Source organism: Lepidochelys kempii, chromosome 10 (genome assembly GCF_965140285.1).
Source record: "Lepidochelys kempii isolate rLepKem1 chromosome 10, rLepKem1.hap1, whole genome shotgun sequence".
Lineage (NCBI taxonomy): Eukaryota > Metazoa > Chordata > Testudines > Cheloniidae > Lepidochelys > Lepidochelys kempii.
In genome coordinates this window covers 4,959,999-5,020,946 of record NC_136389.1, presented here as the reverse complement: position 1 = coordinate 5,020,946, position 60,948 = coordinate 4,959,999, and the positions used below count along the sequence as shown (strand labels likewise).

Here is a 60,948-nt window from a genome sequence, read left to right as displayed (position 1 = left end):
CCGACCGATGATTGCTCCGGTGCTGGGGTGGTCTTTTGTCTCCTAACTCAGCCTATGGCCAGGTCACAATTTAGTCCACCCTCTCTTGGCTAGTTGGGTCCAACAAATACACAATCCAAACATCCTCACCAAAAGATCTTCAGCCCCAGATGATTATTTAGTCTGGGATTAGTGGGATTGTTTAGTCTGCAGAAGAGAAGAATGAGGGGGGATTTGATAGCGGCTTTCAACTACCCAAAAGGGGGTTCCAAAGAGGATGGATCTCTACTGTTCTCAGTGGTAGCAGATGACAGAACGAGGAGCAAAGGTCTCAAATTGCAGTGGGGGAGGTTTAGGTTGGATATTAGGAAAAACTATTTCACTAGGAGGGTGGTGAAGCCCTGGAATGGGTTACCTAGGGAGGTGGTGGAATCTCCTTCCTTTGAAGTTTTTAAGGTCAGGCTTGACAAAGCCCTGGCTGGGATGATTTAGCTGGGGATTGGTCCTGCTCTGAGCAGGGGGCTGGACTAGATGACCTCCGAGGTCCCTTCCAACCCTGATCTTCTATGATTCTATCTATGCAGTCCTCACAGCCTTCTCTCAGGGCTCCCTGCTGGGCTGCCCACCACCTTTTCCCGTGGCTGGTTCTTCCGCTCCTTCCACTACACCAGGTTCCAGCCCCAGGGACCCTATATCTAGCAGCCAAGGTCTGCTCAGGCCCTGTCCCTTGCTGCTGTTTCCCTGAGCTTCTTCCTACACAGCCTTTTTCAGGCCTTCTCCCCCCTGCAACCTGTTTAGATTCACCCTCATTTCAGAGTTGGGACTCTCAGGACCTGTCCCCTAAGAAAATCCCAACACAAAAAAGCCTGAACAAAACCCAATTCCTATTTCTTTGGGGCTCAATCTGACATTTCTCTCAACCAAATGCCCCTCAGGGCTCCCTTTCTGAAGATCAGTTCCTCACCTCCTCCACTCTGGTGGCTGTTGGATGTCATTCCTGGCCGCCGGCAGCCTCCCCTATTCAGGTGAGGATACCAGGCCTTTCCCACCTGGGTTCTGTCTCGCTCATCCCAGAGAGGGATTGTAGATTCTCTTCCTGCAGCACCCTTCTGCTCTAAACTTCCTGCCTTTATAACCACAACCCAGCCCCGCCCTCCCTGGGCTTCATCTCATCTCCCCACCCCCAGGTGACACTAAGGAGCGCAATTGGCCTCTCAGGCCTGCATTAACTCCTTCAGACCTTGCCTGGGGGGCATACCACACCCCAAGGTCATTTGCAGGCATAGGGTGGGGGGAAATCTCTCCCTTTTGGGAAAAATCTTATTGAATTCAACAGGGAAAACCATCAGGGTTCTGTAGAAATGTAGTAGGGGGCTATAGAAATAATGACAAAAGCTACAGAATGAAACTGCATGAACCATTTTTATGAACTAGGATTCCCATATGATTTCTGCAGCAGGGAGATAATTCTCTCTCCACTTCTGTAGGATGGTTCAAAACCCCACATAGAACTGTTATCATTCCCTGTTAAATTCTGTAAGACTTTTCTACAAGGGCTATGAGATATCCTAATAGGACTTGTGGGGAGTGGAGGAAGGGAAACTGCAGTGTTCCGTAACAGGAACTATTGTGATCCTGGGATGCATAAACAGGGGAATCTCAAGCAGGCATGGAGAGGTTATCTTACCCCTCATTTGGCACTGGAGTGACCACTGCTAGAACACTGAGTCCAGTTCTGCTGCCCACAGTTCAAGAAGGATGAAGGGTGATAAGCTGGAGAGCGTTCAGAGACGAGTCACGAGAATGATTAAAGGATTAGAAAACCTGCCTGATAGTGACAGACTCAAAGAGCTCAAACTATTTAACTTAACAAAGAGGAGGTTAAGCGGTGAATTGATCACAGCCTGTAAGTACCTACATGGGGAACAAATATCTAATACTGGGCTCTTCAGTCTAGCAGAGAAAGGTCTAATCCTGGGGTCGGCAACCTTTCAGAAGTGGTGCGCCGAGTCTTCATTTATTCACTCTAATTTAAGGTTTTGTGTGCCAGTAAGACATTTTAACGTTTTTAGAAGGTCTCTTTCTTGAAGTCTATAATATATAACTAAACTATTGTTATATGCAAAGTAAATAAGGTTTTTAAAATATTTAAGAAACTTCATTTAAAATTAAATTAAAATGCAGAGCCCACCGGACCGGTGGCCAAGACCCAGGCAGTGTGAGTTCCATAGGTTGCCTACCCCTGGTCTAATACGATCCAATTGTTGGAAGTTGAAACTAGAGAAATTCAGACCGGAAATAAGGCATAAAGTTTTAACAGTGATGGTAATTAACGATTGGAACAATTTACCACATGTCAAGGTGGATTCTCAGTCACTGGCAATTTTTCAATCAAGAGTGGATGTTTTTCTAACAGATCTGCTCTCGGGATTATTTGGGGGAAATTATCTGGCCTGGGTTATCCAGGAGGTCAGACTAGATGATCCCAGTGTTCCCTTCTTCTGGCTTTAGAGAATCTATTAATCTGAAATCTTTCCCTGTCTGCTATTTCTATCAACAGAATGCAAATCTGAACCTATCACCGCCAGCACCATCCAAGACCCCCTCTTCATTGTGTATTATGACACGAAGGGGCAGTTTGATGCATGCTTGAGTAACGAGGTTTTGAAAGCCAACCTGGTTCCATTGCTGGAGCACCCTCTCACAGAGGAGTACCTTGATGTCATGAAAAGCAAACTCAGTGAGGTAACAAAGAATATCACAAAATAAGACAACAATAGGCAGCTGAGCTCCACCTTAATACACGGCTTTTCCAGGCAGGGAGAGCTCTGTTTGTAGGTGATTTTCATCCTTGGGAATAAGCATTGTGGGGAAAGATTTCTGACCAGAGCAGAGTACGTGCATGTTGGGCGGGTGGTGTTGGGATGCTCATTTCTACATCCCGAAGGGCTATAACAGAGTCAATGTGCTGGCTGGGGGAGCGGGTGTTTCTTAGCTCATCCATACCCAGCCCTTACAGGATGTTGCTCTCCCAGATGGGGAGGACCACTGCCTGAGGAAGTAACTCTGGGAGTAGGTTCAGGGCTCTTTCTGTGCTTCCTGCCTCTGGGAGAAAGAAAATAGCAACACGAGAAGCATAAGGGGAGCTGCTTCTGTACCCTCTTCCACTAATACATAGACCTGGTTTCGTTGTTTACTGAATTCAGGCCTGTGTCATTATTCCAGGGACTCTGCCCGTCTGTGCTAACCCCTACTAAACCATATCACGAGGCCACATAACCAGAGTGCATCCTCTGTGTCACTGTCTCTTCTGCGGCCCCTGGAGACCTGGTGCTGGAGGAGAAGCAGTTTCCGAAAGCTACTCCAATCACCTTGTCTGGAGGCACAATTTTTTGACGTGCTCCCTCAGGGCTGAGTTCACTCCTCACTACAAGGAACACGAAGAGAGTCTGGTTCGGGCCAAGTTCTCCTGCCCCCTCAGTGCTATGGCACAATTTGAGCGATGATGAAAAATGCCAGGGAGATGATGCAGAAATCATTCAAAAGCAGCGAGTCTGAGCTCAAAGAGGAATCGAGGGCTGAACTTTGCAGCTCTGGTCCATCTTTTGTTAAAACAATAATGTGGTCTACATTTATCATCTGTAGTGCTGTGGGTATCATTTGCTGTAGGGGGGTGGGGTTAGGACGGGGACAGAGGTGTGGGGGAGAGTTCAGGAGAGAAGTAAGGAGCACTGTGAAGATCAGTGGGAGAATGAGGGGAAGGAAGAGGGAATGGTGATTAGCACTGGAGGAGGAAGGAGGAAGAGGGTATCATGGAGAGGAAGTCGAATGGTTGCGAGGTGAAGCGAGGAGCTGAATCAAGGGAAGTAAGAGTCAAATGCAAAATCAGAGCTGCAGAATCGGCAAGGATGAGAGGAGAATGGCCCAGAGGAGCCTGCATTGGGTGTCTAACTGGGTAGATGTTGGTAATCTGTAATGTTACTCACATGCCTGGTTTCGGGACGTTGGCTGCCCATATGACTAGAGCATCTCAGCTCAATACCCACAGGGATTCGCCATCAGAAATCAAGCCAAAGCTATCACAAAGAGACAGAGACCCAGGGGAAGCAGGAGGGCAGTGGTAAAAGTAAGGAGGGACAGAAGCCAAGAGGATGTTGTGTCCGGTGGTGAGCGAGAGGTAGAAACAGGATTTCCTGTTACACTTTAACCCAGTTGGAATTAGCCTCCTGCTCTTGATATCCATGTTTCACGTACATCTAGCAGTTCAGCACGTTCAGTGATATTCCTTTTGCTAACGAGTCACCCTGGACCTTCCAGATTTTCCCTGCTGGGATCCCAGAGGACCAGTTAAAGCTGTTTGGCCAGTTATCACGCCGCTACGAAGGGAATGAGATCAGCACTTGGCGAGTGACTTCCGGTGACACGCTATCAGCCTTACTGGATCCGTCTGGCGGAAGCTGGAAGGCATCTGGGGTAAAAATGCCAGCAGCTGTTAACATAGCTATTGATGCGATAGAGCAAGAGACCAGGCTGCAGAGGGGCAATGGAAGTAGGAGCCAAATGTGCTGGTTTCCTTTACACAGGGAGAATTCTCAACTGCCCGGTTAGGGCCAGATTCTACCATCTTGTGCTGACGCAGCAAAGCAAAGTAACCAGAACAGGAGTAGAGAATCTGAGCCAATATTTAGAAAGATGGGTACAACACAGGATTCAATTTAACAAGCCTGCTGCGAGAAGTGAGTTTTGGGAGAGGTATTTGATGGAGGGGATGCAGCTATAACATGTACAGGGCCAAGGAGACTCTCCCAGGGGCATTGGCCAGCAGGCATAGATGAGCAAAGATCTGGATTTACATTCTTCCTCTTTTCATCTTGGCTGCGTGGGCTAGAATGAGTCAGTTTCTCTGTTCCTGACAGTCATAGCTTTGATCGCTCAAAGAATACAGTGTTTGTAGCAGTTACTATAGTACTCTTGTGTGTTTTTATAGGGAGGGTTTGTATTCCCTAAATAAATTCACCTTCTTTCATTCTGTTTTCCAGGCCAAACAACTGATCACTAGATACACGGACCTGGGGGGCACCTTAACTGGACCCTTACTTCAGAAAATTGGTGGTAGAGATCTGTGTGGTCTGGACGATGATCAGATTAATAAAATAAGCTCAGAAGCAATTGGGTAAATCATCTTTAGAAACGGAAGGGGCACTTTAATTTCATGAGTGAATCTTTAGACTCATGTTAGTGCTGAGCAGTGTTGAACACAACTCTGCTATTTCAGAGTGTGTTGTAACAAGCGCTCCTGAAAACCCTCCAGATTCCGGACACCTCTTGGGTCTGCAAAGCCAAGCTGGAGAGTTTGTGAGCGCGGTCTTGCAGCTGGGCACTAGCGGACCAAACATAGCACTGAGAGTCAGGAGGCCTGGGTTCTAGGTCTGATTCTTCCGCTGACTCGCTGTGTGACCATCGGCAAGTCACTTAACCTCTCTGTGCCTTCACACAAGTAACCCTTGCAAAGGAACTGATAGCTTGGAGTAAGGAATACTTGTGCTCGTAAGAGTTGAAAGATTTGCCTGCTATGGAGCAGGGCTGGTTGTAGGATCCCATTATGTGTGGGGGGGGAGGCATGTGGGTACTTTGGGGCCTGGGTGTCGCTGTTTAAAAAACAAACAACATTCCGAGTCAAGAGGCTAGTTGGATCACTACAAAATCTTGGATTTTAAGGGCTTTAAGAAGTAAAATTCGGATACTGCGTTGGTATTTGCAAAGATTTATAATTTCTATAACAGACGAGAACACTCCAATCTGCAGCTGTTCCACTGCTTATCACTGGATAATTTTGTACATATGTTTGACTTTCTGACAATTTGGGGCCCCTTGAAGATTTTTTTGGGGGGGAGGGAGGTGCAAATGTCCCCTTTGCCCCACCCCCTCCTCCGGTAGTGACAGCTCTGCTCAGAGGTTAGAACTATGGGTAGGAATGAAAAATTACAATAAACCTGGGAAGAAACCTTGGAGAGAAAATGCCAAAAAATAACAGGAGTGAGCTAATTGGAAAACAGTCGTTCTCAGGGAGCCTTGGGGTGATGCCGGGAAATAAATGATATACATGGTTGCACTCTGAGATGGTAGCAAAAAAAACCATGCAATTTTGGGCTGTTCCTGCAGAAATGTCATAGGCCAGATTCTTTGCTGTGCTGAGTTCATACTCAGCAGAGTGGCCAACAGGAGCTGCTGGCCCTGCCACCATTCTCAGTTTATTAGCCCTTATTCACAGGGTCAGATGGCTTGCCATATTTAGGATTAAGGAGTAAATCACCCATCCAATTAGCTATGGATCTTGGGAGGGTTCATCTGTTCACAGGATTGGGCCTTTGTTTGCTCTCATTCTGGGTAAGAGCCAACAGATTGTAACGTGCGACTTTCCCTTCACCTAGGACTGCTGGGAAATTAGACATTTCTTCTTGTTCACAAAGCAAGAAAGACCGGCTGTATGCAAAAGCCCGTGATGCATTTGCTATCCAGACTGGAACCAGTGCTTACTACCCTTTAATTCAGCCATATTTAGGTAGGTATTTAAACTTTTCCCTTCTCTTATTCCAGTGCAGTTGATACAGGACTGTTCCTCCCCACCGTCCTCCATCAATTGCCATAACTAGCAGAGATAGGGGGAGCTTTTTAGACACACTATTGATGTTTATAAAAGACATGCAGTAACCACCCTGCTCCCTGCTTGGAAAATGCTACCGCATCTGGAAGTTTATTAAAAACCCTACCTATTTTTATTAAGGTGGAGCTCCCGTAAAGGACCTGGAACACTTAGCAGGATCTAATATTGCCATGGATATTGACACATTTACTTCCTTAAAACCCAACGAACTGCAGGTATGTTACATGCATTCCTTGCATGCTCCTTAAACTGCTGGCTGATGCCTAGTAGAAGACCCCCAATTCCATTGCTCGAGACTCTACCAGCTGTCTTGGTACGGTCAGGCTCTCTAGTGGAATGTCCATCAATGCAATGCTGCAGAAGAGCCGGTGGAGAGAGATCCACGGGAAAGGGGGTTTATATTATTTATTATGCCGGTAGCACCGCTGACATGTGAGTAATGCTTTACACATTCACCGTCCTGAGGAGCTGACGGTCTCAGTAGACAGGGAATGTAACTTAACAGGAGAGAGGCTGCGGAATTATGTTTAGCAAGTGTTAGCGTCAAGGCTATTGTCCAATCAGAACTGTATGGGAGGGATTTGGGATTCTCTGTCTTTAATACATATTTTTTAAAACGTTATTATTTCGTCAGTAATCGTATTAGAAAAAGTAGCCTCTGGTGACACGGCCTGTTTGTGAGGTTGAACTGGTTTCACAAATGCATTGCAGAACCTCAGTGTCCAGAATGTGAAAAATTTGCTTGGGGTAAACCTCCCTGATCTAAACAGAGCTGAAAATCATCCCTCCGTGACCAGCTGGATCCAGAGGCACTATCAGACAGAACTGGACAGCATCCTGGGCATTGGTCTGCACGGAGGAATGTCAGAGCCAGTCTCAATGGCAACAACTAACAGTGGGACTTCCGCTACCCCTGATACCAGCACCACCCCACCTGCCACCACCTACAATGTCACCACCCCCCACAACACCACCTCCCTACCTGCCACCACCTACAATGTCACCACCCCCCACGACACCACCTCCCTACCTGCCACCACCTACAATGTCACCATCCCCCACGACACCACCTCCCTACCTGCCACCACCTACAATGTCACCACCCCCCAGGACACCGCCTCCCTACCTGCCACCACCTACAATGTCACCATCCCCCACGACACCACCTCCCTACCTGCCACCACCTACAATGTCACCACCCCCCACAACACCACCTCCCTACCTGCCACCACCTACAATGTCACCATCCCCCACGACACCACCTCCCTACCTGCCACCACCTACGTCACCATCCCCCACGACACCACCTCCCCACCTGCCACCACCTACAATGTCACCATCCCCCACAACACCACCTCCCTACCTGCCACCACCTACAATGTCACCATCCCCCACGACACCACCTCCCTACCTGCCACCACCTACGTCACCATCCCCCACGACACCACCTCCCTACCTGCCACCACCTACAATGTCACCACCCCCCACAACACCACCTCCCCACCTGCCACCACCTACGTCACCATCCCCCACGACACCACCTCCCCACCTGCCACCACCTACAATGTCACCATCCCCCACGACACCACCTCCCTACCTGCCACCACCTACAATGTCACCACCCCCCACGACACCACCTCCCTACCTGCCACCACCTACAATGTCACCATCCCCCACGACACCACCTCCCTACCTGCCACCACCTACAATGTCACCACCCCCCACAACACCACCTCCCTACCTGCCACCACCTACAATGTCACCACCCCCCACGACACCACCTCCCTACCTGCCACCACCTACAATGTCACCATCCCCCACGACACCACCACCCCACCTGCCACCACCTACAATGTCACCACCCCCCACAACACCACCTCCCTACCTGCCACCACCTACAATGTCACCACCCCCCACGACACCACCTCCCTACCTGCCACCACCTACAATGTCACCACCCCCCACAACACCACCTCCCCACCTGCCACCACCTACAATGTCACCATCCCCCACAACACCACCTCCCTACCTGCCACCACCTACAATGTCACCATCCCCCACGACATCACCTCCCCACCTGCTATCATCACCCCACTTGCTACCATCCACAATGTCACCACCCCCCACGACACCACCTCCCTACCTGCCACCACCTACAATGTCACCATCCCCCACGACACCACCTCCCTACCTGCCACCACCTACAATGTCACCACCCCCCACGACACCACCTCCCTACCTGCCACCACCTACAATGTCACCATCCCCCACGACACCACCTCCCTACCTGCCACCACCTACAATGTCACCACCCCCCACGACACCACCTCCCTACCTGCCACCACCTACAATGTCACCATCCCCCACGACACCACCTCCCTACCTGCCACCACCTACAATGTCACCACCCCCCACAACACCACCTCCCTACCTGCCACCACCTACAATGTCACCACCCCCCACGACACCACCTCCCTACCTGCCACCACCTACAATGTCACCATCCCCCACAACACCACCTCCCTACCTGCCACCACCTACAATGTCACCATCCCCCACGACATCACCTCCCCACCTGCTATCATCACCCCACTTGCTACCATCCACAATGTCACCACCCCCCACGACACCACCTCCCTACCTGCCACCACCTACAATGTCACCACCCCCCACGACACCACCTCCCTACCTGCCACCACCTACAATGTCACCATCCCCCACGACACCACCTCCCTACCTGCCACCACCTACAATGTCACCACCCCCCACGACACCACCTCCCTACCTGCCACCACCTACAATGTCACCATCCCCCACGACACCACCTCCCTACCTGCCACCACCTACAATGTCACCACCCCCCACGACACCACCTCCCTACCTGCCACCACCTACAATGTCACCACCCCCCACGACACCACCTCCCTACCTGCCACCACCTACAATGTCACCATCCCCCACGACACCACCTCCCCACCTGCCACCACCTACGTCACCATCCCCCACGACACCGCCTCCCCACCTGCCACCACCTACAATGTCACCATCCCCCACGACACCGCCTCCCCACCTGCCACCACCTACAATGTCACCATCCCCCACAACACCACCTCCCTACCTGCCACCACCTACAATGTCACCACCCCCCATGACACCACCTCCCTACCTGCTCTTGTCACCCCACTTGCTACCATCCACAATACCACTACTAGCCACTTCCCCACTTCCCCGCCTGCCACCACCCACAATATCACCATCCTACCTGCTACTATCCACACTATCATCTCCCCAACTGCTATTATCACCCCAACTAGCATCACCCACAATACCACCTCCCTACCTGCTACCTCCCCACCTAGTCCCACCCACAACACCACCTTCATCACCTCCCCCAAGAAGCCTGTCACTCCCCCCCAGCCCACCCCAAACTCCACCTCCCCATCTCCCACAAGCCCTGGCAAGACTGCTGTTCCCCCTGCACCGGCCACCACCATGTCTTCCACAACCATGATCACCCCCAAGACAGCCACTAAAAAACCAGCTACCAACACGACATGGCCACCAAAGCCACTACCACCAGGATACATCGTTCTTGAACCGGTCACCGGTATGTATCCGTACAATCATGAAAGTTAGGAAGAAGGAAAGTCTCAGGAAACAATCCCAGTGGAAAAATACCCCTTGACTAACACAGTCATTTGAGTCTCTTAATGACCAGCACCAGAATATGCGTTCTGTTATTCATAAGGGCACCCGTTACAGCTACTAGCAAATGAAGCAATGACACCCCACCGGGGAGTGCTATAATTTCACAGTATGAAACATGCCCCCCCCCCAGATACTGCGTGCATTGCAGTCCTGTCAGGCACATCTTAGCACACATTTACGCACACTCCGGGTATGTCTTCACTGCACAGTTCACATGGGCTCTTAGCAAGTGCAAACTCCCCTGCCATCCACACTGAAAAACCTCACACCAGGGTTTGGAGGTGCTTTGAGCTTAGGATTTGAGCCGAGGCTGCCAGTTCACATGGGCTGGAATCCACCCACTTCGCAGCGAGACTCCAGAATAATTATTCGAATTTTGGTAGTCCTCCAGTGCAGTCCCACAATCCCCTGCAAGGACAGACAAAGCCTTCTGCAATTGACTGGGAAAGAATCCTAGAGCATCTCAGCGCCATGCCTCCAGACCCACCAGGGCATGTGAGGAAGTAGTAATGCGCGTAGGGCTTTGCAGTGCTCCTGAAGAGAGATTTTAGCAGCCCTTATACATGCCAACTATAACAAAGGCTGAAGCTTCTGTAGGGCAGCATCCTCATACTGACCCAGCCAAGGTCCCATCCCTGAGCTGAAGAAACTCTCTCTCTGAGACAGAGGAGAGGTCAATGTCCACAGACCGTCAGCCCTTGGCCTTTTTGCTGCCTACAATGAGTGACATATTATAATATTGTTTGCTCAAATATACCTGCATGGCTGATACCCCAAACTCATTGCACATAGGCCCACTGAACCAGACGGTATTGTTCCTCAGTCTGTAGAGGGTATATAATATACGGGCTTGGGAAATGAAGCCAGGGGAGCTGAACTGGAGACAGCCTCGTCAGGCCTGGGCTGGAGGGCATGCGGGGGGTTACAGAGACAAATTCTTAAATGGCTTTTGTTCGAAAATGCTCAACTGTCATATAGTACAAAGTGCCGGCTACTCTCGTCAGTACAGACTGGTGTGGCTCCACTTAGTTCAGGGGTTTACTCCTGCTATACATCGGCAATGCCATCACCTCCACCAATACCGCTGGCCCAGCTGCCCTGCCCTAGTGCGAGAGGAAAGTCGGTCCTTTCATGTATAGTAAGTTCTATTCTACCACGCTCCCCACCTGTAACTAGCTGTGGGGCGCTGTGGCACAGCTGTGTGACGTTAGGGGGCCTCTAGGGGTAACAGGTGATGTAGGCCAAAAGGCAACACCTCTCTGTATACATACAATCCCGCCAGGAGTGCCTGAATGCAAACACGATATGCCATCACCCCTTTGGGTGTTCGGGTCTGACCATGCTGATCACATGGACAAGCCAAGTAATTCTGATTTTTATTCTTTCCATCATCCAGCATCAGGATCCAAACCAGCTTTCCGTTTGCTGGATGCCTTGTCCGCTACCATTGGAATCTCCATGTTGAGCAGGTTTCTCTAACACCACCGACACAGGCTCTGCCTTCACCGTGTTCCTCCTTCCTTTAATTCCTCCCCTGACCCAAACTAGCTGAGCTGGCAGCTGCAGACGTTTCATATCCCCCCAAGGGAAGCCGTGATGCCATGAAAAGCAAACACGCACAGTACATCACTCTGTTTCCCTGGGGCAATGCAATCATCCCTGAGAAAAGGGAAAGCACATTAGCACTATGCCAAACAGCACATTGTGGGTGTTGTCGCTCAGCCGTTTGGAGAGAAGAGCAGTACAAGAGCCTCACACCAGGACCCGGAGCAGCAGCAGAAAATCCCCAAAGGACCCTTCAGATCTGCTCACTTTGCCCCATCCATGGGTATGCAAAGTCTTCTCCAGCTGAACTCCCAAGGCCAAGCCCTTCTCAGGAGCAGCACCCAATGCCTACTCTGCATCTCCTTGGTCAGCAAGGGTGAAGCCAGCCCATAGGGTTACCTGGAGGAAAGTCCAGTTGTGGGGAAGGTTGCAGGGGTAAAGGACACAGACTGAAATACTGATTCAACAGGGGGCTGTGGTAGGGCAGATGCATTGCTGTTGTAACTCCACTGGTATCAACAGAGTGAAGCTAGCAATGAATTTGACCCACTTTTCTGTGCACGACACATTTACTACGCCTGGTTACAAATAAAACTAATAGGGCCAAGTCCCTGGCTGGTGTAAATTGCCACAGTGCCATTGAAGTCAAGGGAGCTGCAGCAATTTACACCAGCAGTGTTATTTGGGGAGGGGGGGCAGGGAATCACCATTTTTCCTGCCAAAAAATACAAATCAAAATAAAGTGAGATGACTGTGAGTTCTCGTCTCCCAATACAACAACCTGGACCTCTCCACCATGCTGCGGTCTTTTCTCTGCTGGGGAGCAGTGTCACCATATAGCTAATAGGAACCTATCCAGGGGCCAGCTTCCGTTCCAAAATCTTTAGGGTTTCAGGCTGCGAGGCACGCATGAGGCTGGAAGAAACACATGTCTACTAGATAAATACTAGTCATAATACGATGATCAATTGTATTGTGGTTGGGTTGGGCTGCATATTGCTCTGACAAGGGGCTCCATTCTGCCACCCTTACTTATATGGCGTAGTACCTGAGCCCATAAGTAGTCCCATTGGAATCACAATTGAAACTCATGGAGTAAGTCACTGCCCACTGTAAGAGGAGCAGAATTGGGTCTATTATTCTTGCGCTATAAACACAATAGTGTCATATATTCATCTGACGGCTCTGCCAGAAATCCCATAGGTGTATTTAATTTGCTTTATTTTGGACTTATGAGAGATCTTTGATCAGGATTTGTTCAAGCCATGCCACAGCCACTTGGGTGGGAACGTTTATTAAAAAGAGTGTGTATGGATTACCATTTTACTGCTGTATAGGCAACATCAGGCAAACTATTTTACTTTTTCCTAACCATAGATGTCCCTTAATGTGTACAATGCTTTCAGTTTAAGCTGTCTTTCCGCTTAGTTTTAATAAAATATACCAGTTCCTTTCATAGATTGTTTTGAGTTCCTCTACCTGTTTAGAACTGCAATCTCTATTTCTATCTATCTCCTCCAACCAGGCTTGAATTCTCAGTTTTATATTCCAATAACTCTCCTATAAATTCTCCCCAATGAAGTGAACAGAGGGAAAAAACGGGGAAGGGAACCTCAGAGTTTGTCTCTGCCCTCCAGGTCCTCTACCTTCATGGCTCCTTACCTCATGGATTGAAGAGATTCTTATACATCTTCTTGCTGAGGGCAAGTCAATGGGGCGAGTAGACTGAGTGAGTGCTCATCCATGTGAGGAAAGGTTGCACAGTCTAGCCAGAAGTGAGCAGTGACTTGTAGGGCTTTCATTAAATGTGCACGTGACGTGGTCACAAGCAAAACACATGGGTGTTAGTGTGATAGCTGTCTAACCCCACCACTCCATTCCAGGTTTTGCACAACGTCCAGTTCACACTGGAACAAGCCATTTTGGAGTGGTTAGTCAGTTCTATAGAGATCTCCAGCTAGGATTGACAATGTCAATAAAGCTGCAAAATTATTTACCTTACTGCAGAGATCCCGTGTATTCAAAGTTGTGGTGACCTGTGGCACAGCTCTGTGTCGCTCATACTCACCTAAACTCTGCAAATGTGTCAACTGTGACACTTCCAAGCTGGAAATCCTCGTTGACCCATGAGCATTTGCTCCTATGTTATCAGAAAAACGAGGCATCTAAACAAAATTAATGGGGCGCAAAAGGTCTAGACTGCATAGCTATCTGCTTGGATGAAAGATATTGATATATTCCTCTGGAATGCCTTTACTTTCTTCTCCCTCTCTCTGGTTTTAACCAAAAATTCCATCTTGGACCTGAGAAACCTTCCCACTGAAAGTTTTGTTGAACCTGGTACATGCCATGAAGTTTCGGTTTCGACAAAAATCAATGTCTTCTGATGAAAAACAGATGCCCTGAAAATTTCCCAGCCAGCTCTGCTTTTAACCCTGTGGCCCAGTGCCAGAGGCTGCCCCTGGTGAGGAAGATTCTTTATTGCTTCCTGAACATCTGGACTGTCCTCAGCTCCCCTGCAAGTGACATCAGCCACAGGAGAAGTAAGGGCAACTGAACTTCTGTCCACTCTACCACTACTCTTCTCCACTAGGGCAAGGGGACCCTGGCTGGGGGCACAGGAAGTGAGTGGCACCCTCTTGACAGCACCCTGGCTGGCCACAGACAACCCATCCTGGCCCTCTGAGAGCATCAGCAGCAGAGTAGGAGGCAAGGGGCTGTCTGACTTTCTTGCCATCTCTGTGCCCCCAACCAAGTCAAGGGAAACTAGTCAGTGACACCAGATCTCAATGTCTCCCAGGCACTCTATTCCACACCTGCTGCCCATAAAGAAGAGGAAAACATGGCTAATGTCTGTCACGTCTCTCTCTGGTTATAGAACATGCAGCGTGCAGTGGGGCCTGGTTATAGCCACAGTCTATATTTACAAGGACCATCAGGGTGTGCACACAACAACCTGATCTTATATTTGCCCTCTCCTCCTATTCCAGCCCCAGGGTTTGTCGCAATCACTCATTGAGCCAATCAATGCAATGCAAGTCTCAGGCTGGTGTCCAGCAGAGATTCCTGACTGCATTCTTCCCCTTGTGGGAAAGCTGGCCCAACATGCTTAGGTGACTCATTGAGGCCGGTAGGGACAGTACCACCTTTTCAGTGCTCACTGAGGTGCAAAATAGCTGAGTGTTAAGAGGAGGATTAAACTTTCCCCAGCCAGAAGGGACCAGGGCTGAAAAACTTCAGCTTTTGCCAGCAAGGCAAGGGAAGAGTAACAGACACGTTCGGGATTCCTGAATGTTTATTTTGGCCAATACTCACAAAACAATTAAACCCTGTTCTGTGCATCGCAGAACGGAGCATGGCGCTATTAATCCTGCCGTCTCGCTTCTGCAATTTTCAGCCCAGTTTGTTTTTTGTTTTTTTTAAAAACCACCCAGCGACTTCCATGCCCAGTCCACAGATCCTTGCAGTGGACAAACAGCAAGCTTTTGATAAGTTATTGGGCATGCCCGATATCCCGATACCAGCTCATCTTCTAACCCCTTTGCCTACTGGGCTAATACCATACAGGTTATGTGGTAAGATTAGGATTATTTATTATTTGCATTGTGTGGTAGGGCCTATGAGCCCCAGTCATGGGCTAGAATCCCGTGGCACTAGGTGCTGTACAAATGCAGAACAAGCAGAGGGTCCCTGCCTGGAAGAGCTCACAATCTTGTTTTTGAACTGAATGAATAAAAAAAGGAAAGCAGCTAAGATGGCTACTGCTTCTGCACATGCTGCCTGCTGATATAGGGTTTCCCCTCAGTTGTATATTTCTGTGTCTTCCTGTGACACGCCGTAGAGAAATCAAGATTTAGTTCCACCTTCCTGTTTCCTGGGGTGAAGATCTTCATGACAGGAATGAAGTCAGAAGAAAACTTAGGAGCAACGCAGGCAGGAGGTGGAAAGTGCTGACATTGGTCCTCAGAGAGGCTGATGTTGGCTCTAGAAAAAGGAGAAGAAGAGTTACATTATAGAGAATATATTATATATATTCTACAGAAGAAATATAACTGCCGAGGAACTGAAAGCTCAGCAGCCATCATTTCCTGTCCTCTCTAGTAACATCCATGGAAGATCTGCAACCCCCTGACTAGGACTTTGGAACAACTGAAATATCCCTCCCAAATTATCCATCCCAGGTTTCATCGAACATCCAACACATGCTGGAATGGGACATGTTTGAAGTGTCTAGTTGGTTCTATTGAGTTCTCCAGACAGAATGGATGTTTTCAATAAAGCTGTTGGTTTATTTATCTTAATACTGGGCTTTACTGCTTAGATTCAAAATCCTGGTAAATTATGGCACAGAACGCTTTACTGACATGCACTTACAGAACGCTTTACTGACATGCAACTGTAACCCCCACACCTCCTGGGCCGTGGTGCTCTGTCCCTTCTGCCGGCACCGAGACCACTTAGAGAGAGACAAATGCATCTACTCTACAGCCTTAGCTAAGGGCCATATGGCTGTTAGCTCATGCAGCAGAGGGTCATGCATTTAGCTCCAGAGATCCCAGGTTTGATCCTGCCTGCCAACGACTGGAGTCTGTTGGTGTCACACAACTGTGAAACTTCTTGACCAGAAACTGTCACGACTTTCCCTGCTTTATCAGAAAAAGAGGCGTCTAAGCACAGTTAATGGAACCCAAAAGCCGTGTATTTCATACTTTCAAACTTGGGTGGAATACTGATATATCCATCTGGTATTCCCCCAGTGAGCCCAATGCCCAGTTTATCCAGCTCGGACTGTCTCTGCAGTCGGATCCAGTCCTTTGAAGGTGAATTGTATTGTTCTTTTTTCAGATCTTCAAGATTTAGTCCCAGCAAGCCCTTGATATCGTCAGCTGTTAGATTCTAGGGGAAAAGCAAAATAGAACAGTTGAGGGCAAGATTTTCAAAAGGGGCTTCTGTATTGTAAATAAAATGTAATATTACCAATAATATTTCTGGCCCAGACCAAAGCTAGGAGGCTCGGAAGTAAGCTTTGGGGGGCAGGCATTCTCTTCTAAATAAGTGTTTGTAGAGTGCTGAGCACAATGGGGCCCTGGTCTCGACCGCTGCTGCTACTCCTAGAGAGTCTGATCTTGGGAGAGTCCCGAAATCTGGATAAACATCCAAAATGAAGCTCCAAACCAAATCTGCCTTCCTTTGGAGGCAGCATCCCCCGGGCTCAACTCAGATCTCACTTCCACTGGTGTCACTCCACTGATGGAGTGACTCACCCAGGCCCGACTCCAATCTCACAATGGTTTTACACTGGTGTCACTCCACTGAGTGTCACTCCACTCCACTCCACTTCTGACTGACACCAGTGTAAGTGGGATCAGAATCAGCCAGCCAGTGCCTCGCAGACATGAGTCAGGGAGCAACTTTTCACCGTACGGTCAGACTCACCAGCACAGAGTCTTTTTTCAAGCTCATGAAGGTTCTGATATCCATGTTCACGTTCTCTTTGCTGAGAGCTCTTAGGTCCTCTCCAGGAGCACCGGCTGGTGTGGGAAAGAAACAAAATAAAGCAAACCCAGAAAGCATGGCTAATGTTCTGAGACAAACCCACAGGGATCCCCTGGCAATCCCTTGGAAATCAATGGAGTCATTCCAGGGATGACTTTGGCCCCAGATGTTCAGTGATTGTGAAGTGTGCAAATAACTGTGAGGCCATGAAGGGCAGACTGTTTCTAGTCTGCATAGACCTTATTTGCCAGGTCGTGCTGATTATGTGGCCAAGACTTGTTATTTACACCTTCATGGTATATGCAGCCTCCATGAGCCTGGGGCCCCCGGCAGAACTCTCCCATAGAGACGGAGACTAACTCCTTGAATTCTAGTCCTGCTTCAAGTTGTCCCATCAGACTGAATACAGTCACATCAGTCTCTACAGTGAGTCTCTCCCATCCATGTGGAGCCCAGCAGAGGTGTCTGTTTGGGTCCATCAGTGTTTGATGTACAAATTTGGGGGGGATTTCACATCAGGCAGGTTTGCACCCCCTCAATCTCTTGTGAAAGTTTTGCACAGCTGTAAAATATAAAAGGGCCTGAAACCAACACCTCCGATCCAGCCCTCCCGAACCTTCACGTCCCAGATCCAAACACTCTCAAACTCTGCGGAAGTTCTGATCTGGACTCAACCGGAAGGCTCAGCCCATCTTGACTGTCAGGACTGCTTTATGTTGGTCAGGGAGTCCTTCTGCGTACTTAGATATGGCTTGATGAGGTTGTAATAAGCCGGGAACTGGTTGCGTTGGTCGGAGAAAGCTTGTTTAGCTTTGGGGTACAGGATGTCTTTTGTAGACTGAGGGCAGGCGGAAGGGTCCAGTGACTTGGCCATTCTGAGGAAAGGGAAGATTTGGGCAGATAAAAGCTTGCATCACTTCTCCCTTTGGAAATCTTGCACCATCATGGACAATTATTAGAGTTTCTTTTTGCTATACATGAGAACCCTATGCCCCAGTACCCACTGAGAAAAGTCAAGGGTTGTAAAGAAGAAAATAAGCCAATAGTCAGAGAGAAGTTAAGTCAAGTGACATGCCCAAGGGTCACACATCTCCCAAGTGGCAGAGTCGGGAGTACAGTTCCTGACAACTCGGTACTAACCACCATTATAGTTCACGCTGCTTCCTGGATTAGTTTGTGTTTGATGAAGAGAAAAGGAATGGGAAAATAGAAACAAAGAAGGTCGAATCCTTTACTCACATGAGGTTGCTGGGCTCTATCATTTTCAACTGGGGCTCTGACAGAAGGCACATATATCTTCTACCAATTGCATTCAGAGCAGTGACGCTCAGTGGGTTTCCCAAGTCAGTGTATTTTGTGATAATTACAGCAGCCTACAAATGTTTTTAAAAAGAAGTTGAATCACCTGGAAGTATTCCTCCCTCCCCTGCCCCCCAGAGCGAAGCAAATGTCCACTACGCACAAAACCAAAAATAAAATACAAAAGGTTGGTCCAGTGATCCAGGATGGGCCACCCAACTTTGAATAAAATAAGCAGCTCCCACAAAAATAAGGCTCTCCCAAACCATGGAGCAAACCCAAACAAACAAGTAAGCGTTGAGCTGGTAGCTTATTACCTGCTCATCAGGAGGCTCATTGCTTAGCAGGAAGGCAAGCGTATTTGCTGAGGTTATATTCCATTTTTTAATGTCGTCGATGGTGACAAAGGAAGAGATGGCCCCTAGGTTGGGAATTATCTTCTCAGGGTATCCGTTGGGATACATCTGTGGACAAACGGATATTATAATCATGGTAACTCACTATATTTTTCTGAGGGTGTCAGAGAGCTGTAGGGCAATGGAGAAGCAGGACTAACAGGTACACAAATGAATAGATCTGTTCTCTTTCCCTGCACATGCTCCAGTTCCTTTCCCCAGTACCCCACCCACGCACACACCCGCTCTCTGCATCACTCTTTCACCCACACTCGCAGTCTGGTCATGCTCAGACACAAGCTCACTCCGTCTCCTCCAGCCGTCTTGGGAAGGAGAGAGCTGGACACGCTCTCTGGATCTCTTTCCTGACAGCTAGAGCTTATAAACAGATGCACAAGTAGATGCTTTGATGTTCTTCCGCTGTGCATTACCTCATCCAGCTTCTTCTTCAGCACAGCCATTTGCTGATCAGTGAAGGGGTACTGCGCCATTTGGGCCAGATGCGCCACCAGGGTGACACCCTGCAAACAGGCCTGTAATTCCTCAGGGGTATAGTAAATAGGCATGAGCTCATCCATTACCACCTCCTCTGTTATCGTCTTATCCGCCGGGCACTCTGTGGAAGCAAGTATCAGACATCTCCAGCGTGACAGGGCTTTTGCTTTAAGCGTTGAATAATTACAGCCTCATAATCCTGCATTATCAGTTACCCGAAAACCCAAGACGGGAGAAGACAATTAGAGCTAAATGGTGCCTTTAGGGGGCGCTGCAGCAGTTGCACAAACCCTCCAGAAATGTAGACGGAGACTGCCCTTTAATAGAGTGAAGGGAGGGGATGGATGAAGGCTCTTCCCCTCTCCGTTCCTTCTGAGGAGTCTAGCATCAGCCATCGCACCTGACACACATAGCCCCTCCAAGTGGTGGGCATATGCCCAGCTCTGCCATGGGGTACAAACACTGTGGGTGAGAAGGCCTCCTTGGGCCCCCTCAATCTCCTGGTTCACCTACCCGAAGCCAGGCACAACTGAGTGAGCCCTTTGCCTTCCTCAGTTTCCACATGCCAAGATCTAACTCAGGATATTATTAATAGCCAGGAGACACCCCCCAGCCACCTAGGCCCTTCCATGGAACTGGGTCATCAGGTGGGTTTGGGGTTTCCCAGGGTTGTGGCAGATGCAAGGCGGAGCTCTGGTTAGATGTTCACGGGAGGCCCCACAAGAACCAGCCTGAGTCCTGTCACTAGGGCCAAGGGTAACTAAAAACAGAGGAGCGTCAGGCTGAAATCGATGTGCCGAGGTAGCATCCCACGTACCAGCAGCGCGTTTCCACCTGGAAGGCAGGAGGTTTTTAACAATGGAGGCCAGCTGCTCCCTCGGCAAAGGTGAATCATGCATAAAACTTTTCAGCCAAGGGGTTAAAACGTTCTGCAAAGAAAATAAATCAGCAGGGGTATGAGGTTTGCAGCTCCTGTGTGTTTCTCTGTGACCACTTACACAGCCAGGAACCTTGTCACTCAGCTGAATGTTTACAAGAACTATGGAGACTTGAACTCACCACCACCTGCTCCAGGTGTTAGTGACCATTCCTTGGCGAGCCAAAGAAATCGCTTCACTGATGCAGGCATGAAGGGGTGGGAGACTTTCAAAGGCTCAAGCAGGTCTGGTGCGTTCTGTCCACTAGAGGGCAGTGGTGCGCACACACCCCCCCCCCCACACCAAAGTGTAGCTACCCCCTGTACTCCCTGTTCTATTTAAATAACGTTGCATAAACTTTCCCAGTCACCACCTACAGCATTACTTTAGCGTGTTCAGTCTACAGTGTGATAATCATCTAGATCTCTATTCCTGCCAGTTTCACTGGAAAGCTGGTACCCGTTGCCACAATAACATCACTCGCGACATACACAAACTGGTGCTATAAAGCCAAGCCTGGCCAGTAATTTAGCCACACTAAATAAAGCTGTTTGCAACAGGGGCTTGGTTTTGCACTGGTAACAGCAATGGGAGTTTTGCTATCCATTTCACTGGAAGCAAAGTCAGGCTTTGTACACACACCTTGGACACTTCAGGAAGCAGGCAGATGCCTGTTGGTAACATACCTGAGGAATCTTTTGCAAGATATTACGATCAAATAGATGGAACAGTCCACTGAGCTCATTCAGGATGGAAGCTGACCAGTTTGAAGGGGGCCTGAAAACAGGAAATCGTGCTTGATCAGCTTCCAGAAGAGGGAGAGCTACTTTGGGATCCTTTTCGTACTAGGAGCTGCAGGGCTTATGGCCTTGTAACATTTTGATTGAAAAAAAAATATGGAAATGTTTGCATCATATAATCCTCTCACCACTTTTCTCCAACAGGAATCGTCATCACTGGGGATATGAACTCTGGGATCGGTGAGCCAGTTTTAATAATTAAATTAATACAAAGAATGAATAGCAAAGAACTCTGAATTTTTATAGTTGCTCATTTCATGCAAGGATCACAAAGCACTTTCTGCAGGCAGAGAAATTACTGCTACCTTCACATTAGATGGGGGAAGGCACAGAGAGATTCAATGACTTCCTATTCAGCAGTCCGTGTCACAGCCAGGACTAGAACTGCAGGTCTCCATAGCTCACAGGCTAATAATGCTTAACTATTAGACCATCCAGCCTAGATCTATACTGCCACCTGAATCTGAGTCAAAACCTCTGAGGTTCAGAAAAGTTTGGTTAACTTATTTCTCCCCACCCCAAGTTTGTCTTGCATCTGCCTTTCCAGGTGTTGGGCAGGTTCAGAAGGGCTGAGACTGTTAAGAGAAATGGCAGTTCTAACTATATTTCTGATCCAACTAGAAACAGGTGGGAAAGCTTGTTCCCAGAAGCTTCATCTGAACTGATCGGCTCTGTAAACCCCAAAGGAAGCAAATCCAATGGCAATCCTACCCAAACTGAGTGCTTCCGCTGCTGAGGACATTTCTAATAGCCTCTTCTTGACTGGGCACGAAGGATTCACATTGATTTAACTGTGGCAGCAAACTCCCATTGGAACTTCTGATGTATTCTTCACCAAGGTCACAAACCAAGTGGCCCAGAATCTCTGCGTTTTCTTCGCTCACCAGGGTGCCAGGAATTTTCTAGGTTCATAAAATAGATGTGATCAGTAAAAAGGGAAGAATACTAACTCTGGAGAATTCACAGTGCTCCTGACCATTCGTATTCCCTAGCGGGGAGTCCTAGACACAGAGTTTGGATCTGGATTGTGGCTTGAATTTCATCCACAGGCCTTTGATAGAGGCCAGGCTTGTGATGTGTGTATTTGGGTCTGTGCTTCCCCAGAGTTCATGGATAGATGTGGCTTGGGCCTCTCTATCCTTTCTGCAGAGGTTCTTGCTGTGCAGGCTAAGGATCTAATATGGGAAATCAACCCTCATGCCTCCAGGCACAGACTCAGTTCTGCAGAGGTCAGAAAGGAATTTCGCCTCCCCTGTTCAGCACTGCACACTGGGCTAGGTGCATCTGGGGGTGGGGCAGTTTTGTTGGTGTAACAAGCCTGCCTTCTCGCGGAAGCACCTTTCCTGATACTTTCCTTGTTCTCCTGTCCTGCCGGTGACCTAATCCCTCACCCCTTCCTCTGGTACTGGACTACCAGGACCAATGGCAGGATAGGACACTGGACTAGATGGACAAATGGGCTGATCCAGAATGGTTCCTACAGCTCTTTTTTTTCAGGTGACACTTGTTTCTACATTCTCAAAGCATCTGAGATTCATATGTTAAAAGACATGGGCCAGAGCACTTCCTTTCCATAGCATTATCCCAAATTCATGGCCACTTACAGAAGAATTCCACAGGTGTCTCTTTACTACAGTCTGTGACCACTCAGAACCTCATCCCTCATGGGTATAGAGTTCAGATCCCTCTGCTCCAAAACCACAGAGCTAAAGGACACTGTCTGTTAGCTCTGAGCTGTATAGGGCTTATGCCACACAGGTGAACAGTTCTGAGTCCGTCCCACCCAGGTCAGTGGTGACACTTTCACACTAGTCTCATTGCAGTTATATTCTGAATCCCATACGGCTCTTGGGTTCCGTACAGGAGAAATGTATATTGTCCTCTGCGGCCACACAACCCTGGTGGCTGGAGAAATTTGTGTGAGCTGACAGCCTTGGAGACTATGATCTGGGGGAAAGGCCACGCAGCCTACAATATAGCGTTCAGGTTTTGTTGATTTGCAACATTCATTCCGTCAAATGTTAAGAATTAAAACTCAGCCCCTTTTCCTGTTTGCAGATACACAATCATTGTTCTCAGCCCAGCATTCAGTTCCGGGGACCCTGGATTGTTCATCCATGTTACTGAATGCATACCAAACAAGCTAAAGCTTCCAATAGCAGCTGTTTCCGCTGCGGGGAATCTCTCTGCAGCAGGTCAATGTTTGATTCCCCAATGTTACTGAAGTACTGTTGACAGCTTCCTGTCCCTGCATAATCTGAAGGGCTGGAAAGGCAAACACTCCATGAGCACCTTATTAAACAATACATTTGTTAAGTTCAAATCCACGTAAGCTGAAACACACCCCCTGTCCCATCATCCATATTCTACAGTTTATTTCACATCCCAAACATTTGCAATTGTTCTTCCCAGAGACCCGAATGTGTCTCTCTTTTCAATTACTTTTCTCCCTGGGAAATCTGCTTTGAAACCCAAGCTAGCGCTGTTCACGTCTGATGCTCTGGATACAGAAGCCCAGCAGGATATCGGCAGCGTAGAGAAATTCGGCCGTACAGTCTGACTTTTCTGGTTCACTAGATGTTGCAAGGGAAAATATTCACAAAGCCAGGAAGGAATAAAAATCCATTGTGTTCTAAAAGGGAGACTATCAAGACAAAAATACATTTTGCTAAGCAATCTGTACCTTTATTATTAACACCCCCTAGATTATTACCACTAAAAGAAGTTAAAAATCTAATTCAGTTTTCATCTTTTCTGCAGTTTGTTTTCTTATTGCATTTCATTCTACTTGACTGATGCTGCCCAGATATGATGGGGATGTGTGCATAGACTGATGCATCGCTAGGTATTTTATGGTATTCAGTGACTCTGTTCCTTCTTTACCCAGCTGGAATAAGGCAGCAAGATGAAAGCCTTTGTGAAGTTACCTTAAAAACAGCAGCATGTCTTTCGGATAGTTGTCTAAATCCTTGGGAATGCCGTTGAGCGTCACCCTCTTAGCCAAACAACTCAGCTGAAAATAAACCAGAGTTCAGATGAAAGAAGAGAAAACAACAAATATCTCTTCTGGGGGGGAAAAACAGAGAGAGTGGTGCTAAGTCTGAAGAGGTTTAGGTTCTTCCAAAACCTTGTTAGCCAGGTTTTGACCTTGCCAAAGTAATGGCTGCGATTCAGAGTCACATGTGGTTCAGAGCTAGGACACATTCTCCCTAAAGCGTGAGGGTTCTTGGTAAATGGGCTCAGCCTTGGAACATCTTCATGACAACAGCAACGTGGCACTCTGTGTACGTGGGGACTGACCTGGTCTTCTCCTAGCTTGACATTCTTCTGCTTCATGGCTTTGGCAAGCTGCTGAAATCTCTCTGTTTCCATCTCATTGGCTGCCGCACAGATGAAGCCTTGGAGGACAGAAGGGGAAAGTCTGAAAATCCAAAGGAAGCAAGTTAGGTGCAGTGAGGGAGTCCTTCAAAAAAGAAGAGTTGGTACTGATCTTCTAGAATTAACATGCATACAGTAGCATACATGGGGTGCGGGTAGGCATACCAGCCAGGAGGCTGTACATCCTCAAGGATCCTTCTTAGACTGGTTTAACCTGTTCCTCCCGACTGTTCAAAGACTAGAGCGAAATAAGGTTTATTAGGAGCGCCTCCTTGTCGTTTGGGGAGAGGGGTAGCTCAGTGGTTTGAGCATTGGCCTGCTAAATCCAGGGTTGTGAGTTCAATTCTTGAGGGGGCCATTTAGGGATCTGGGGCAAAAATTGGGCATTTGGTCCTGCTTTGAGCAGGGGGTTGGACTAGATGACCTCCTGAGATCCCTTCCAACCCTGATATTCTACGATGTCCCTCCCAGCTCTTCTTCAAGCCCTAAAATTCCCCATACTTGGGGTCATCAAGAATAAGTTCAGGGTGGGAGAACAGTTCTAGCCAAAGGCTCCATGCTGCCCTTTATCTATTGCAGTCCAGGAGGCCATCCTCAGCCAGATAAACATGGTCAAGGGACTCAAAGAGGCAATCAAAGAGCAGTAGCATTTCTCCCAACAGAAGCTGCCCAAGTTGGAGGAATTTCTTCATTATTTCTCCAGGGTCCATAGAGCTGGAGCCCTTAAAAAGTGAATTGCTTTCCCTATAAAAAAGCATATATTGTAAAATCAGCATGACCTTGATTCTGATTCTATGTTTGCCCCAGACACACAGCAGCTGGAGAGAGAGACAGGCCCCATAACATTTTAGTCATTGAAATAAAACTGCAATAGGGTTTCTCAATTAGGACTGTTTTCTAGAGACAAGCAAAGTACGCTAAGGCCTTCGAGAGGCAGTGGGCCTGGGCCAGGAACTTCATTTTAGGAAACATGCCTAGTTATGGACAAATGTTGCAAACCACCTGTAAGCGTAACCCATTCTGTTGGGTTTTCCGGGCCTGTCCTTTCTCTTACGATGGCTGAATTTGAGGAGCACCTGCAAATCAGGACAATGGCTCGGCACACATGGAAAAGCAGAGAGAGGAAAAAGAAATGTTACCTGCTGAAGTTGGACTCTGTCTTTATTACAGCATCGAAAAACATGGCGGCCTGCAGAACCAAGCCAAAGAGAATGTTAGAGTGTCACTCAACACGTTCCGACCCTCTCGGTACATTCAGCTTTGTTCTTAGACAGCTCATGGGGGCAGGGCTGAACTACTGCACATGCCCCCAGCTGCAACTGACGGCAGTGACGAGATGGCTTACTTGTTCCCGGCTCCACAGTTTCTGGTTGAGCTCTTGAACGCTGGGCTTTTCGTTACCAAAAGCCAGCAGTGATTTGGGGATGTAGCTCGCCAGACTGTTTGGGACATATTTAACCAGGTTGATGGGGCTCCCTGCAGCTGAAGCAATCTGAAAAATATAACAACCCCCACGCGGAGGTTAAAAACAGCAATCATCGGGAAGGGAATTACGGGTTGAAGATGAGCCAGGCAGTTTTCCCTCTGATCTTCTGGGTATTCGCCAGAGAATTAATGCCAAGGAATGTTTTCTGCTTGGCATATCTATCTGACTGTGAGAGCTGCTATGAGTCAATGCAGTGGTGCAGGTGAATCTGAAAGGTCTGCCAAAGAACAGTGGCCTAGGGCGATGTGTATCTATCTGTGAGGCCCAGGCAGACAGAGCAAAGAAGAGTTCCTTGCAATGCCTGCCTTTATGCCTTAACATTGTTCAGCAGGCTAGAAATTGGAGTCAACATAGATAATATCTCAGCCTGCCAAACGGCACAGTTCATGGGCAATATTGTGACCAAAGACATGTCAATTTCCTAACTCTTCACACAGAGCTTTGGCAAGTTAGAATAGCACAAACTAGAATGTTGCTATAAGCCAGTCCTTTGGGAGTCTGACAGCTGGCTTTGAATGCCAGTCGGAAGTCATAGGCTCTCCTGCCGGCCCGTGACACTGAAGAGGGATGGGGAATTAGCCGTGGTCTCTTTCTGCTTTGTCTGGAACAATTCTCACGTGAACCTGAGGTGTAAAATCGTGGTCAGCAGACGGGCTGATTCCCTGCAATTGCAGCAAGAGTGGCATGTATACCTATCTCCATTAATCAGCATATAGAGAAGGAGCTCAGCAAACCGGAATATCACTCTGCCCAGGGGAGGGTCTCTGAATGGCCCTCACAGCTGTTCACATGCTAGAAGCCCTAAACCTTCCATCCATCTCAGGCTCTTTCCCTGGGAGTGGAATTCTCCATGAACCAGGTTAGTTCCGTTTTTACTCCCTTCTGACAGAGCTGTGGCCTGTGCCTAAAATGAGACCCATCCAAGAGCGATATCAGGCTTTATTATGAGTTATCATGGCAGGAAGCCAGGACCATCCCACCCACACACATTGCAATGCCACGCCCCTGCTGTACAGCCCTGTTAGTAAGTGCATAAATAAGCCAGGCAGAAAATTGCCTCTGCAGGTATGCATGTTGGGTCACGCCTATGTGTAGTCACAACACAGAGTGTTCTCAACCAGGAAAAGTCACGATCCTCCTCAGGCTCTTCCTACAAGTGACACCACCTTAAAAGGAAAAGTGACCTCACCTTTTCCACAAGTGCCGCTTTCAGAGCAGAGGGCATGGTCACTATCTGCTTCGCAAACCCAGGGATCTTAACAGCTTCCAAGATCACTTTTGGAGGCAGACTTTGAAGTCTGCTGCTGCTTAAGCCGGCCACCAAACTCCCTAGTGCTGCCAGGTTTTGTGCATCCAAGATCTGCAGCATAATCATAAAGACGGGCAAATGATTGGCCATACATCAACGGATTAGATCTACAAGACAGATAGACCAGATGCAATATACACACATGGCTTGTGCTCTTTGTACCTGATAGCCAGAGTTGAATAATTTGTTAACGATAGCGCTGGACTGTTCAGCATTCCAGCCATAAACTTCACTCAGGGAAGGAAGAGACGCTTTGAGGTCTCTGTTGCTGGTGCCATTCTCAATCTGCGACATGGAGAGCCCGACTGCAGCCTGACCCAAGGCATTCAGGGTTTCGGGAGGGAATCGTTCAAATTTGTTCACCAACAAGGTTGCAACCTGCAAAGAGTCCACAGTGACAGAGGAGCAATTCAGAATATCCAAGATGGTGAACCAGCTCCCGGAGGAGGGTCATTTCAGGTTCCTTGTCTTTGGAAGTCCTAATCACTGGAATTTTACAGAGAAGACCTCAGTGATGGTGCCAGTAGCATGTCCACGTTAAGGAGGCAGTGTATTCTAAAGCAGGTGTTCTCAACCAGGGGTACGCGTACCCCTGGGCTACGCAGAGGTCTTCCAGGGGGGACATCAACTCCTCTAGATATTGGCCCAGTTTACAACAGGCTACGTAAAAAGCACTAGTGAAGTCAGTACAAATTAAAATTTCACACAAGGACTTGTTTATATGGCTCTAGAGACAGTGCACCAAAATGTAAGGACAATATTTATTTTCCAATCGATTTATTTTATAATTATATGGTAAAAAGGAGAAAGTCACCAATTGTTCAGTGATAGTGGGCTGTGACATTTCTGTATATTTATGTCTGATTTTGGAAGCAAGTAGTTTTTAAGTGAGGTGAAACTTGGACAAATCAGACTCCTGAAAGGGGTGCAGTAGTCGGGAAAGGTTGAGAGCTGCTGGTCTAAAGGAATGAAAATGGGACTAAGCAGAAAGGTCTAATCCAGGGGTCGGCAACCTTTCAGAAGTGGTGTGCCGAGTCTTCCTATATTCACTCTCATTTAAGGTTTCGCGTGCCAGTAAGACATTTGAACGTTTTTAGAAGGTCTCTTTCTATAAGTCTATAATATATAACTAAACTATTGTTGTATGTAAAGTAAATAAGGTTTTTAAAATGTTCAAGAAGCTTCATTTACAATTAAATGGAAATGCAGAGCCCCCCCGGACCGGTGGCCAGGATCCGGACACTGTGAGTGCCATGGAAAATCAGCTCGCATGCCGCCTTTGGCACACATGCTGTAGGTTGCCTACCCCGGTCTAATCCCTGCTCTCTGTCTGTCTGTCTAGGTCCCCATTCTGTGGACAATGCTGCAGGATCTGAGCAGCGTTCAGACATTTCACTCAGTCACTGATTGGACAAATCATTTCATGTGTCTGTGCCGCCATTTCTTCACCGGTAGAATGGGGATAATAGGACTTCCCTGTCTCGAGGGGGGGGGGAATGTTTGCAAAATGTTACTGGGGTGCTAAGTATTATTAACATGGTGCAGGGTTGAGCTCTCCCCTTGCAAAGCGCAAAGCAGGGGCATGGAAATGTGTTTGTATCCACTGGGAGCATTGCTCTTTCCCAAGCTCTGGAGAAGGGCTCGCACCTCAGCAGGGCTGTGAGCGCCAGGGCACCAGCCAAGGGCTTTACCTGCCACTCCTCGGTTGTCAGAGAAGGTGCAGGCCTCTCCTCACTGCTGCCTCTGTGCATCGGACTTGGGACACAGTTTTTAGTGATCCTCCGAGCCAGACTTAAAGCATCCTTTCTGACAAGGCCGCTCACTGCAGAGGGGCTGAGGTAGCAAACCAATCTGTCTGGGAGGCTGGAAGTGGGCAAAAGTTACAAGTGTTAACGGAGGGTCTGTTCCATCCACCAATGAAAGGCAAATGTGCATCTTGTGGGATTCTGCAGGGGATTCTACATGCCATTGCAGATTTCCCACAATCCCCCTCGGCTTTTGTGCTCTTCCAATCTCTGCAGAGTGCTGTGGCATAACGCGGATTTCCCAGAATAACCCTGTGTGCTACTGGTTTTCAGTCGGCAGAGGGCACGATAAAGCAGATTTCTCCTGATTCGCTGAGGGCTCTGTTCGGCCCCAAAAGAGGTCAATTTTACAGTGTTCTTCTGAGGATCAGAATTACGCTTTAAATATCATTTAGAAGTAGCCACTCGAAATCAGCAGACAGCAAAGATACAGCTATATCAAGGCACCAAGGTACGCCACAAGTGAGCTGCAGAAGCAAGTGGTGGTATTTTACCTTGCTAGTTGGAAGCCAGGTGCAGAGGTAAGTAATGAGGTGTAATACACAGCCGTCTCCCTGGGTAAACTGAGGTTACTGATCAGTTGTAAGTTGACTGGATCTCGGGCAAATTTCTGAAGCTGAGAGGGTTGACATGCAAAAGCAGAAACAGTTTGAATGGGCATTTTAATCATATTCCTCATGGCCCTATGTGGTAGTCAGACAAGATCAGAAGAGAATCTGTATGAGGAGATTCCAACAGGTCACTAGTCGGAGTTAAACTAAGAGAAGAAACGATTTCGTGTGAAAAATTGTAATCGGAAAATCTGAGCATGCACTTGACATGACCGTCATCAGCTGTAAACATGTGACCCTGCAATATCTTGGCTTCTGGATATGATGAGTTGTGCATAAATAGTGGTAACGGAGGGAAGGATACAAATATTGGGCTCTGCTTTTGTATGGCCTACACCTCAAGTGTTAAAAATTCATGAGTCAGGTCTCAAAAATCAGTAGAGTGGCTTAAAAATGGTGATATTTAAAATCAATAAATAAATGTGGGGTTTGTTTAAATTAGCCGCTGTTTTCTGAGCCCCTGAGGTACAGTTTGGTCTCATTTTAAAGCTCATTTAGAAAACCATGAGGTCTAAACACATACTTTAAGCAAAAGCTGAGTTTCTCATGTAATAACATGATTCCAGGAGCTGAGACTTCAAGAAAAACACCAAATATCATGCAACTGGTGCTGACAGTTAGCCACACTGTGCTTGTCAAGGAGCTGACCTCACGGGAGCAGTGAATGCTCAGCACCTTTGAAAACCAGGCCCTTAATTTTTTGTAATCTGTTTTGCTTTTCTCATGATCAGAGTGTGATGTGATGAGCGCCAGTTTCTCTGCAGGTGATAATGTTCATGGAATCACAGCTTTGAATGCCAGAAGGGACAGTTACAATCATCTGATCCAATCACCTGCATAACACATGCCAGAGAACCTCCCCAAATAATGTCTGCATCAAGCCTTTGTCTGAGTCATAACATCTCTTTTAGAAAGCCGTCCGGCCTTGGAGTAAAGCCTGTTGTTGCTGCTGACTCCAATCTGGCTTCTAGGAATTACCATCTGGGAAGCCAATTTCAATGCAAGTACAGAAACTTGCCTCTGTTATAATGAGGGATGAGCAAAATAACTTGGATGTAAAAAAAGACCCAAATTGACCCTTTACTGTAAATAGCAAAAGTAGTAAAACCTTTTAGAGGTTCCAATAAAAAGAAGTTTAAAATGTTCTCCTCTTCCTGGCTTTGGGCAGGAGAGGAAGAGGAATGAGCAGGTTACCCTGAGGCTGGCTGCTCTCATCTCACCTCGGACTTGTTTTCACTGCTAATATTTTGCACATTGCATATTCTCCTCCACCCGTCTGAGCATGTACTTACAGTTGGCTCATCAGCAAAGAGCTGTAGGTCTCCCTCTAGGGCATGCTCCATAAAGGAACCCAAATAATTAGCAAACCAAGCCGTGGAACTCAGGCTTGGAAGAGCTGCATTGTAGCAGTTCTGTTTTGATCCTGCAAAACATGGATAATCCCCTCGTAACTAAGGCTCCAAACTGCAATCTGAAATCAGCTGAGACGACTAGCCTCTGAATGCAGAGCAGAGATAAACAGAAAATTTCCCCAAGTGTTTGTGCACATAAATAATCTATAGTTCTTTACATGTAGCATCGTTAATTTGTGCTGGTTTTGTACAGCCCTGAGTAAAACTGCACATGATCTGCTGTTTCACATAAATAATTAAATGTGCACCAGATACTTCAGCTCCTCATTCTCCCCCATCCCCGCTTTCTTAAAATTGCAAAAGAGAAAAGTTTGGTTTGCCTCAAATAACGTTCATCATGGTATCTGTATTCCTCATACGCCAAAGTGACAGCTCACCACCATAGGTTTTCCCCACTCAAACTCTAAGGTACGTGCAAAAAACCCTGCATTTGTGCATTCAGGAAGTAACTGCACATGGAGGTTGTGTGTGCATATCCAGCTGCCTCTTTAAGGGCCTTTGGAACGTTTGACCACAGCTATTTCATTGCCATCTTCGAATTCACCACAGGGTCTTTGCATGCAGGTTAAAGTTTGTGTACACGCTACGGCCTTCTGCTAGATGAAATATGCGACACAAGTAGACATTTTAGTTGGTTCCCTTCTCCTCGCTGAGTTAGCAGAACTGTTTTTTTCAAACGCCCTGGGCCAAATTCGGTACTGACTTTGGCACGGAAGGCTGTGAGTTTGGCTGGCCAGAATGTAAACCATTGTGTACATTGTATTTGAAAGCCTTGTGTTATGAAACCCTATAGGCAAGGAATCTGAACCTGATCAATTACTAGGTTACACATCCCACATCCATTAAAGAGAATATTCATGCACTGTAAAACTGTGAAGCCCCAGCCATCAGAAAGATTGTGTCTAATCTCGTTATATCCGTTAGGGTTTTAAAGTCCAATCTTCTTTCTGCTGTAGAGATAAGTCACTTACCGCCCCCTGTGAGATAATATTTAAGCCCTTTGTAAATATTCCTCTGGTCTTCCACTTTGAGGGTAGAATAGATGCCATCCAGGGCAGCAACTCTAGAGGCAAAAGCAGACGTTTCAAACTCAGCCAAATCCAGAAGGGCTAGATTCTTCTCAGAAGCAGGTTACCGGCAGGCTATACTTGGAGTCATGCTACTCATCACCCACTGAGAATGCTCTATGCAAGGTTGTGAACTAAAGCCTAATGGTCCAGTTTCAAAGTCATATGCAGGGACTGGCTTGCACGACAACATCTATGGAGATCATATTGCTAACTCCACTGGCACCCTTTTGAAAAGGTACCGGTGACGGCTGCAGGACACATGCACTGAGTGTGCGTCTATAAAATCACCTGATTTGTCGATTTCATTGCACGGAGGAGCTTCATTTATAAGTACAAATAGGCTCGTGTGTGTATCTAGAAGGCCACATCTCAGTACAGTAAAGTATCTCCCCCCAAAATAATGATAGCACGTTGCCAACATGGCTATGTAATAACCGTGTGAGTTGAGACCGATTGAAAAATCTTAATTTACTGTGGCTCTTAACAGAGTCCTGTATTTCAGATATGACTCAATCCTAATCCAGGCAGCTACCTGATCACCCCATCTCTGTCTCACACCAAATAAAAATTTGACAAGTAAATAATATTCCTTCCCTATAAGAATTACTTTCTTTCTCAAGTCTTCTAAATCAATGACACCTCCCAGTCTTAACCCCTGTTGGCCTTAATGGAGAGAGAACTGGGTACATTGAAGTTTGTGTGCCATTACGTAAAGGGAGAGACTTCTGACTATTTCAGGGTATTGGTCATTTTGGGATGTGCTTAGGATAAAGGCAGCTATATCTTTGACCTATCGCTTCAGCTGGAAACTTCAGTGGAACTAGTCTAATCCTTGAATGAAACTTCAACTTCACACCAGCTGAGGATCTGGCTATTATTGTGCATGATGGAGGGAGGGCAGGCTGCCCATTCCAGCAATATTACAGCATCTCAAGGTCTGCGCTAAGCACTCACATCTTGTGAAGTCTTTCACATGATGTATTTTTCTCATGAAGACAAGTGAAGACCTTTGGGTTGACCACAAATGGCTGAAGTCTCTCAAGCCATTGGGACAAAATAGGGGGGCTAGTTGCATCAGGCATTTGCAGCATTCTCTCCCAGATGCCGTTGAAGAAAATCACGTTCCACTCCTGCGAAAGAGGCACATGAGAGACCTGAAGGGAAGGAACATGGAGAAAATGCACAGAGTCACATGGATGTTGACTTCCAAACACACAAAAATGTAAATCCACACAAAGTGTTCTACACTAATGAATAGAATCAATCCTAACACTTCAGGACAGGGATCATGTGTTCCTATGTGTTTGGACAGCTCCTACTACAGTGGGGCCCTGATCCTGACTGGGACTGCTGGGCATTACTGCAAATAATAACAACATCTAGAGCAACATTTTATTTCTTCTAGTAATTTTGGTTATTTAGCTTAGAACTATTTCTCCCACAATTTTTTTTTTTTTTTTTTTTTGGTGGTAAGAACCTCTCACATATTCTGGAGGCCAGGTTGATTGAGATGCGCCATTCTTTAGATTTAACTCCAAGTGAGAATACAATGACCTAAATAAAGTAGCTGAACTGCCATATTAACTGTGAAATCCCATTGGTGTCTGATTTCCCTCCCTTCCACGGGAGTTAACATTTCAGAGGAATTAGCTATCAGATATACGGCACCTACCCGGTTATTGAACTTCTCCAAGGCAGCTTCAAGTACATTGGGGTGCAACTTGGAAAAGAACAAAATGGAATACATGGAATCCATAACACTGATGGGTTTGGAGCTGAGGCAAGGATATAAGGAGTTGAGGAAATCATCCTTGAAAACCTGGAGCCAAGTGCTCTGGAAAAGAAAAGGGAATTATACATAGTGTAAAGATTGAAAACAATGTTCAGAGATTATTTGGTGCATAGACTCCCGTATAGGATCTCAGATTCTCTAAGACCCATTTATACTTGCCTACCAATGAACGAGCATAAGGGAGTGTGAAGTGGTGTAGCTCTTATGGTGAGAGCAGGGCCGGATTTCCAATTAGGAAGAGTAGGCACGTGCCTAGGGGCGCCGAAAAGTTAAAAGTGGGTTAAACGTTTCATTTTTTATGAAAAACACAAAGGTCAGCTGTAGACAGGGTGGGCTGAAGATGCTGTGCCTAGGGCCGTGTCAGGTGTAAATCCGGCCCTGGGTGAGGGGTCAAAAGAAGGTTTCAAGTTATACCAGCTTAGATTCCTTCTAGACTTAGCCACATCTCTGAATTTGATCCTATGTCCTAGCCCACATAGCTCAACCTACACATCCCTCAAAATCAGGGTAGAGCTTAGACAGGGTCAAGAATTTTACTTCAAAACGTTTTTTCAACAAAAAACATTCTTTATTGTCAAAATGCACATTTTCAGGGGAAATAGCCCCATTCCAATGAAATTGTTCAAGTTTTAATCAAAAAACCAAAACGCCAAAAACCTTTGAAGAAAAATTTCGACAAAAATGTGTTTGTTAACATTTTCCATATAAACAAAAAACTGCACTAGATCTGGTTGGGTAAAGTTGCTAGTGAGATGGCAACCTTGCCAAGAACCATGAATGAATACAGACGTGAGCTACGTTACATAAGTTTTCCAGGCTCTCAACTCTCTTTTTCCTCTGCTCAAAGGCTATCCTGTCCCGGTGGGCGAGAGTTGCCATCTCTGGTGATTTGGCAGATGGTACAAACACATTTGTTCCCACACTGTGACGACATTTCTTGGGCTCCGATTAATTGTCTGAAACCTTCACTGCCCCACCTTCCTATAAATTGGGATTAAAAAGATGGTATCGCCCCATCCAGGAGGAGGGAGAAAAATTGTTCTTAACCTCTGAGGCTTGGACAAGAAGCAATGGGCTTAAATTGCAGCAAGGGCAGTTCAGGTTAGACATTAGGAAAAACTTCCCAGCTGTCAGGGTGGTTAAGCCCTGGAATATATTGCCCAGCGAGGTTGTGGAAACTCCATCATTGGAGATTTTTAAGAGCAGGTTGGACAAACAGCTGTCAGGGATGGTCTAGATAATACTTAGTCCTGCCATGAGTGCAGGGGCTGGACTAGATGACCTCTCAAGGTCCCTTCCAGTCCTATGAGTCTATGAAAATCAGGATGATCCCAAAGGAATTGGTCTGGAAGATAATGCAATGGTAGAGTCCACTAATTCCCTTCAAACACAGACTCGAAATGCCAGCTGGGATCTAGCTAATTTAAGGAGGGCTGCCTCTGGAACAACCTTCGCATTCCAGACCAAGACTTTGGAAGTAGACAGAGTAACAGACTCCACCCTAAGTTTTACACAAGATCAACTGATAATGGGGTAGGGCATTTGGGGATTGTTAATCAGTTCTTTGCAGCCCTTCACCAGAGCTGGGTACATTTGATAAAGCTGCTGGCTATTAACTTTAGCACAGTGCTTTAGTCATTAGTTTATTGTTTAAGGCACTCCTGGGAAACAGAAGCTCCCACATGAAAGGAATGTTTGACCGTATTTCATGTCTCAGAATCTTGTGGGCCCGGTATTGGGAATCTGAACACGCACCACGCGCTGGCCACACCAGATGTAACCAGTTGTGCTGAGAGAGGTGATGGGATTTCTTTGATGTTAACTGGCTTTATTACTTTCAAATAAAAATATGCACTTGTCCATGGAAAGAAAAGCAGCAGCTTTACCTGCGCACATGCATAGTGGCCAAAAGTGATACTGCAGGGGGAGTTTTCACCACTGGCTATTATCAGGAGTGTCTCGTTGCTGACACTGTAGGGAAAAAGCAATTATCTCAATTTTCGTGTTAACCTCACCCGGCAAAGCGACAATTCTGAGTGGCAGAACTGGAGGAACCGTAACATATATCACACACAGGTCCAGAAATATCTTTGCAAATAAAAGCTCGGCTCCCCATGATCCATGGGGTCGCATTATTCAGGAGTAGTTGGATGGGCACTGGATATTAGGGAAAAATGTTTGCAAATTCCAATTCTGAGCATGAAATTTCATTCATCCAGGTATTCACGACTGAAGTTAGCAATATGTCACTCTTCTCTTTAAAAAGTTTCAGTCAGCCAATCAGGGAGCAGAAACAACACAGTGTGACCTTGGTGACCAATCACACGACAACTAACAAATACTGGATACCAAATGGTGAAAGCGAATGACCTATTGCCCAAAAATTATTTGCCACGGCTGCTCAGTGGATATTTGCAAAAATGGCAACATTTGCAGAAACCAAATTAAATCCAGGCTAAGGTCTGTCCTGTTCAAGTCTTGGGCACAGTTTCTAATAACTATTTACACTGGGCCAAGTTGAGATCTCCACAAGGTCTGAATGCAGTGAGTGTTTTCAGCAGTAGCTATTCCACTGCAGAGCATGCCTTCCTGGCACTCCGAGGAGACATTCTGCCCCGGCTAGTTCTGAATATGCATAATCCCTCAAACTACTTCCAGTTGGCTGTTCTGTAAACCTCCCCTCTCTTTCCCTCATGCCACTGCCACCCAAATATTTACTCATTGGGAAATGCTCTATGTAGTACCATGCTCTGGGAGTCTCCAGGAACAAAGGTGCTGCTTACGTGTGGTTATTATCATTATCCTTCCATCCCCAGCAACGTCCCTTGGCAAACGTGCATCCTCCCAAATGAACCCTATGGTTGGGATTATTTTCTGATGGCTCGCTTACCTTTTCACTGGGGCACATACGGCAGCTTCTGCTCAAGAAAGAAAGACACACAGCTAGAGATAATGGAGCAAAGGTATAAAAAGGACTTATCTGAAATATTTGTAATGGGCAATTATTTGGTAAGAAACTTACCATTGATGGGGCTGCTGGTGCACTGAGCAGAAAGAAAGAGAGAGGGAGAATGTGAGCTCAGGGACTGGTTACAATAACATCAAGACACTTAATACAGCCATAGAAGCAAGCCACAAAACAATTGGATTTGGATCCCGTATTCAAACACACTTAAGAGTCCAGATCCAGGTTTTCATTGGACCCATTCTAACTAGGGAACCATTGGCAACATTCAGATTAATATTGGGTTCAGGAAGCAAATACCCCAAAGTTTAGGGGTTCCAACCCATCTCTCATTTAATTCTTTGTTCTATTCTAAACAGGATGGACTGTTTCCAATGGAGCAGCAGCATCTGGTAAAGGGAGGAAGTGGCACTATTGGATGCTCATGAGCAAAAGGTTAATCCTAGCTTAGATACCATCTCACCTTGCACAGGTGCTCAAGGGGAGGGCAATCCACTGGCTGCTTAGGATACAGGGAGGAGAGGGAAGATTGGGCTCCACACTCACAGGACAGAATTTGGCCCTGGTTTTCTAACTCCCATTAATCTATTGGTATTAGGATTGGAAGCATGCTGGACTCCAGTTCAAACACGCTTTGCAAGTGAAAAAAGGGGCAATTTTGATATGATATGTAAAGTCCTGCTTACTGGATACATCGCAACAGAACCCATGGCTGCTACCATCCAACCTGAAAGACAATAAGCCATGATTTCATTTAAGAATCCAGGTCAGAGACCTTCACAACAAGACATGCAGCTTACCCCCCTACTCCCTGCAAATATGGGTCAACAGACCAGTTCAGAACATCAGTCTTGCCTCACTATCTTCTTCCTTCCGTTTCCTTATTCTCCTTCTTAATATAATATTTTATAGAATCATTTCTACCTTTGCAGCCCTTTTCCTTGTATCCGTTTTGACCATGTGTGTGTCTACATGTTTGGGGGGAGGGATAGCTCAGTGGTTTGAGCATTGGCCTGCTAATCCGTGAGTTCAATCCTTGAGGGGGCCATTTAGGGATCTGGGGCAAAAGTTGGGGATTGGTCCTGCTTTGAGCAGGGGTTTAGACTACATGACCTCCTGAGGTCCCTTCCAACCCTGATATTCTATGATTCTATTCTATGTGCCATTTGCATGCATGTAGTATTCCTCTATCTGCTGACAAAAGCCGGTGTGGATTTAGGGGTGGGAGAAAGGCAGCAGATTGGTGGTGATGGAAACTGATGTCCCTCTATCCACTCACTAGGCAAAGCATAGAGCCCAGCAGGGGAAATTTCCCCACACGGCTTCCTGCCAATAAACCTTAGCTTGAACTTGGAGGAAATCCTCCATCAAGGGCGAGAGAAGAGTTCAGTCTCTGTGCGCCATCCAGTCCTGGGCCTCTGCCAGCAAAGATGCCAATTAGTTCCAGGAGCAGTGATGGCTTGAAAGATGTAGTGAGCGGGCAGCTGTGTGTTGTCTGCCCGACAAGGAATAACCTTGCAAGCATCAGTAACAGAGCCTCATAAAGAGATGGGGAGGCAGCTGAGAGCAGGGCAAGGAGTTCTCAGAGCGGAGACCTTGACAAATGCCAGCAGCCAAAGGGTCAGACTTTATAGAAAGTTCCAGCGTAATCCCCAGGATAGACATTGCTACAGATTTACAGACAGCTTCCTGGGGATTTGTTTTAAAGCAAACAACCTGGCAAGGCTGGCACATGGCACACGTTGGGTCTGAGTAAGCTCACGCTAGTTTGCTCCTTGTTGCCAGACCTACTCATTACACTCTAATGGCATCTGCATTTCCCATGACCTGGCTCAATAATATTCGTGCTTAGGACACCACAGCATTCTCTCTGTTCGCCTGCTGAGGGCATCTAGGTCCTTTTAATGTCTGACCGCCCACTCCCTCATTTCTGCAGCCTGGCTCCTCAGATCACCAATCTTCTTGAATAGCCCAACAGTGTCCCACAACCCCCTTGCCAGACTGCACAGATGTGGGAGCCCAAATGAGGGCCCAGGAGACCAATAATAACCCAGGGAGCCTTAAAGTTCCTACTATAATTATTACCTACATTGCGGTGTTTGTAGTTCAGCCCTGTTAGGGTCAGGGACAGTTCACATATAAATGCGGAGGAGAAGGCATAACCCTCCCTGAAGGGCTTCAACTCTGATGTCAGGCAAGTTGGAGCTGGTGAATGTAATGAACAATACAAAGGAGGGGAGGAGACGGGCTGGTGATGGTTAGAAACTCATGCAGTTACATGGCTGGGTATATGCACAAACTCAATGGGGCTGAATCATTTCAAAGAGGTGTCTTTGTGGGTTTGTTTTTCTAACCTGACCATTGATATGCGGCAGGTGCTTAGCGTCCTGGGATTCATTCCACCAGGACTGTTATCCGTTGCCTCGATTTCCTGATTCAGCCTTCCTGACCTCAGTAGCAGAGTGAGGAGAGGAAAACGGGGCTTGCTTGGGGTGCGAAGGCATTGAATGTACAATATGGGGTATCTCAGGAAAGGGCCAGGAAACAGGCCTTCCCATTGCAATCCACTGGAAAGGATAGGGTGGATACGAACACTGGGTAGTCCCTCCCTGCAGTCCGCCAGCCAGCCAAAGAGAAGGTTTCTGCAGAGGGCTTGAACTGTTTGATCATCCAGGATGGTTCACAGGGAGGAGTGCTAATCAGCCTCCTGCATTTTTGGCAACTGTCTGTTAACCTGTTGTCATTTTCTGTAGTTAGCTATTCAAAGGAACTCTGCAGTTCTCTACTCCCTGGAGCACTCTATTATGAAACCTTAACCTAGGTCAGATGAGTTTATTCAGCCGAGGCAGAAGCCAGTGCTGAGAGGCTGCCAAGACACTAGGCAGGAAGATCCGTTTTAACATTCTTCCAGCAGCCAGATAGAATCAGATCTATGGGCCTGATCCAAAGCCCACTGAAGTCAGCAGGAGTCTTGTCAGTGAATTCAAGGGGTGTTGGACCAAACCCTATAGGAACTGTCATCCTAGAGAAGATGCATGCTCTATTCAGTCCTGCATTCTGCCTCCTGCTATACAAGAGCAGATTAATAGACCAGCTAGTCTAGTATCTGTCTCCTGCCATGCCTGAACTGACAAATGTGCCATCTAGTCCATTATCTTGTCTCCAGTGCGGAATTATATTTTTCTCTACACAGCCCAGCTACGGCATAATTTGAAAGCACTGATGAATGAAGCCCCACAACACCCCTTTGGGGGAACTGTGGTCAAATAAGGTTAAGTGGCTTGCCCAAAGCCACATGGGAAAACTGGGGAAGAATTGGGACTTGAACCCCAGATCTCCTATGCTTAAACCACAAGGCCATCTTCCTCTCTTTGAGGAAGGCCAGTAAAAATCATCTAATGCACCTGCTTATCACACAGTACCTATGTCTTGGGAAATAACTTGTTCACCATCCAAGGTGGTGATCTACCTACTTACACCCTGCAGCATGAAGGAGAGGAATTGTCCAGGATGGCCAAAGGGGATAAATCTAGAGGTGAAAAGATGAAACCAAGCAAAGGGAAATTTAAGCTAATGGGTGAGAAACAATTTCCTGTTGATGGTTCCCTGTTTGCCTCTTGCTTGAGGCTTTAAAACTAGACTTGGGCGGGCCTTCAAGATTATTCCCCAGGTACAATCTTCACTGGACAAAGTAAAATGGGATGGACAGGGTGACATGGAGAGGTAGTACTAGATAACTAAGTCTGTTCTTCCTCTGTGACCTGGTCCAGTGCTCACTGAAGTTAATGAGGAGAGTCCCTAATTTCTGTGATGGCCCCAGTGATGATTACCCTGGCTTACAGATGCTCTTCGCATTCATTTCATTGACTGCCACACCCTTTTGATGATTAAACGAACGGAAGATTTTGCAGGTTGGGAAGGGCTATCATTGCTGTATCCTGTCCCAGAGCCAAAGGGGGGAACTTTCCGTGAGCTATTAATTTCCTAAGTCACAGTAGGTTTGCTACTAGAGAAAGTCCTGAAAGATTTTTTTAAAAAAATAATAAGCAAGCACCTCATGGCCTTAATAGGTCTTGAAGTCCTATTGCCCGCTCATAAGCAGTTGGAAATAGAGATGGAGTAATAATTATTACAACTTTCATCCTGCTGCCTTTAGGCTCAGAAATGCCAAGGTGCACAGCTGAGCACTCTGGCCCCGATCTAGGAAACTTCTTAAGCACTTGAGCAGTCCCATTGATGGCAATGGGTGGTGTTACTCCATTACATTGTCCTGCTCTTCTAGGTCGATGCTTTTATTCATCATGGACTGTGAGTACAAAAGTGTCCCAGTCTGTATTGAACACCTCAGCTTCCCAAGAAATCCAAATATAGGAAATAATGGATTTGCCTCCCACAGAAGGGCTGGTACACAGAATTCAGTTGCTCTCTGTGGCCACCTCATTGTTTACATCTCTCTAGTACTAAGGTACCCAAGGACTGTAGGAAAATTCTTATACCTGTTGCCTCTGCAATGCTTTATCATTCTTTGTAATATGAATCTTACTATTTTAGAAGTAGGCAGGAACATCACAGTCAAACCTCACCAAACTTTTAGGAAGTTTGAGTTCAAATCCAATTCCAGATCCAAATATTCCAATTGACACCATCTCTGGTGTTGATGAAATTATAGAAAAATGAAATCATAGAATCATAGAGGCGTAGGACTGGAGAGGATCTCAAGAAGTTATCAAGTCCAGCCCCCTGCACTGAGGCAAGACCAAGTAAACCAAGACCACCCTTGACAAGTGTTTATCCAACTAGTTCCTAAAGACCTCCATTTATGCTTCTGATTTCACAAATGTGACCATAACTTCAGGTGAAAAAATTAAGGAAAAGGTGCACATAAATTTTTAAAGAAGCGAAGGGGGCAAATATCCTTTAGTAGCAAATAAATGAGAGCAGAGAAATAAAAAGAGTATCAGATTTTGGCAGAATCATTCCTGCAGTGAATGCTTTCCAGGAGGTTCCTCGCAACCGTAGTGAGTGCTGGAGACAGAGAGATTAGCTAGAGAGAGGCATATATCAGTGGCTCTTTAAAAATAAGATACACAAGAACTATGACCGTGTCCTCTCTATGTGTTCACTAAAGCACCTAACACAGTTTGGGTGGTTGTTACAATAAGAAATAACAGTAACTAAAGGCTGACAATTTAGGGGTTTATTATGGCAACAATCAACTTAATTTTCCAGTGATGTTTTATTATAGCATTTCCTCCCTGGAGAATTATTTCAGTAGCAATTTGCTTCAATAATAGCCACTTGGAAAAATAATATACGGGATGGCCTTGCACCCAAATAATAGTACTTACCAGTCAAAAGAAGCAAAGCCAGCCCTCTGCGTAAAGATGCCATAGCTGCGAAGGTTCCCTTAGAATCCATCTGCGCTGTCGGGTCTACGCACAACAGCAAAGAGAAACCAAATGTATTTGAGGGGAATCTGATTTAATTGCAATATCAAAATATGCCAAACTTATCCTCAGGAGACTAGAAAATAAACAAGACCCCCCCCCCATTCAAATGATGTGCCTTTTAAAAGATCCTGACACCAGCTGACCCTCAGGAAACTGTGAAATTAACTATCAGAAACTGGCCTGAAATGCATCCAGGAATCCATTACCTGATGTGTTTACCAGACAAAAGTGCTGTACTGCGTGCAGAGATCAGAGCATTAGCTGGACTGTGGCTGTCATGGATTTCCTACTGCAAACAGCCTCGCCCTCATTAAAGAAAATAACAGGTTCCATGGAGAACAAAAGGCAGCGCGTCCTACCCAATGCAGTACATACCTCTGAGTTCTCAACCAACTCTCCTCATTGTGTGTGTGGTTGGAAATGGCATGGTACAAGAGGGCTGCTTTTCACTGCATAAATCAGGGTGTGGATCTTAGAGTCTAAAAACGTCATTTGAAATTATAGGATGGATGATGAGTGTCTACCACACCTATAATCGCTGGGAATGTCAGGGAGCAAAAATATGTAGATTTGCTAATTGTTGCTGTCTCCCAGATACAGACAGGAAAGGCACTGAGTTCAAGTGGAGTGCTGTATGGAATGGGCAGGATTAAATCAAAGGAAGGGCATAATCTCTCTGTCCCATGCACAGATCTTCCAGTGGCATCCACTTAACATCCATGTGAAGAAGGGGAGAACAGAGCAGTGCCTTGCGGACAGCTGGTGCTATTTTCTAATGTAGGTATTTCTGACCTGGAGATTCTGCTCCCAGCTATGTTGAAGCCAATATATTGAAGCACGTAGCTTTGAAACCAATGTGGAGGTACCAGCTGAGATCAGAGTATAGCCCTACATTACCACTGGGTCAGTCTTCCAGGCCATTCCTGGGAAATTCCAAAGAGTTATCCTGCTGCCTTATTCTCTTGCATGATCCCTGATGGAGGGAGATGCTCAGGATTCCCCTCTGCCCACAGAAGACAGACATGGCAGAACGGCACCTCATCACATAACGTATGGATTGCTGACAACCCCTAGCATGGTTTGAGGGGGTCAATCAAAATGTCAAAATCCCAACCAGCTCTCATTGCAAAGATTCCTTGAAGTGTACAAAACACATTGAAGACACCTCTGGAATCCCAGTCCACTGAGAAACCAGAGACTGATTCCTCCATGCTCCTGACCTTCTGCATAATAGAGCAGTCTTTTAACCCACAAATTTTCATTCATCTCCTCTATCTCGCTAAATTTCCTATGATGTAACTTTACTGGCTTCCCAATCTGTTGTTCCAGGGCTAATTTCTGCAGGCCACTCTATTCCATAGTCTGACATTCCCAGTAAATTGTTCACAGCTGTTAATTAGGAGTCTTTGTGTATTCATTGCATGCTCTGGGTGGCTGAGGAAAGACTGCTGGTGTTGGATTTGCAAGGTCCTTGGCTGAAATGTATCCTGGTAACTTCCATCCACCTCCACAGGGATTTAGTACCAGTTATGGAATCTCATGACTTTGACAGAGATCTCTGGTCTTGTGTTGCCTCCAAGCTCAGGGTTTTCATTGTCACATTGCAGATGAGATATCTGGACAGTTGTAAGTTGTGATAATGAAAGCATTTGGTGAGAGATGGATGTCACCTTTTCTTTCTGCCCCTTTAAGATTTTTACATAATATCAATCACCATAGTACTCAGCAGCAAAGCAAAAAAAAGAGCATGAAAGCTCCTAAGCAAATGAGATTTACGTTCTCATTTCCCATGCAGAAGGGAGGGTGATTTTGCATGCCCAGGTTTGAGGGTCTTTTTTGTTTGATTTTTATACTATTGTTGTTTCTGGGGGGAAGTGCTATAGAAGAGGTAGGTTTTACACCTATGTCTGTCAAATTATATGCAATGTCTGTATAGGGAGGTGGAGCACGGGTGTGTGCGGATTTATTGTTCTACCATCCACCCAACCCCTACTTTCTCTGGATACCTGACATTCTCTAAGCATCACTTTACATGTGTAGCAACTATTTCTGTACTCACGTGACATCACTTTAAGTCACACACGTATTTCTGTCTGACTCAGAACTGTGTGAGACTTTAATAATAAAAAGTGACTGGCAGCAACTCCCCTCCTAACACCACCCAAACGACAGAGACGTTATATTTGTAAATAGCAGAATTCTGTAGATTCCCTGGTCAAAGTAACACACCTAAAATCATACATACCATAATGGAGCTTTAAAATTGCATCTGTGCCACACAAAGAAAGTGTGTTTTTACAGGAACTCAGTGCTTTTCAATGGAAATCACCCAGTAGGACAAGAAAATCCAGGCAGCACTGGGCGCTGCCTGCAACAGCCCTGACAACTATTCCTCTTTTCAGAGCATGAGAAGCTGAAATACAAGAATCAGGAAAGAACCCACACCAGCAGAAAAATCAACACCGAACCTCCATCAAGGGCTAGCTAATCATCCCAGGGTATGGGACAGGAAGGAGTCAGAGCACCAGGATCAGCTGCTTGCGTCAGTCAGGAATGCACTCATCTCTAAATAGATACATAACAATCACCACTTCCTTACAGGAAAGAGAGAGCTCACACCAGCAGGGAAGGACTTTTATGTTCAATTCATGATCCCCCAAGTGCATTATTCCTGTTTATGTTCTTAAGTTGACTGATGGGTATTCTAGAATAAGTAGCACCCAACAGTGGTGTCTGACATATTGTACTTAGATCCTGATCTGATGCTCATCTCATGGATGCCTTTCCTTTCAACTTCACCAGGTGTCAGCTCGGGCCCTTTTTTACCTATTTTAAGTACCCCAGCACTGACCCAAGTGTCATTGCATGGTACCTGTGGGTAAATGCGATCTAGATGTAGGTATCACACACCAACGCCCAGGTAAGAGGGAATTCCAGGAGGCAGGGATGCTGTAGACGGTATGTACTTAGCTACCATTTTCACAGAAACCACAGATCCCTGTGTTGCAACACGGGATTTTAATCAATTGTGTGGTTCATTCCTAAGCTCTGCATGTCCTCTCCCTTTCCACTTTTCCTCTCCTCCCCTCAGCTAGCTGTTAAAGCATGTGAGCTTAGGGATGTTGGCACATAAAGCAGCAGGAAGTATTGCTTTCAACTGAATGTAGGTGACAGCAGCCATGTTGGCCAACACATTGAACTGGAGACCTCCTGAGCTAAACGCATGAGTCTCTACACTTGAGCTAAAGAACTAGGCACAACTTCCCATGCCATATCCCCCCATCCAAAAGGAGAGGGCAGCAATGGGGACAGCACAAAGGCAAGGAAGAAAATAGGGAGTTGTGAAGGTGGCTTCAGTTGTGGAGCAAATAGGGTGATGGGGTAGACTAAGGATAGAGAGGGGATGGTCCAAACTACTGAAAGCAAAGACAAGAAGCTGGGGGGGGGAGGGGTAATTTTAGCCAAATTCCCATGGAATTCAATGGATCCAAGATTTTACCCCTAGACCTGATGTGGCAGGCAAAAGGCAACCAGTGGGCCAGTGGAAAGATTCATAGGGGGAATGGACATGGTCTGAGAGACAGATAATCATTGACATCATCTCTTGTATCTCCGAAAGAAAATAATTAAGTGTATTAAAGAAACCTTTTCTCCCTTATCTTAGCCGTGAATATCGCATCTACCTGTGGCTCACATTTTCCTTTGCTGGCATGATTTGCTGGCGTGTGCAGTGTACCTGCTAGATATTTCTGGTCCAGTATGCAACGCCAGGCTAGGTGTGGTAAAGGGAAAACAACACAGGGTGTGGCAGAATGTCATCCCCATCATACACACCCTGCAGAAGCTAGCAGCTGTTAGAAAAGGCTTTGTTTATGTTACGAGTTAAAACCAATATTTGGTTTGGATTTATTATCATAAATCAGAGATCTCTTTGCTTTGGGAGGCCTGTGGGAAAGCAGGTGGACAACTCAGGCCATGGACAAGTGCCCATACAATATACCAAGAGGCAACTGGCAAATGTGTTTTTTGCTGGCAACCTGGGTTGGCAAATCCAGCAAAGACGTGACTAAGGAGCTCTTCCCCCCTCAGCCATAGATTTGGTCCTGCATGGACATGGTGGGATGGGAAACTTGCCCTGCCAATAACTGTTCTCTGCTTACTCTGTGGGATGAATAGTCAGGACCAAATCCTATTTAATTCCATGGGAGGCTCTCCCTGGACTATAATGGGATTTGGGTTGGGTCCAAAAAGAACTGCCAATTTAGCCCTTTTTGTAAACTCCAAATCTTTCTGGAAATGTCCATTTGACGTTCTGTTGTCCAAGTCATTGTAAAGAAGGAAAACAACATAGCCCAATGTCTTTTACAGTTCAGATTTGCTTTGTCAATGGCATTTTTTGAATCATCGGTGGTGAATCGGTGGCATCTTTTCTAAGTCTGCTTTGTAAGTCTGCACATTCCACCGGCTTTACCGTCTTTGCCAGCCAGAGCATCCCAATGCCAGAGGGCAAGGGGCTTATAGCCCCCAAATTTGACATTCCTGCACGTACCCCAGAATCTGACGCTACTGCCGTCAGCCATTTTGTATGTTCAGCCACTGCCAGCTGAAACCCAAACCTCACATAGCTAGAAATAGTTTTAGGGCCCAGAGAGGCAAGGCCCTGCAGATCAGAATGGGAGGCTGGGACAGGGAGTTAAGGTTCTATGAAAACAGAAGGTATGTTTGACAGGCGACCTTGGTTTTTAGGCACCTCTGACATGTACGTTTTCTTATTGTTATGATTAGAAATGCTTTGCTGCTAAGGTGAATAATGAATTGTTAATGGCTGTTGCTCGGGGGAATTGCTTAGCCTCTTGGGGGCTATTATGAGTTATGTGCTTTGTTCAGAGAAATTGCATACAAATTTTAGTCAGAAAGTGTGCTTTGGAGCAGTCCGAGGAAGCTTTTCTTTGGGCAAGGGTCTGACACCTAAGTTCTCCAGCAGCTAGATGGAAAGAGGGGCCCTCTGATGCCTGTCTGCTGAGTCCTCAAAACCATTGTGACACACTACCTCAAAATAGCACCCTGTAAACCCCATATTCATCCTTCATATATGGTTATGATATATATTTCATAAGTTTGCTGGTGACATACAAAGACGGCAAACCACTCCCAGGAGGGTGCTCAATAACCATTAATCTGCAGGGGAGTTGCAATCAATGGAATTACAATTCAATGAGGGCTGCCCAAGTGCCACACAATGGGGATTGCTCAACCCTATGACTCAGCAAAGCCCACCAGGACACGTCTGGGCTAGTATTTTCCAGGCATATGGACTGAGGGTATAAAATAAGGGACAGTGGTATTATACCTTTGCCTTTCTCCTCCCCCACCTATGCTCGAAGCAACAAGAATGCTGGAAAGACAGAAGACTTCAGCTGAGGAGACTGGTCCAGATTTAAGGGAGAAACCTGTGTATTATGAACTTTAATATCCAGTGGGATGAGAAAATTGCTTGATCGAAATACTGCCTTGTGTAATAACGTTTAAGATTTAGATTGTGTGCGTATCTTTTATTTCCTTTGGTAATTATCTCTGACCTGTTATGCCTACCACTTATAGTAACTTAAAATCTATCCTTTATTCCTGACACTGCCTGGAGAGAAACAGTCAAGTTACCACTGCTTTGGGTTCTTAAAACGCTGGGTAACAAGCTCACTGGTATCAAGTAGCGAGTTTCAGCTGGTCTGACCAGGTCAGTGTACCCCAATTCACTTATGTCATAACCTGTAATAGATGTCATGTAAGATACCACTGGAAAACCAATAAAACATTGATCATTACTACTCCTGCATGCTGTATGTGCAGTAAACACCCAACAGCCAGTACAAATGTGAAGGAAATAAGGAACTAAAATATGTTTGAACCAGACAAGTCTGGGGAGCCTTTAAAGTCTTTAAATCATGATTTGAGGATGTCAGTAACTCAGCCAGAGGTTAGGAGCCTATTACAGGAGTGGGGTGGGTGAGGTTCTGTGGCCTACAAAGTGCAGGAGGACAGACTAGATGATCATGGTAGTCCCCTTTGACCTTAAAGTCTAGGAGTCTATGAGTGGGTGAACAGGTTTCTCTCCCAGACAAAGGAAAGGCCAATGCCTCCACACAGGTGCAATCACAGACAACTGGCAAACACAGGGACAGATCAACTGGCATTGTAGAAAGCATCAGTGGGGAAGAACCCACCATGGAACCTTCCCCACCAGGAGTCTCAACAGTTAGGCCAAGGACGGAGTGAGCCATGGAGACTGAACATCTATAAAATAGGCCATGTCCCCGCTAAGGCACAGTGATTTAGTGCAGTGTTAAAGCCAAAGACTGGAATCCAGAGACCTTGATTCTGTTCCCAGCTCTGTCACTGACTTGCTGTATGAAGTTAGCCAAATCACTTATCCTCTCTTTCCTCTTCCGCTCAATGAGGATAATGAAATTTATCCCACAGCATATTCAAAAGCCAAATACATTTGCACTGGTGAAGCACTTTGATGGAGAGTGCTATATATAGGTGCAAATTAATTTTAGATGTATTTATAATTATATATAGGTGCAAATAAATTTCCAGGGCTTAATTAAGTTTTTCTGGGGTCTAGTAAAATTCATTGCATCAGGAAAATGAAAATGCAGTTATTTCCTAAAGCCATTTTAGAAAATTGTTTATCAGCCACCAGTTCACAGGTAAATCAGCATCTGAACCCTATCAAACTAGAGGGAGTGAAATGAGAAATGGAAGTGATGAATATTTTGTGTGTCCTGCTAACCCCCACATCTGCGTAGCAGTGTGCAAAAGATGTATAAGCTATTTCCCTCCATCCAGGGAGAAGGGATATTTTGTGAAGGCATATACATTCCTCCGCTGAAATGCCTATGGAAAAGCTGATCACCAGTAAATGTGAAACCGGTGCCCCTGTGTATTCTTGGAAGGGACGTATTATGGATACAGTAACTCTCTCAATCCCTTTTTAATCTCTTCAGAATTGTACAGATCTAAAACTTGGTGGGGACTTGGTGAATGATGGGAGTCTCCCCAATTCATTCAAATATTGCTTTGCAAACCCTCTTCCCCTTGTGCACTGAAATACTCTTTGTCCCGTATATGCAAACAAAGAAACACACCTAAATAAACAAGCAGGCTTGTGAGTGTCTGAATTGAGAACCAGCATTTTTCCATGTATCCCATTTCATTCACCAGTGGATGAAACGAGCTCTTAAATCCTCGTGCTATCCCTGACAGAAAGAGCCATTGCAGACTTAGCCAAAGCTTTTCCGAGGCAAACTCCTTGGCTGCCTGAAAGAAGTTGGTGATCAAAGAGTTAATTCATTGGTTACTTTTTTTTTTCTCATGCCCAATCTTAGTCCTATCCTCTGTGAAAGCTTTTCTCTTAAAATTTGCCACCTTGGCTAGCACTGGCACATGTCCATCCATGGTAGCAGTGGAGGGAGTTCCAGTGTAGATAAGGCACCAGGAGCCTCTGGCATTATAGTCCCTACATCACAGAGTATCTTAACGGCATATCTCATGTTAGTCTGTGAACAGCTGGCCTTTCCAATGTATTGTCTTGTTGTGGTGTTTTAAAATTAATTGCATGCATTATACATTAGTTCTTCTGTGTATAAATTCAGATCTGCAGGCCTGAGATTCTGATCTGATGGTTTCAGAGTAACAGCCGTGTTAGTCTGTATTCGCAAAAAGAAAAGGAGGACTTGTGGCACCTTAGAGACTAACCAATTTATTAGAGCATAAGCTTTCGTGAGCTACAGCTCACTTCCTCAGATCTGAGGGCATCTGAGGAAGTGAGCTGTAGCTCACGAAAGCTTATGCTCTAATAAATTGGTTAGTCTCTAAGGTGCCACAAGTCCTCCTTTTCTTTTTGATCTGATGGTATAAATCAGGGGCAACTTCATTGACTTCAATGGAGCTCACCAGTGAAAACAAGAGATCAGAATCAAGCCCAAAGCATGGTATGTGCAAGGCACACATCTGGCTATTATTTCACTGTCCTTGTGTGTTCCATGTGGATTTACTATGGACATCATATTAATACAAAGATTTCTGTTTTAGAACAGAATTCTAGTTGTTCATATGAGCAGCTCTTCTTGTTTGCTTGGGTGTTTTTGGTTACAGTGAGGAGCACGTGGGAGGGGAAAGATTGTTGGAACATAGTCTCCAGTGCCTCGAACCACACCTAAAACTCACGCAGGGTAACTAACATGGGGTGTGGGCTATCTGCCTTTTATGGTTCAGAACTGCCTTTAAATGTAAAATCATCCAAGACTGTCAATCTTTGCCGTCAAGCAGTTTCCCATGGTAAAAGAAGTATTTCAGGGGTAAAGAAAGATTTGATTCCTCCTGAAAATCTGTGATAAGTCTGTCTCTTGTAAATGTCTCTCCCCACCACCTCTGTGTAAACAGGGTAATAATATTAATATTCCTTGGGTGCACAGTGTAAGCAAAAGCCCAAGATCTAAAGGTTTCAGAGTAGCAGCCGTGTTAGTCTGTATTCGCAAAAGAAAAGGAGGACTTGTGGCACCTTAGAGACTAACCAATTTATTTGAGCATAAGCTTTGGTTAGTCGCTAAGGTGCCACAAGTACTCCTTTTCTTTTTTCAAGATCTAAAGATTATCCCCATTTTACAGATGAGAAAACCAAAGCACGGCAGGCTTAAGTGATTGTCCACGTTCATGCACCTAGCCCTCCTGATTCACAGTCCCCCTCGCTAACCTCTAGACCGCATTGCTTCTTTGTCTGTTTATTTCCCACCTGCCTCCATTATGTTTATCTCCCCTGGACTAGGTGCTGTGGGAATTATTCTGAAGTCATGGCCAAGATGATCAAGAGGAGAGCTGCAAGAACCAGTTTGGATCAAATACGTTCTGACCAGAAAAATTCATCCAAAAAGCAAACTGGACCCCTCCCTCGCTCAAGCCCGGCTGGTGGTTAAAGCAACCTATTTTGCTTGAAGGATTATACTTATGATGCAGTACAATGAGGTTAAAAACCATCTGCTTTTAATACTCAGACAGTCCTCCCCTCCCTGAATGATCAACAATGGCCAGGCTATTAAATGAGAAAAAACGTCACAGCGTCTCATTGAAATGTTAAGTAAACTTCCACCAGCAAGATTGCCCTATAGCGCTGGAAAGTCCCTGGAAAGAATAGCATGCTCTGACCTTTACCGCTCCTATGCCATGCATCAATGCAGGTGTGTCATACACACTTTCCTATCATTTCAATGGCCAGGCAGGCAAGGAGTATGTTCAGTTGTAAAGGTGACTGAGGGCCCAATCCAGCTTCCCTTGATACCAGTAAGAGATTGGCCTTCAGTTGGAGCAGGCCTTAGATGACACATTACCAAGTCTCCACCCCACCCTGTGGAGCCCTGCTCACAGGTGAATGGCTGCCCCAGGATAACCACGTGGGTACACCACTGCCCACCTTTGGGGGTAGAGCCCCAGTGATGCAAGGCTGAACACAGTGACTGCACAGTCACCCCGGGGCCTGGAAGGCATTAGCCACAAAGCGTTCTGACGGTGCCACTCCCCTGCCAGCTGCTCGGGCCCGGCTTCACAAAGGGCTGGGGCATTTTCATTTCATTACAGACTGACTCCTCCTGAGGTGGTCTGCAGTGCAGCCCCTCCAGCCTACCCCGTGTAGGGAACCCCGCAGAGGTCCCACCTTTTGGGACTTGGGCACAAGGGGCAGAAAGAACATTCCCCACTGTCTCTGATCCAACTCAATGTAGGGGAGAAGGGGAGGTGGTGACAGGTAGCTCTGCCCTGGAAGATAGCTACACCGCAAGTGCCATTATAAACTGGACACACAGGTCCCCTGCCCCAGGGCAAATTATCTGGGGCTGAGATGCCGTTACCTATTCTGAGCTACACGGAACACCAGTCTTGATCAGTCCAAAGGCTAAGGCCGTCCCTGCCTCTGAGTGTTCTAGTTTCAAGTCTCCTCTATGAGTCAGTTCTTTGCTATTAGCTAAAAGAAAAGGAGGACTTGTGGCACCTTAGAGACTAACCAATTTATTTGAGCATGAGCTTTCGTGAGCTACAGCTCACTTCATCGGATGCATACTGTGGAAACTGCAGAAGACATTACATACACAGAGACCATGAAACAATACCTCCTCCCACCCCACTCTCCTGCTGGTAATAGCTTATCTAAAGTGATCACTCTCCTTACAATGTGTATGATAATCAAGTTGGGCCATTTCCAGCACAAATCCAGGTTTTCTCACCCTTCACCCCGCCCCCCCCACACAAACTCACTCTCCTGCTGGTAATAGCCCATCCAAAGTGACCACTCTCCCTACAATGTGCATGATAATCAAGGTGGGCCATTTCCAGCACAAATCCAGGTTTTCTCACCCCCCCACCCCCATGCACACACAGACTCACTCTCCTGCTGGTAATAGCTCATCCAAACTGACCACTCTCCTTACAATGTGTATGATAATCAAGGTGGGCCATTTCCAGCATAAATCCAAGTTTAACCAGAACGTCGGGGGGGGGGGGGAGGTAGGAAAAAACAAGGGGAAATAGGCTACCTTGCATAATGACTTAGCCACTCCCAGTCTCTATTTAAGCCTAAATTAATAGTATCCAATTTGCAAATGAATTCCAATTCAGCAGTTTCTCGCTGGAGTCTGGATTTGAAGTTTTTTTGTTTTAAGTACAAGTCCTCCTTTTCTTTTTGCGAATACAGACTAACACGGCTGTTACTCTGAAACCTGTCATTTGCTATTAGCTGTTACTCAGCTACTTCCCCGCCACATGAGGCAAGAGTGACACCTTATGCTCTAATGGAGAAGTCTGATCATCTATACCCTGCCGTGATGGGTGCTGTTCAACCCCCTAAGGGAAGCAGGTAGATTCTGGGCTTATAAAAACCAAGCAGATACTTGCTCATTCAAAGTGAAAACCCTAAATCCAACCTCTCCTTCCTGCAGAGCCCTCACTAGCCAAAGGGCCCCAGCTGCCCTCAGGCTTCCTATTTATGCAGCCCATTTAGCACTCTGTTAAGGCAGGCACCTGCAGGGTATTTAGCAGCAGGCTACCGGATGCATGCAGCTTTTAACCCTTTCCTGCCTCTATGCTAGTCTGGCTGGTGATCAGCTCTGCAGGGCCTACCTGATCCCTGGGGAAAGGGAGGTTTTAACCCTTGCACCGATGTATTATTGGGAAGAACTGCAAGGCCCTATGTTGTTCTGCAGGAACTAAATCTGGGCACGCACAGGGAGTTGGTTCGGAGTTTTACAGGTCCGGCTCTGGCAGCTGGCTTCATCCCTTCCACTGCTTACAGAGTCTCCCAGCCGTGCTGGGCTTCTCCTGGGCCAGCTGTGCCATAGCCCTTTGAACACAGGACTGATTGACAGCACCAGAAGTAACCAGTGTCTGGGGAGAGGCAGCTAGAAGCCAGTGTGACGAGGAGGAAGGTGGCTCTATTGGGGGACGGAATTGTAATGGGAATCTCTCCTCAGGTCCAAGCGCTGTCCCCAGAAACCCTTTTATCCTGAGAGAGAGAGTGTTACAGGAGGCCACAGAGTCCTAGAAGGTTTCAGAGTAACAGCCGTGTTAGTCTGTGTTCGCAAAAAGAAAAGGAGGACTTGTGGCACTGGATGCAGCCGATGAAGTGAGCTGTAGCTCACGAAAGCTTATGCTCAAATAAATTGGTTAGTCTCTAAGGTGCCACAAGTCCTCCTTTTCTTTTTGAGAGTCCTAGAAGTTATTGATGACTACTAGGTCACCTAGGCTCAGATCCTCAAAGGTATTTTGGTGCCTAACTCCCATTGAAACCAATGGGATTTTGGTGCCTAATACCTGTAAGTTTCTGGACCCTAGCCCTTTCCTTGCTAGTGCAGGATTGTCCATTTTCTAGTATCTTGCCCCATCTAGTTTGACACGTCCCAAGCAACGGATCTTCTGTTGCCTCCAGCCGCCAAGCTGCTTCCCAAGGCACTGAAAGGGTGACAGTCAGGAGAATCCCAGAGGCTGGAGGGGCGAGCTGGGAGGCTGTAGGGATGGCAGGAAAGTTCAGGAGCCGAATCTGAAGTCTGGGTTCAAAACAGTACATGAAACCGGGTGAATTTCCCCTGGGCTGGGGGTTAAACATTCTGCACAGCTCGCTTAGCTACTTCCTGTTTGGGAGAAGGTTGGGGAAGTTAAACAACTTGCCCAAAGTCAAGGGGCAAAGTCTGGGTCGGAGTTGGAAAGGCAGCCCAAGGGGGACCCCAAGAAGAGTTGCCAGTGCCCAAAGCTAATACTGCTCCCCCACTTCCCCCCCAACCCCGAGTGAGCACTGCCTCTCCCTACAGATCAATCCAATTGTGGTGCACTCAGCTAACTCCCCACCCTGCCAGCTGATGCCCTGCACTGGGGAAAAGAATGTGGCACCGACTCCACAGGCAGGGGGAAACCACCCGGAGGGGAAGAAAAATGAAGATTTCTTTTGGGAGCCTAGAAACCGGAAGTAGAAAAGGCCATTTGATCCATGCCTGGCCAGTGCAATTCCCTTGAGCATGTCTTCCACTGCTCTACCAAGGCTAATTTGCACTAGGGCCAGGGATGGGCCCCCTCACTTCCCTTGGGGAAAGGATTTGGCGAGGACGATCACAACAGCTCAGGGCAGTAGGAGATCAGAAAGGTGCGTTAATAAGCGGGCTGTTAAATTCTTCTAGTGAGCTTCCCTCTTTGGCCACTGGATGTCCCTGTTCACAAGTAAAACAAATAGGGCCAGGTGTGCTGGGGGAAGTGAACGCTGAGGTCGAAACACACCAGAAAAAGAATCCAGAGTGTATGTTGCTCCATTGCCAGTGAGCACACTGAGCCAGTTAACGGAGTGACTCTGTAAATCAACAACGGAGCCTCTACCCTGTGGAACAAGGACTATTTTAGCACTAAAGCAGAGGATTTCAGAAGGCACTGGCGTTTCAGAGGTCAGCGACTAGTAGAGATGAAAGCCCTGATTCCCTTGCACTTTATACAGTCATTTAAACATGCCCAAATGGGAGGGATGGATGTGAGTGTGAAATGCTACCAGATCAGAATGGCAGAGATCCGCCACTTGGCACAGGTGTAAGTGATGCCACAACGTGCAACACATGGGTGCCAGGTCCATATTGTGGAATAAAGCCCTGTCACTTGTGATCAGCACTGATCCAGAGAGCAGTGTCCTGTGCATTTATTATTGTCCAATAAAAACTTCTCCTGTTAAAGTGTAGCTACTGTATATAATGCTTTCTGCTTTTCATTATGTATCTATGTATCTATCTAGCTATCATGATTTCTAAAGTGCTCATCACTTTATTTTCTGGACCTCTCCTCCAGTAAGAATATAACATAAGAACATGAGAACGGCCATACTGGGTCAGACCAATGGTCCATCTAGCCCAGGATCCTGTCTTCTGGCAGTGGCTGGTGCCAATGCAACAGGGAAATTTCAAGTGATCTATCCCGTGTCATCCAGTCCCAGCTTCTGGCAGCTGGAGGTTTAAGGACACCCAGAACATGGGGTTACATCCCTGATCATCTTGGCTAATAGCCATTGAGGGACCCGTCCTCCTTGAACTAATCTAATTCTTTTTTGGTCTTCACAATATCCCCTGGCAATGAGTTCTGTGAGTTGATGGCATTTGCTGAAGAAATACTTCCTTATGTTTGTTTTAAGCCTGCTGCCTATTAATTTCATCAAATCACGCCTCGTTCTTGTATCATGTGAAGGGGTAAGTAACATGTCCCTATTCCCTTTCTCCACACCAGTCAGGATTTCATAGACCTCTAGCATATCTCCCTGGGTGGTCACTTTTCCAAGCTGAACAGTCCCAGTCTTCTTAATCTCTCCTCATATGGAAGCCGTTCCAGCCCCCCTGATCATTTCTGTCACCCTTCTCAGTATCTTTTCCAATTCTAATTTATCTTTTTTTGTGATGGGGTGACCAGAACTGCATGCAGTATTCAAGGTGTGGGTGTACCATGGATTTATACATCTAGTAGCATCATGGTATTTTCTGTTTTATTATCTATTCCTTTTCTAATGGTTCCTAACCTTCTGTTACCTTTTTTGATTGCCGCTGCACATTGAATGGACGTTTTCAGAGAACTCTCCACAACATCTCCAAGATCTCTTTCTTGAGTGGTAACAGCTAATTTAGACCCCATCATTTTTGTATGGATATTTGGGATTATTTTTTCCAATGTGCATTTCCTTGCACTTATCAATATTGAATTTCGTCTGCCATTTTGCTGCCCAGTCTAGTGAGATCCCTTTGTATCTCTTCTCAGTCAGCTCTAGTATCTGCTTCACCTGATGCAGGGATAAAAGGGCAGGTCTAGACTATGCTGGGATGGGAGATTCCCACTTCCATACATGCACGTGGCTGGACCACTCTTCGCCCAGGCTGGTAGTCAAATTTCTTCTCGTATCTCAGCCCCTTGGCCTACAGCAGCCAGGAGCACCAAGTACTACTAACAAAACTGCAGTATAGTTCCAGTGTGTGCATACCTGCTTTGTGACTCACCGAATACCATTTTGTCTGCACGCTGCCAAGAAACTGCCTCTGCACCTTTGTTTTCTGTTCGTATGTGCACGGTAGCGAAGTGGGCTGAGCTGACAAGGCTGTTGTTACTCCAGGAGTTTTGATTTTGCAGCCAGAATGTTTCTTTCCTGTAAAGACTCGGGGTATGTCTGCACTACAGTGGCACAGCTATGGAGCCGCAGCTGGGCCGCTGTTGCTTTGTAGTGTAGACGCTTCCTACGTTGACGGAAGGGGTATTTCCATTGCTGTAGTTAATCCACTTCTCCAAGAGGCGGTTGCTAGGTCGACAAAAGAATCCTTCCATCAGCCTAGCTGCTTCTACACCAGCAGGCAAAGTCAACTTAACTATAGTGCTCAGGGCAGAACATTTTTCATGAGCCCTGAGCAGCATAGCTAGGTTGTCCTACGTTTAGGTGTAGGCCAGGCCTCAGCCTTAGGTTTTGGTCCATCCCAGTGCCTGAGCTCCTTCCTCTCTGCATCTTATGAGCTTTGCATTCAGTGGTCTAAAACCACGGGCTAGCTCAGCCCAGCTTATCACCAGAGTAAATCTCTACAGAATGCTGACCTACTTTCTGATCAAGTCATTGCCTTATCACCTTTCCCACAGCCGTACCTACAATGGGCCACCTTTTACCAACAGCCCTCCAGTCCAGTAGTAGATGAAGTTCCATACCTTATGAGATGCTGGGACAAGCAAAAGGTCACAGGGGCCTGGAAAATGGTACAAATCTGGGAAAGCGAGAAAACTAGGAAAAAGTGTTAACTAAAAAAGTCTAATATTCAAACGAGAAGCAAAGGGCCTGCTCTTCCAAAAGCCAGGTCCCCAACTGCATGTACAAAAATGAATGCCCGGCTGTGGACCAAAAAATTCAGAGTGTACGCACACAAATTGGGTGGCTGGGGACACACATGGCTGTAAATGTGTCACACTGGCTATTTGCACCCAAAAATAACCCAAATGAATGAGTGATTCTGGTAAATGCACATGCAAATTATACACACAGGGTCAAATGCATTCCTGCAGCCAGGTTTCACTCAGCACAAGGGAGAGCGGGGCTGTCGGAGATCCAGTGACGGTTCTCTATTTCTTTGCGCCGATCTACAGTGACCCAGCTCTGGTGTGAGTTAGATTAGACCAGGGACTGCTCTAACCTATGCAAGTGGAGGACAGCATAGCATACCTCTGCTACCTACTTCACACAGCTCATCTTACTCCCAGCGTATTTGCTGGGGGAATTCTCATTTCTCCCACTACAGCACAAAGGGGCTGGATCGCAGTGAGAACCTGGGCCACCACTTTGGGTCTTAAAGAGCACGTAGCTTTTGGAAAATCAGGCCATAAATGTAAACAGAGTAGAAACCATTAAACTGGGGGTCAGTTTAACTGGCAAGGAGCCCTGAGAATGTTAGCCACATTAGTCCCCTCTGACTCCATTGGGCCTCGCATGGCTAACGCCTCCCTTACCACCCAGGGTGTGGGTGTATGCAGGTGGTTGGGTGTTGCCGTGTCTCAGCCATTGTGGCCAGGTGCCCACTGGTAATAGGCAGCATATTCTCAGTGGTTTTGATCTCGCTTTAATTGATTGATTTTTAATTCTGGGCATGGGTGTTGCAAGTTACACCCTGATAGAGGTGATGTTGCAGGATCCAAGTCTTCAGCTTCACACCCAGAGTATAACGCTAAAGGCATGAAGAAGCTTAACAATTAGGTGACACTGCTAGCGTGACAATATATCACAATGTGTCATCACAGGAGTATAAATAGCGCAAGTAACAATCAGGGCTTCCTATAGAGCCCAGAGTCTCTCTGGATTGTTGGAGGTTAGGGTTCAGTTATCCTCACACCACTTTCCATTGCGTAACCAACAGGTAACATAGGCACGGTATCATCATGAGAACTATGGACTGCCTGGGAAGGTTGGGAAGGGATATGACTTTGGATGAAAATCGTGTCAGTTATACTCAGAAAATATCCCAAACTCTACAGAAATACTTAAGGACAACAATCTGGGGAGAGAAAAGAGCTATCTCTAGTAATAAAACCAGGAGTAGTTTTGGGAATGTTCAATTTAAAAGGGACGGTCCAGAGAGTGTGTGGAGAAGGAGAAAGGGAGTTTGCCAGGAGACATCCAATAGCGACACCTTCAAAGCAAGGTTAGCTATAGAACTGCCTGCTCCATGCTGTGCATCAGGCCAATGTTGCGTGGTTAATAAGGATAATGCATTTTCTGGCAGTGTAGGTTCAGACTTTCATCTCACCCCCTCTAACTGCTAGAAACCAACTCCTTTCCCTTGACAATTCTCCAGCTGAGGACTTTGTGGCTAAAGGAAGGGCCAGTGGCACAATTAACCTAGCTTAACGGACTGATTTACCCGTTCCTGTGATTGGAAATGGAATACAGGACACAAGAAATATCTTCCACTCTTTCTTTTGCTATCTTGGGTGTTTTCATCGCACCCATCCCCAGAGTATCTAAGGGCTGCTATAGTAGCTACATGTTCATAAGTACATGACACAAACAGAGCAATATGCTCAGCACCTGGGGAAACGACCTCATCACGTTGCTCCAGTGTGATCCCTTTGGCCAAGTCAGGAGTGTCATGATATACTGAATCATGATCTGTCTCACACAGGAGAAGTTTATTATAAAAAACAGCTACTACAACAGACAAGTACACAGGCTTCCACATAGCTCAAATTCCAGCTTTATCTCTCATGTTAACCAGGGGTCACCCTCTGTTTGGAGCGCTGTACTAGAGACATCTAGTGGTCTGAGTAATATACTGCAAATAAACATAACATTACAAGGAGCAGTGTTGATGCACCCCCTCCCCCAGTCGAGGAAGGTCACAGCATCTTGACCGAGCAGGCCCTGCTTTCTCCACAATGTTCCAAGTGACCATGGCAAGGAAAGTCTCCTGCTGGGGAGGTGATGGGACATGGTGAGGAGTCCGACACTAACGAAACCACCTTTCCAAGTGCCTGGTACATTAACTGCTTGTGTCAATAATTTGTTTTCTTTGCTTCCTTTTCAGCAGACTGGATCCATCACTTGCCCTCTGCCCCACACAACAGGTCACTTACACAGAGCATTCTGAAAGCATTTCAGATTCTGCAGATAGGGTCTGTACATGTGCATGAAATGGTGTCGCAGAGATGACTGCCCTTGATGGAATCTCCAGTGATGCAAAGGAAACATCTTTGGCACTAGGATGACCAGAGAGCAAGTGTCAAAAATCGGGACAGGAAGTGGGGGGTAATAGATGCCTATGTAAAAAAAAGACCCAAAAATCGGAACTGTCCCTATAAAATCGGGACAGCTGGTCACCCTACTTGGCACCACCCCTTAGAAGAGCTGTGTGTAATTACCTAGCATGCTTCAATAAGTCTAGCAGGCCATGTTACCACAAGGCATCTGAAACACCTCCAAAGTGCCATGTTGCCTTTTTAATTCCATGTTATCAGTTATCTGGTGAGATTTCCTAGGGCTTTGGGGCTCTTTAGGAACAAGATTTTGTATTTTGTGGCTCAGACATCTTTGCCTGTCTCACTTGTATATTTAAGTGAGTGTATTTATGCCAGCCTGGTGACCTATGGAGTCATCTCCTGATGAACTGTTATTGACAATAAGGGTCAGAGTTACAAAGGTGTTTAGCAAAAAGAAAAGGAGGACTTGTGGCTCCTTAGAGACTAACTAATTTATTTGAGCATAAGCTTTCGTGAGCTACAGCTCACTTCACTGTAGCTCACGAAAGCTAATGCTCAAATAAAGTAGTCAGTCTCTAAGGTGCCACAAGTCCT

General features: G+C 46.5%; 1 protein-coding gene across 1 annotated transcript; it reads right to left on the bottom strand.

The window, feature by feature from the left end:
- Nucleotides 1-15,422: 15,422 nt before the first annotated feature.
- LOC140917988 (mesothelin) lies at nucleotides 15,423-29,222 on the bottom strand. Its single transcript, XM_078854469.1, has 16 exons — nucleotides 29,163-29,222; nucleotides 27,634-27,849; nucleotides 27,352-27,522; nucleotides 26,022-26,168; nucleotides 25,816-25,865; nucleotides 24,599-24,719; nucleotides 24,226-24,311; nucleotides 23,434-23,563; nucleotides 20,399-20,510; nucleotides 19,518-19,702; nucleotides 19,009-19,155; nucleotides 18,632-18,765; nucleotides 18,134-18,267; nucleotides 17,333-17,427; nucleotides 16,606-16,792; nucleotides 15,423-15,880 (listed from the first exon to the last, which is right to left on the bottom strand). The coding sequence occupies exons 1-16, from the start codon at nucleotides 29,220-29,222 to the stop codon at nucleotides 15,786-15,788; spliced, it is 2,070 nt and encodes a 689-aa protein (XP_078710595.1). The 3' UTR covers nucleotides 15,423-15,785.
- Between the last annotated feature and the right edge of the window lie 31,726 nt (nucleotides 29,223-60,948).

What these genes read in the sequence shown, in the direction of transcription:
- LOC140917988 (XM_078854469.1), bottom strand. Translation starts at nt 29,222, where the DNA reads ATGCACAGAGGCAGCAGTGAGGAGAGGCCTGCACCTTCTCTGACAACC. An exon ending in TGGAAGCTTTAGCTTGTTTG is followed by an intron (nt 20,511 to 23,433) that starts GTATGCATTCAG and finishes TTTTCTTTGCAG; the next exon opens with AACGTTTTAACCCCTTGGCT. An exon ending in CCTCATCAAGCCATATCTAA is followed by an intron (nt 17,428 to 18,133) that starts GTACGCAGAAGG and finishes TTCCCACACCAG; the next exon opens with CCGGTGCTCCTGGAGAGGAC.